Below are 72089 nucleotides of genomic sequence, written 5' to 3'. Positions count from 1 at the left end.
CTTGAGGCTGTAATTGCTGCCACAGATGCTTCAACAAAGCACTGAGTGAAGGATCTGAATACTTATACCAATATGATATTTGAGTTTTTTTCTTTTTAATAAATTTACGGACCTTTCTAAAATTCTGTTTTAATTTTGTCATTATGGGGTACCAAGTGTAGATTAATGAAATAAATGAATTTCAACAACTGTAGAATCAGGCTGCAGTATAATAAAATTGACAAAAATGAAGGGGGTCTGAATACTTTCTGAATGCACTGTAAATAGACTTTGATACAAAGAGAATAATCATGGACCCATCATATTTTTCTGCAAGTTCAGTCAGATAAAGGTAAATTATCTTGTAACAGTGTATGTATGTATGTATGTATGTATGTATGTACCGTATATTCCGTCGTATAAGATGACTTTTGAGAGCGTCGAAACAACCTCTGAACTTGGGGGTCGTCTTATACGCCGGAAATAAGGTAGTTTCTGGCATATAAGATGACTTTCTAGGCATGCGACTCGGCATCGATTGTCTTATATACCAGAAATACCGGTAGTTTCCAGTGTATAAGATGACTTTCTAGGCATTCAACTCGGCGTCGATCGTCTTGCGACTCAGCATCGATCGTCTTGCGACCCAGCATCGAACTAGGGGGTCATCTTATACGCCGGGTCGCCCTATATGCTGGAATATACGGTATGTATGTATGTATTCATTCATTCATTCATTCATTCAATAAAGTCACCCATTTCTAAAATGTTTCTATGAAGCTTACAATGAAACAATACTAAAAATAGAAACATAATTTATGTAACTATTTATCATATTACAAATTTAATATATGCTTGTATTGGATTATTTTCTGATTCAGGAAATATACAATAAAGTAATTATTGGGGGAAATGAGGAAATTATTACTTGATATTTTTCTTCTTTTTACATCTTCTTCTCCAAAACATTTAATGAGTTAAATTACACTTAGAGACTAGTTTTTACCAACAAAATATCTTCTATCAATCTTTGCCTTCTGTCTTGAAGAATTTTATAAGTAACTTTAAACTCTGGTAAATGTCACTCCTATATGTTAGTGACATCTGAAGACATTGCTTGACACTGAATTATCCTGAAACCGTGTGACTGTCTTTCTGAAAACAATTGTCTTTCCTTCAGGAGTTGATTTCTACTTTCCTTTTTAAGGACTGAAAAGGAGCCCTTCAATAAATTCTGTCTTTTATTCTGAGATATTTGTATGTTTTTCTTTAGTAGAACAGGACAACATTGTTGCAAAAATCTTACCAAGATGATCTGGATTTTTTTTAAAATGAAAATAATTAAGATGTATAGATTAAGCCAGTTGCCAAGTGAGAGGTTTGTTCAGATAATCTTGAGTACAAGACTATACAATCAAGATTTCCTTTTTTTTAGAAACTAGGTCAACAATTTAAGATTAAGTAACAATGAGATGTGAAAACTTTATAAGTGTAGCCTTGAATATTTGTATTATTACAAAAAAAGAAAAAAAGAATCTAAATTTGCTTTGGACTATGGTTGTGGAAAGGAAGATCTAATCCTTTCTTTCTCACTCTCACTGAAATCCAAATCTTCTCTGTCTCTCTTTCTTATATATCATTGTTACTTTCTGCTGCAAGTAACAGACATTTGCTGCAGAGGAAAAGACATTTGTTTATATTTCCTGCTATGGAAATATCTTCAGTGCACAACATGGAACAACCACTAGATCAGTATTTCTCAACCTTATCTTTCTCCATCTCAACCATTAGACTAATGTTTCTCAACCTCAACAAAATGAATTCTGGAAGCTGAGGTCCACATATCTGAAAATTGCTAAGATTGAAAAATGCTGCACTAGTTGTTTCAGTATGTTGTGATTATGGAAATGTTATAAATCAATACACATTTCTTGTGGTTTGAATGGAGGAAGACAAAAACATTTTAAAAGCTTTACTTATATAACATTATTTTTAAAAATATGGCATTATTATGAGAGGAGAAATATAGAGCTGAAATAGATAATGGACTGATAATTGCCTTACAGCATGCCCTGAGAATGTCCTCTGAAGGGCTGTAGTGCAATGATGAACTAGATAGATTCTAATCAGAGATTCTTTGCACCTGTTTTTTATAAAAGAAAGCAAAATGAAACAGAAATAGCTAACACCAAAGTGTTGACAAGGCAAATGCTTTGAAATATGCATTCCAAACTTTAATCCATGAAATTTCCACTTAAATTCCAGAAAGCAATTCTTAGATTATAGTCTATTGATAAATCAATGAACTGATTTGATATGATGTTCTTTTTGTTTGTAATAGTCAAATATTACATTCTAACTTCTGTTCCTATGATAGATGTGTTCAATGAAATATTAATTTTAGAATATTTCTGGATGGTGAGAGTAATATGACAATCAATTTGAGGAACTCATTTCTTCATACTGATATTGCTGCTCTGCTAGCAGCATGGCCAATGGATGAAAGTTGCTGAGAATTGTAATTTAGAGGTCCAAGGGAACTCTGGTTTCCTACTCCTGACATAGAATGGGGTGCTAGATTCTTCTTCTATAGAAGTCTTCAGACTAAGCTGGGCAGTAACCTAGCTTTGGATTTATTTTGCTGAGCAAGGAGTTTGATTATATTTTTACAGGGGCCTTTTAAGCTTTGTGATCATGGTTGCTGGCATACAAAATATTGCTTATAAGTACATTTATAAGTTTGAATATGTAGATATTTTGTTATTGTCTTTCTTTAAACCAGGTGCAATTAAAATAAAGAATATATAGAATGGGAAGTTTTATTTGATAATATTATTAGACTCTCACAGTTATAGGTTGAATCAGCTTTGAAGATGTTTATCTTTTAGAAGTACTTTTTCCAAGAATCACTGTTTAAAGGCATAGCAACTAACTACACAACTTTTGTCCATCTGGATTAATGAAGAAGGGCAATAGGCTAGGAAATTTGTTTCTATAGAGGAATGAATATATATATGATATATATCAGAAGCAAAGACTGAGGAAAAGAGTTCAGATCTGAGAAATAGTTATTCCTGTCAAATCAATGTCAACAAGGCTGAACTTTCTAGGCATAGTCTATTCCAATATTTGAGTGACTATCACCTGAGGTCTGTTGCAGCCTAAGGTTAAAAAAAAAACATTCTGTCCTTCCCACTGGCTTGGAGGAGCCAGCTAGGAGCATAGTTGTTATTATGCTACCTTTCATCATATCAATAGGCAGTAAACAAAGTTTAAGAGTACAGAATATAGTAATATCTGAATTGCTGCTTCCCAACTTTCTCCTGGTTACAGAAGACTTCTCACTCTGTATAACAATAAACTTAACAATAAATAGGTGATATGTACTATTACCCCAACTGACATTGAAAAACAAAGTGGAAAAAGTAATTATTGCACAGATAGCATTTGCAATAATTCTGTTGTGGTGGTGAATCTTGACACTGGTCAGGTGTTTGCCACTTTGAGCCTGATAATTGTACTGTTAACCATGATTATTCTGGTCATACAGAATTATTATCTATTTAGCATATGGCACACAATGTCAGGAAAATCTATACATGCTAGACACAATGCAGTCCTGACAGCCTAGATTGCTAGTTCATTCTGTTTGGCAATAGCACACCTATCCTTGGTGCACCACAGGGGAAAACTAGCTTTACACCAATTCACTAGTAGCACTCAGGTTTATTAGTTCTTCTGGACTCCTCTGATAAGCTCGCATTGCCTCATGTGATGATGCTTTGCGTCCAGCTAGGCCCAGTGCCAGCTTCTGCTCTCCACACACATGAACACAGCTAGGTTTTCCCCCCACCAAAGTGGTACCCATTTATCTACTTGCAATATTGCATGCTTTCAAACTGTCGGGTGGGCAGAAGAATTAAATTAAATAATTAAATTTAAGTATTAAATCCAGAATTAAATTGTAACATTTTTAACTGTAAGAAGTTGAAAATGTAAGTTAACTGTAAGAGCAAGCAGTAGTTATGTCAGAGATGGTATCTAAAAGAGAATCAAGATTAATGATAGATTGTACAGATTTAAGGAAGGTTAACAACCTGATATTTTAAGTAAGAGACCTTAAAATAGTTTTATGAAAATTTTGACTTCTTTTAGTTCACAAAAGACATAGAAATCTTAACATAATATGCACAGAAGGGTATCTTAGCCTCATAACCCAATTTGTATTTTTAGCAACACATCAACACATAAATAATATAGAGAACAATATGAAAGAAGCCTTGCTGAATCAGACTAAAGGATTGTGAATCTTGAATTCTGATCCCATAAAAATCCACCAGGTGCCTTTCTGAATCCATATAGAGAATATGAAGATGGCACTCATGCATCTCAGTAAATTATTTCAAGAGCTATAGTAACTGTCACATTGGAAATAAAATCCTTATAATTAGTAGCCATTGATAGCTCTGTCCACCATGAATATGGCTAATTTCACTCTGAAAGCAGAAGTAAACCTTTGCTACATCTTGCAGTACTTTTTAACTTTTTAGAATATTGCAATACTTTAATTATTTTATTCTTGTTTTTAACTGTTTTTATTATAGCATTTATATAGGGCCTTTTTTGCATACAGTCCAGAGTTGCTCTTTGAGGGAAATGGCAATCCTAAAAATGATAAATAAATAAATTCAAGGTTTAACAAAATAAATGTGAATATGTGAGAAAGTACTTCCTCCGTTGTTATCAGTTCTGCAGCTGATCTAGCATTAAACTGCAGCTGATCTAGCATTAAACAGAAGGGAGAAAAAGATTTTTACATATCCACATACTAAAAACATTTCCATAGCAGAATGAAATATTCCTTCTAAGCAGGTAGTTATATCACCAGTGGCCTCACCTTTTCTGAATGGGACAGAATAGGAAGCCCCAGGAACTAGCTTCTCTGTCAATGTCTCTTGTTTTTTCTTCTAAACAGGATTAACAGATTCAAATGGCTTTGGAGTTTATAGGGAGGACAAAAACTGAACTAAGAAGATAGAGCAATGGTGGTGAACCTATGGCACACATGCCAGAGGCGGCACTCGGAGCCCTCTCTGTGGGCACACGTGCCATTGCCCCAGCCATGCCTCCCCCTGCGACTCCCTCCTCATCAGCAGCCCCCCGGGAGGAGAGTTGCCCCCGAGTGTGGCCCACGCAGAGCAGCATAGCCAAGGACATGGCAACCAGGCAGCGTAGAAAAGACTCTGCCCTCATGCCCCATCGTGCATAGTTGATGCTGTGGGGCGCGGGCAGAGGGCATGGCCATCATGGCACTGCTGGGCTGCCTGGGCGATCTGCGGCAGGCCCTAGAGGTGGTGAGTGGCCCTGTGGGCAGACAGGGTAGGGGCGGAGCAGGGGCAGGGCAGGGGGTGGAGTGGGAGTGGGGCCAGTTTTGGGGCATTCGGTCTTTAAAAGGTTCGCAATCACTGAGATAGAGTATTTTTTAAAAAACCCACACAAGAGAAAAATTAGATGATTGATAGTTGCATAATAAAGCCATCAATTAGTAGCCTGAGCAAACAAATAGAAAAAAGAACAAAAAACGGGGAGCGAAATAAAAGCTGCAGAGAAGCAAAAGAAATAAAATCTAATTGTGTAGCCACCATATGTTTTCTCTGCCAATTTTATCTTACTAGCTCCAAATCTCCCAGGGATTTTGGATGGAAGGCTTGAATTGCGAGACCCAGTTAGGAAAAATCTGCTTTAATGCCACTTCTTTCCCTCTGAAGTCTCCCAGACAAGATTGTTTAGGAGCAAAAAAATCTTCTCTGAAGACCTAGTTCATTGTCATAGGAGACTTAGTTGTTCCAGGCCCAAAATATACTATACCTATACTATATTATCCAAATCCGAATGGAGGAAAGGGGTGTACAAATATCCTTCCTGTTGTACTAGCCCTGTCGGTCCTTACAAATATGTACCAGCCACTCACTTGATCTCTGTCTGCATTACTGTCTCATTTATACTCTTTGATCTGGAGCTGTCAAGTTAACATAGGACTGCAGAAGCTCCTGTTGCCAAATATTTCCCAAGCGGTGAAAATTACCCTCTGCAAATGGCTGCTGTAGTCTGCAGTCAAACTGAGATATCTCTGAAGTTTAATATGACTTGGCATGGTATGAATAATTTAATGTGATGAGCTGGCTAAAATGAAGAAAAAGGGAGGCACCACTATTCCTAATTGGATTGCCAGTTTTGATCTGTTTTCTCTGCTCTGTCTGACCTGAAGCAAGACAAGGTGAATAGCTGAACAGAAAGTCTGCAGCATTTAACAATTGTCTCCTTCAAAAAGCTTCAAGCCTGTGAATTATTTATTAGTGATTCAGTATATCTTCTGTTTTCAAGAAACACTGACCAAACAAGAATGGATCCTGATTTACTGCTTAACATCTGGGAGACAAATCAAATTATTTTTTTTAAGAACAGAGAAGAACAAAAATGCCTGTTTTAATATTTGAAATCATAACTAATGCCACTAAAGGAATATTTACTGACCGCGCGCCTTAAAGGTGCTTTAAAAATGCAACATTCTTTCACATTTAATCTAAAATACAAGCAAGCTCAGAGAACATGAAGGACCCCTCAATCTAAAATACATTTTATTGAAGTTAACAATGCAGGATAGATAGCTGACTGTACACTCCCTAAATTCTTTTGCTCCTCTAAGGGATATCTTCTCCTAGTTGTTTCTACTCATCCAATTTGCTCAGGCAGGTTGGGCATTCTGCAGAGCCCATCAATCAAGGAACATTGGGAATCAGAAGGTGGCCTTTCTCTGCCATAGCCCCTGCCCTCTGTCCTTCAGATATGAGGATAATTCCAATCCTCTTGGCCTTTCAAGGCTGTGAAGACTTGGTTGTGTGCCAGGGTCTGGGAACCTGGATGTTTAAGGACCCCATTTTCTAGTTGTATTAACATCCATAGTAACAGTTTAACTTGGCTGTACATATTTTGTATTGTTTCAATTGTTTTAATAGTTTTAATAGTTTTCATTATTTTTATGTTTTATGATGCATTCTGCCCAAAGTTACTTACTGAGATGGGTAGCTATAGAAATCAAATAAATACATAAAATAAAATAAATAAATCCACAGAGACATATTGTCCAAAGCTGAAATGTTCCCCCCAATATTTAAGAAACAGAGAATTTTATTTAACATCACTGAAAGCATACTGATTATCAGATGATGGTGTGCACATTCATGGAACATAGAATATAGAATAATAGAGTTGGAAGGAGCCTTGGAGGTCTTCTAGTCCAACAGAGATAAGAGAAGATTTTGCTGAATTCCAGTTATTCTTCTTACAAATCCATTCCCCTAAATCTATAGAGGCTGACGATGATATTAAACAGGGTATGAAGTAGTACTGATTTCTCATGTGGATTTATACTGTATATTATTTTGTAGGATTCTTTATTCTTAATGTGTAGGCACCTTAAAGCAAACAAATTATCACATAAGATTTCATAGAACACAACCTTCTTCATTAATAACATAAAGTATAAGCATATGCAATCATATGCCAAAATTATTTACCAGCTATGCTTTATGAAATTTTAATGAAATTTTATTTTATTAAATGGTTTGTTTGTTTCTTGTTTATTTACAGGACTTATATATTTGTCTATCTCATACTGTGACTCTAGGTAGCTTACAAAAATCCAAAAGATAGTTAAAAATAAAGATACCCTTCTTCTTTGTTGTATATAATTCATCCAGGTGAATAATTCCCTATACAAATGTTTGGTTTAACTCACACGTCAGAGAAAAATCCTTGCAGGTGCCTAAAATGATAGAATGTGGCCTCCAGAACATATTTATCACTTGTTATTCTTAATATGATCGAAGAGGAAAGTTCTTCATATCATAGGGAATAATCTATTGATTACATTTACATTTAAATTTAAATTCAATTATTTTAAGTCATGATCAAATCTATTTATTTGCTCTGTTCTAGCATGCCATTAAAATAATAAATGGACCTTTCAATTCAAAAAAATATTATACACACATCATCCTCCATAGGCTTAGAATGAGGAAAGCAGTATTATGGTGTCATGAAGTAAATCCCAACTCTTTTATATATGTACCAACATATAAAATCCTTATGCAAAAAGGTCAGAGCATATAGTTTTATGCTATACAACTGTGCTTCTTATGAAAGTTCCCTGGATGCCCTTTGGCATGTTATTTTCATGTTATTTTAAAACAATATAGTAGCAGCATGTATTCCCTTCGAGTTAAAAACTTTTATTTACTGTTAATCATCTGATATATACTGTATATATATATATGTTTATGTGATACACTTAGGTTAGACTTTTTCTATTCATTATTATGTTTTTCTTTTTCTTGATTTAATTTGTTATTGTTCATTGGGGGTTTTGTATTTTTTTCCTTTCAACTTTTTTTTTAAAAAAACTTATGGCATAAAATAAAATTAATAATAACCATGAAAACTGTTTATGTCATTGCCATATATTAACTAATGAGTGTTTTACTTTGGAATCCATAATGGTCAACTTTAAGTCTCACACAAATATTAGAATTTTTTTTATTTCCAATATTGGCAGGATTCCCAGCGGCTGATATGTGAAAGATTTTATGTCGGGCCTTTGCAATTTTTTATGTGGGATATTAGACATTTGGTGGCATCTGTATTCACAATGAAATGCTTAGACATATTTCGATATGATGAAAATGTGCAAATGCAGTCAGGCTATTATGTTAATTATGAGATCGCAGAGAACATTTTGCCAATACTTCAGCAGCCAGCAGTGCTGAGAAAGAAGCAGCCCATTATGTAGAACTGTGAAGAAAGAAAAGGAAGAATCCATTTTAATAACAAATTGCTGATAGTTCTTAGCAAAACATACCACTTTACGAGTGAAATCTCTCAATGATTATAGATTTTATAATTATGTAATTTACAATTACTGTTATGGATTTCATTTTTAAGTGATGTGTTTTGTTTTCTGCTAACAATATAAAAATGCCAAAAGACTGTTGTTTTCAGCGCACAAAGCTTACCTGCTACTCTTCTGGAATTAGGACTATAACAGTTCAGAAGCATTTTATGTTAGAAACATCCTTAGTTCTTTCGGTTTTAAAGATTATTTCTGAAACAATAGATAAACGTTTAGAAACCAGATCGATACATATCTATAAAGAAGAATATTTGTAGCTCGGGGTTGAAATGCGGGCTCCTTGTTTCCTTGCAGATGTTTCATTACCCAAACTAAGTAACATCATCAGTCCTCTGCAGCACTGATGATGTTAATTAGCTTGAGTAATGAAATGGTTGCAAAAAAGCAGATACATATTTATTTAGCAGTAAACTCCAGTGGTTTTGCTTTCAAGTTTGAATAGTTTGCATAGGACTGCAACCTAAAATGGATTTGCCTAGTAAACATCCCAGGGGTACAGAGTAAAGTTTATAACAAATTTTAATATATTTTTTTCTTAAATTTCTCCCTATGTGTGGCTACATAGGGAGAAATTTAAGAATAAATTTTAAAAAAATATTTAAAATGTACCCTCTTAAAGACCCGTTTGTCCCATATGGCAAAGCAGCTAGGCTTATAAAGTAAGCTACTAGTATCGATCTTTTTACAGCTTTCTGAGACATTTATCCATTCTGCAGAGGAGAACATTTACTATTGGGATAGCATGTACTAAATGAATGTGCCTGAAATATTTGGTGAAACAAATGTTCTCTGGAGTGCCTTTCATAAAAAATTCTGTGAAGCAGATCTTAATATATGATCACACAAAACTGTCATAAAAGATATCAAGAATTCTTTAATTAAACACTTAAACAACCATTGTCAATTAATATGATCAGATTTCACAGATAATTACAAGATGTTTTGAATATCCAATGTCAAAACTATACCAACAGAAACTTGTGTAAGTTTTTCTCAAATCTCAAGTTTGATTGATTCCAATGCTTTCTGTCTTCCAGAAACAGTTAGGAATAGACCTTTTCCAAAGGGCATTCGGGTATTAATGCAAAGTATTGTTTGGGATTGTAGATAGTTAAGTCTACATTTATCTTGTTAGCTACTAAGACATTATGGCAGGAAGGAAATTTGACTAATAAATGCATAAATAAATACATAATTAATATGTAAAATCAAAATGTAATTTGATAACAGGAACACCACTCTTCCTTCACTTTTGCGCATCTCTTTATAATAACATTGTACCTAGTAAGCGGCATGGTGCCTAGAGGTGAAGACACTCACCTCCCACTCTAAAAGTTGAGAGTTCAATCCTTGACAGTAGCAGATGTTTGCTGCAAACTCCATGTAGGCATCAGGAAGGGCATCTGGCCAGTAAACCAGTCACCCAAATTCCATCCTGATGCAAGGGTAAAGGGTCATAATAAAAAGAATACAAACACACACACACACACACACACACATTGCTGTAAGAACTTCCATTTGCATAAAGATAACATATAAATATTAGACAAACCATGACCCATTTTATCTTCCTTTGTTAATATTTACAAGGAGATAGAATAATCAAAGGGAGGCAAAAAAGCAGTGGGAATGGGACTGACTTCCGTCTTCCTGTGGGATTCCTCATTAACTTTACTTACAGGAAGTTGGATGGAGACATTCACAATCACAATCATGTGGCTGTGGTGGTACTGCAGTGGTCACAAGTTTTTGAATACAACTGGTGTAAATATCCTTAAAATTTCAATTCAGGAATATGTCACATGTTTTCTAAGCATTTTTTCAGGTACCTTGATCTAAAAATTGTTGCCCTATTGGCTAATTGACAAACAGAAGAGTTTTACTAGTATACAGATATAACAGTTTCAGCATTATTGCATATATTTTAAATCACAAAATATAAAATATTCACAATATGCAAAATTATCAAAATGAAGGATGTATTGTCCTGTTTAGATTCCATGGCTTAGCAATAAATCACAAACTTTTTGTATGTGGCTTAATCTCTAAGCCTCTTAAACCACATTTAGTCAAAGTCTCAGAGATACCAGTCAAACCATATGTTTTACAACTTTTCCCCTGAACAGTGAGCTTAATGCAAGATGATTGTTTTTCATATTGCAAACAGCCTAGAGACACTTCTTTTTCTAACACAGTGAGATTTCACCTTCCCTCAAAAAAAGCATTTACTCTCTATCCTCTCAGATTTGTTTGACAGATTTAATGAGACAGTATAAGACTGCAGGCTTAAACAGCATTACTTAGGATTAATTATACTCAACATTTGAATTTACAGATTCTTAAAATATTTATGTCACCAATATATACATGTGGTGTATTTGATGGAAGATTAAAATAATTGGATTGTGCATGTATATTAGTGAAACAATGCATAAATGTTTCTTAACTTAACATTTTATCATTTCATAAAATGAGTTAGTTTATCTAGAGATAAGATCATCTGAGGGATGGCCCTTGCCCTAAAGGTTTTCTTTTCCAGAAGATATACAAAGGCTTCTGTTATTATGCAACTTGCTTTTACTTTTTAATGGGTTTCTTGGAAAAAAATATATACTTTCTGAACTTTTGAATTTATCTAATTAAACTGTTTCATATTTTAAAGTTCTTTAAAAATCATATATGTTTTTATGAACTTGTTAATTAATATTGGATTATATATTTCACATTGTAAGTTTTGGGAGAAAGTCTTGAAAGCGGCTTGGGTAATATTGTATGTTTATATGTATACAGAATCACAGAGAGAACCATAAAAATATGAAATTACACTTAGATATAGTTTTAAGCAAATGGAAAAAATAAGACATTATTTTCATTTGAAGGAGAGGGTTGGAGAATTTATTCCAGCAGAATAGTAACAGTTATGTGCTATTACAGGTATCTCTAAGGCATGCACTTATGACTGAATTAGTTATTGTGAGACTTTGTAAACCTTCCATTTTTTTATATGGTTTTTAAGGTTTCTATTGCAACAGAGCAAACTCTCATGTTCCCTCAGTGCATTTAAAACAACAAGGTATTATGGGATAGTTATGAGAAATAAAGTGGATAGAACCACGGAAATAGTCAGATCTTATATTTGCATAGAAATAAATAATTTGGTATTGAAACATTTCAATGGAGCTAAAAATGTTCTTGGATGATGTATGGTTTTTTTAATTAATGTAAAAGTAAAAAAAATGTAATATTGTTTTCCCCTGTCTCTCCTTCTTTCTCTTTATCTCTTGTTTTTGGAATTCTGGCAGAAATTAAACATTGCAATGAATTATATGCAACTATCATTTTGTAAATTAGGATATTTGTGCTCAAATAGAGTCACAAGACTTGTTACAATTGTATACAACTGATCTCTTCATCCATAAGAAAAATAGGGAATGAGACAATAAGATCTTAATAAGGATTTTATCTTCAGGTAGCTAATGATAATTATTATTCACTGTTTTCCAAATGTATGGTCAATTATGTAACTTGTATTTAACAAATAGTTGCATATTTCTGCCTGTAGTTATTCTTACCTTTAAGAGGCAACACATTGTCCTTGCCTGCTGAATACTGGAGCATTTGTTCCTTAGCTTCACAGTACAATTAATATTGTACAATGATAAAAAAAACCTTAAGATCTCTGTGCAATTGATAGGTATTATCAACTAGAAAACTATGATTGGAGAAACCAGAGATAGCATTGGCATTGGCAACAACTAATCTTCAGCTTTTATTTTTATTTATCTACCCATGAGCAATATAGGAAGCAACTGCATTAATCTCAATTATGCCAGCTGTCAGAATCCTGTTTCGGACAATTAGTTCACTAGGCCCATATGTAGATATGAGTGAACATAAATTAAATTGAATTTAAATTTTCTGGAATATTGATGAAGGAGCAGAAGGATCAAATATTATGATAAATAAAGTAACTATTTTGAAAGCAACAGAAACAGCATGGTTTTGTCATGAGTATAGCTAATCTTATTTTTGATCTGGTAACTTCTTAGTAGATTATGGAAATAATGTGGATATGATATAATTTTGTTTTTACCAAAACATTTAATATATTCCATGAATCTATAATCTGATTGAACTTGCCTTCCAAACCATTGATAAGAAAGCACTGAAATGGGTTCTATAGAATTGCTATCAGTACTTATGTAGTGTTGAATTTTTTTGCTATGAACATTCATTGAAGGAGCCAATGAATCCTTTGGGGTTGAATTAATTCATTTTGGATTCAAATCATCACAGTCTGTTGTGAGTAGCTTGCTTTTCAGCTGGCTTGAAAATCATGTAGATACTCATCAAAGGCTCTTCATAAAGTTGCAGGGATTTCTCGAGGGAATGCCACAATGTTCAACTTGGATTGTCTACTCTTTGACATGTTTGTTAAAAGAGACAAGAGAAATGACAAAGAATGGAATGGAATTGCTAGTATCTTAAAAGGCAAAAATAAAGTTGAAATAATATTGATAAGCTATAAAAATGGGCTGAAAATAAATGAATAAAATAGAAAACAAACTCACAGTCCCAGAATGAGGTTACCTAGTCTGATCATTCTAGTTGTGAAAAAGTAATCAGAATAATAATTTGGCTAAATGTATGTCAGCAGCATTATGTAGTTGAAAGAAAAGCAAATCAATTTAGACTGGGTTAACTGATAGTTTCCAAAGCACACAAAGTAATCATGGTCAGTTTCCCCTTTTGATGAAAGTGTCTGTTTCTAGGCATAAGGTTTTAAGAAGGGATTTAGACAATCTAGAACAGATTCAAAGAAATGGCAATGAAGGTTATCAAGGGGTTGGAAACTACACCTTTTGAAAGAGAGAAAGGAACTGATAATATTTAGCCTTGGGAGGATTGAGAAAGTATACATGCATTCTTTATATGCCTGAAAGGAAGAAAGTCAAGACTTATTTTCTATCATTTAAGTTACAGTGGATGGAATAATAGATTTAAATTACTGAAAACCAGTTCCAGCTGAATACTTGAAAAGAAATTCCTAATGGGGAACAATTAAAAAAGGAACCAATGATCCAAACAGATGGTGATCTTAACTAGATGTGTTTTAAGTAGAGGTTGAACAGCTATATGTCAAGGATGTTTTAATTTGAATTCTTGCCCATAGCAATGATAGATTAAAAAACAAATTTAAGATTATGAAATAATAATAGCAATAACAATAATAGTAATGTGGTAATATTATTTAGTTTAGTTTAGTAGTGCAATGTCCTGCAATATATCAACAAGCTATACTTGTAATGCTTACATGCAGTATATAACTATCTTCATAACTATATCGTTACGAATTTATATATATATATATTAATTGAAAATTTTTAAAATTTTTACAGTAAAATCCCCTTCCCCAGTCCCTCCCAACCCACCCCAAAACCCTCCCCCAATCTTCCCAGAGATGAATACAGGCTTAACTAGAACTTAAAAGAAAAAAAAGAAAAAAAAATTTTTTTAAATCCAAATAAACCTTAAACAAATATAGTTACAGTCAGTAAACAAATTGTAAAATACTTTAACTCCATTATATATAAAGAACAGAAAGAGGAAAATTAAACGTAAATTATTCAAAAACTAGGTGGTATTCTCTTATATCATACTTATATTGTATAAAATTTATCCATATCTATAATTCAAAACTTCCGTTTCTTTCACAATTAATAAACCAATCATCTCTCTAACTTAATAACATTACAAAATATCATATTGCATATAAAGTGAATTAGTTAGAATCTAATCCACCATTAAAATATTATAAATATTAAGTATAAATTATTCAAAAAGCTAAACAATATTTTCTAATATCATACCTATATTATATAAAATTTATCCATCTTTCTTTATTATCACCATCAAAAACACACATATAAACATTGTTTGTACCATTAAAATTCCCTTATACATATTTAAAACAAAATATTCCTTTAAATGCTCCTTAAATTTCTAAGCATGCACTACTTATCTAAAATTTTCATTCAATCTCCCTAATATCATACATAAATTTATCCCTCTTTCTTTGTCATCACAATCCAAAATACGCATATAAACATTAATTGTACCATTGAAATTCCCTTATACATATTTAAAACAAAATATTCCTTTAAATGCTCCTTAAATTTCTAAACATACACTTCTTATCTAAAGTTTTCATTCTCCATAATCTGTCAATAACCTTGAAGCAATCTGTACATTCTTTACCCATCTCTCTTAATCAATAACCTCGAAAAAACTGCTTGAAGATCTACCATTGAAGATTGCGCCAAAGAATTCTTAGGTCTTGCTTCTCCCACAGACTCAGAAACAAATTCTTGTAAAACATCCTTAACCTCCTTCTTCTGTTGTTCCTCTTCCTTGCGTTTATATGCTGCCCGAGTCATTCTCTGCTCCTTCATCACCTCAGTCTGTGATTTTCCAACTTTCATCAATACAGCTTCTTCAGACTGCAATTCTACCTTCTTCTCTTCCAAGACTTTAAACGTTATAGGTGACGATGAGCATGCTTCCAGGACCGAAGTATAAAACTCCTTTGCTTTAAAAACAGTATTAAGTCTATAACGTGTCCCCGCATAGCTCACCACTATTCCAATCGGGATATCCCATCTGAACGGCATCTGCCTCTTTTTAAGTTCATCTGCTAAAAAAGCAAACTCCTTTCTTCTTCTTAAAATTTTAGATGGAATCTCCTTTAAAATTATAACATCTTGTGCTGCAATCTGAAACTTCTTATTGTAAAAAACTTGTATAATTTCATTGCGTAGGGATCTTTTCCCAAAGTAAATTACCACATCTCTTGGCAGATTTCTTTGCTTTGCAACCCAAGAGTTAACTCTAAATATTTTTTCAATTTCTCTGAGTATTTCCTCTTTTTCTCTATTCAAAATCACAGCAAAATCATTTACAACCATCTCTCTCAGATCTCCTTGCAGATGTTCACTCAAGCCTCTGATTCTTAAAGCGAATTCCATCTCTCTATATTGAAACATAAGAATCTCATCTTGAAAATTTTCCATCTTTTTTTCCATGCCATCAAATTTTCCCTCCAAGACCTCCACTTTATCTTCAACTTCTTCAACACGAAAATCCAACTTTTCAACAACAGAGGCAAGTCCTTTTAAAGCCAAAACTATATCTTGCCTCAAGATCCTGTTATTTTCCACTAAAATCTCTTTCACTTCTCCCCTAATTTGAGATATAGCATTTCCCATTACATCTTGCAAATCTTTTACCGTTAGTGACTGTGCAGAAGAAGAGGGTAATAATGTTGATTTAGGTTATTGCACTGGTAATATCACCGAAGAAGAAACCACCTTAGGAATTGTAGAAAAGAAAAAGAAAAAAAAATATTTTCCTCTTTCCTCCTTCTTAAAAAATACCCAAAAAAAAAAGAAAAAAAGAGAGGGAGATTAACTCAAAAAACCCAAATCCTCCTTCAAAAAAATCATTGTAATAAGAAAAAGAAAAATAGGAAGAGAAAAAAAATAATTAAATAGACAAAATCCATTCTGTCTCCTTAAAAGAAAAAACTTCAAATCGCCATTTTACTTTCCCTCTCAACAAAGAAAAAAAAAGAAAATGAAAGTAACTCTTTAAACTTGAAATCCAAACTTAAAATCCAAGTAAAATCAAAAAATAAAATCCTCTAATCAGCTCTGTCCGCTTTTTAAATAACTCACAAGTTCTCTTTAAGCGCGGAGGTGGGAGCGGCGTCTTGCTTTGTCCCAAACAACAAGGGACAAAGGCACCTGAGAAGCGGAGACACCCTGAACTCTGTGGGAGCACTCCTTTCACCACAAAAGAAACTCCTTTGGGGATCTCAGAGGCTCAACCACTATTCAGGGTGAAACTCCCCTCCCTCCCTGTTATGAATTTATATTAACATGTAAATGATGGGATGATCAAGATCATTATATATAAAGCTGGTTATTTTCTCTTACCCCCCCGCCATCCTATATTTTTGAAGGCAAATTGAAGAAGTATGTCGAGCCCTAGAAGAAAGTTGCACATAAATCTATTAAGTGAATAAGTAAATAAAAAGCATGAGCTGTTGAATCAAAGCTATTTTTCATCGTAGCAGGAATACAGAACTTTTTATTTTGAGAAATATAAAGCTTGCTTGTGTTTATTTAGGTATTATTTCTGAGAAGAACATAGGCTTTTTAGAAAAACTTGTTTTCCCATAAGGAAAATTTAATTACTTTATTCTGTCAGAATATAGAAACTTATAAAAACTTAGCTGTGTAATGGTAGTAGAGAATTAGAATCAACAGTGAAAAATAATAATATTTATTCCCAGTGATTTTTTTGTAAAAAAAACAAAAAGGTGCCAGAACTCACACACGTCATACAACCCACCTTGCCTACCCTACAAGGTTCCATCCCAAAAAGGTGCTGGAACTCCGTTCTGGGCGTTCTATGACAAAAAAAAAAAGCCTGTTTATTCTACAATATTCAATTTTGGCTGAAGCTCACCTAATAATAAGACAGAGAAGAAATAACATATAATTTAATCTGCCAAAATGTTTTTTAAAAATCTGTGCAAAACCATTTTCATATTCAAGTGCCTTATTATCAAGATGGCACTTAAATGGAAATGATTTTGTATATGTTTCATAAAACTTTCCATGAGAATTGATATTTGATTTGTATGATGCCTTTCAGTTCTTGAATATTCTTCCATTACAAGCAATCAATGGGAAATATAGTCTTTATCTGTGTGTAAATGGTAACCTAAGTGTCTATTCACTGAAACTTTCAGGGATTGATTGATTGCTTTAATGGAGTCATGTGGTATAGACTGAAAATATGGCATCAAGTACTATATTTCCACACTGACACTTGCTGATTCTGTTATGTTGAAATCTATACACTACTAGCAACTCTTGAACTTTGATTATTAGTAACCTTCAGCTGGGTGATACTGTACATCATTGGGTAACAATTTTTGAATCACAGTACCCAAAATGGGCTAACTTTCAGATTGCATCCAACAACTGTGACCCATGACTCCTGTTGGATTAAAACATTAGGCAAACTTGTGAACACTTCAGCATCACCATACTTCTGTGATCATGTGGTCATGATTTCCAATATTCTCTGACAGCTTTCCACCAGGAAAGTCAATGGGAAGCCTGCAGGAAGTAGAATTTGCAGGACAGCAGGCAGTTGTGTGGGGAGAGCCTGAGGACATATGCAGAATTATGCAGAAGGTGTGTGGGGGGTGTAAGAACAAATTATCACTGAAACAATGTGCCAATGAGTCATGGGCTGTCAAATAATAATTAAACTCCTCTTAGAATTCAGTTCTATGAGACTTGCAGGACCACTTAAGAGCTCCTAAGCCAGGGGAGACAACCTTGGCTCTTTTATGACTTGTGGACTTCAACTTCCATGCTGGCTCAGGAATTCTGGGAATTGAAGTCCACGAGTCATAAAAGAGCCAAGGTTGCCTACCCCTGTCCTAAGCCAATTTAAGCTTTTAAGGCCCTTAATCCTAATGTCAAAAATGGAGGATGAAAGAAATCCAAATAAGTATTCATACACATATTCACAAATTGTTATGAGATATAACAATTTTTTAAGCAAGAGTTTAAGCATAATACTCAGCTAAACATCTCCTTGCACAACTCCATTCACAAATGGCCGAGGAGGCATAATTACTAATGAAGCAGATAATCATGTAGGAATTTATCCCTACATAAGAATTAAAATTATGGAAAAGATAAGCTTTTTTATTTCACAGACGCTACTGCTGTACCCAGCTGAATGAAAATGTTTATAGACCTTCCCTTCTACTTTCAAGAACTTCAGTCTTCATATGTGCATATGAGTATTTGCATATGCCTTTTCATGAAAGAAACTAAACCCTTAAATATAGAAATCAAAAAGTGATTACTTTATGTTCTTTTGGCTTTCTGGACAATCTTTTAATGGAATTTGTACATTTTTTTAATTTTAGAGGATCAAGAAACAATCACTAGAATATAACTCAAAATCATTTGGCATTATTTCAAATCATTTTCATTAAATGATTTTTATTATTTGTGATGGTTTTGTTACTCTGGATGTAAAAATTTTACACAAGGCAAACATGCATTACATTCATTTAACAGTGTTTTATTATTTTTTTCAACATACAACTTAATGTAAGCTACAAAAGTTGTGAAATAGTAATATAATACTAAATAAAATAAAAAATATACCACCATTAAGTTTTGCTTTTTTAAAAAGTTCTCCTATATCTCTTTCCATAACTTAGATACACCAAAGATTGATGTATCACTTAGTAACTGTAACACAATATTGGAATATGTTATAAAAACATTAATTAAACAAGTTTCCATCAACAGCATGAAGAATACTTTAGTTTTTATTATTGGGACAAAGAAATAAAATTTCTAGGCACAATTTTGGGTATTATTTAGTACATAAAGGGATAATATATTAGTGTGTACTATTTTGTACAAAAATACAGTCTAGATGAATTATATTAGTATTTTTAAGATTAAATTTTAGTTTCAATCATTTCATTGCATGTTAATAATATATGGTAGTGTATATGCTAATCCAGGTGTGCTTCGGTATGTATTACTTCTAACACTTAAATCTATTTAATTACATCTTTATAATTTACACACTGACCTTGCAAAAACTAAAGGTGCATTTGTCAGCATTTGATAGATATTTAAAAGCTTAAAAAATATAAATATCTCGCCTTAGCTGAAGTTTGGCTAAGTGTCTATGTTTGTGTGTGCAATATAAAGCAAATTATTTGTGATACATGACATTTTCATATTGGTGACAGGAGACCAAATGAAATTGAAGTGCTAGTGCAACATTTTAATACAATATAATTATATACAAAATATAGTCTTTCACAGAGACAAATGTTTAATTAGTAGATGGAAAAAGATATTTGTTATGCTGCATTGCACATACTTATATTTAGTTTTTAAATCCTTGAAATAATGGTCTTTAAAAGGTGTAAATGAGCATGAAAATGTGAACTTAAGGCAATAACAAAATAAACTAAAAACTAAAATCAAGAATTAGGATCTTACAAGGCTTCTTATAGCTAATCTAATGGGTTTTGTCATATCTAGATGATAAACTGCTTCTATAAATTCTAATAATATATGAATTGTAAGACTTTACAAACCCTAAAGAATTTTTGTATTGTCTTTTAAAATTGGCCTGTATTTTTGGAGTCTCATCCTAAAATACATCATTTAACAGAAGCGCTAAATACTATTATATGAAAGAATTTACAAATTACAAATTTACCTGAGTCAGGTAAATCAAAGTATATGAGCCTGATTTAATGGTACACCATTAATTTCCATGGAATTGAAAAATCTTTTAGGTATTCCCACCCAGTACCTTCTCTACATACAATTTCCACTGCATGTATCATTTATCATACAAAGATATAGACCATAATGTTATTTAGTACATTATGAAAAGAACACTTTATGAAGCACCTTGGTGAAAATGAATGTGATAGACAATGTTTTCTGGAAGTGTTATATAGCCTATTATCTGTGTGTGATATTGTAGAGGCAATACTTCATTGGTATTACTAATGAAGTGAAATAGTGTACATTCAAGATATATGGAGGGAATTTAATAAAGTCTTTAAAGTGGCCAGGCTAAGCATTTGGAAGATACCACTGCTTTAAAGCTCTAGATCAGTGTTTGTCAACCTTGGCCATTTTAAGGTGTGTGGACTTCAACTCCCAACAAATGCTGGGGAATTAAAAAAAAATGAAATTCATACATCTTAAAGTGGACAAGGTTGAGAAACAGTGATCTAGATAGATGCTTCATTCATATAAATGTTCTTAGAATTTGTTATTTCATTTGGTTGAACCAGGGAAATACAAAAGCTGACTTTAACACTTGCTGAACTAAGCAGGGATATTTGGGGATCAACTGAACAGATGCAATTATGAAATTACAATGTTATGATGTACCATTCTAAAGATTCATTACACAGGAATTGTATAGAAACATGGATTCATGTACTGAGCAAAGGGTGGATTCTATGTCCTAAATGCCCTTTTCCAATTTATTATCCTGGAAATGTGATCTAGCAAAACTATCCCTAAACTGAAGAATAATTTATCCATCAACCTGTTTTTATCTGCATACATTCCCTCTGATCTAATTAGTTAAATGCATTCAGTAAATGTCATTTCTATTTTATTCCAATGCCGATCTTATCTAAAAGTGTGCAAGATTCCTAGGCAATAGCATTGGTGAAAAAAAAACCCAAGACATCTGTGACATCCACATAGATTAGAAAGTTAAAAACAAAATGATATGCACTCAAAGGTGGCTGTACATAAAGAAACCAAAGCTGCATGATATCACATCAGACCCTTGATCTACTTAGCCTAGCATTATCAGTTCTGGGAGTAAGTCTCCAAGTTGTCAAGAGGTTTTCTTTTCCATTATTTTCAGGGAATTCTGCCAGTAAATGAACCCGGGTCTTTTTCCATTATCATTCAGGAATTTCAGAAATGTGCATTAAAATGGCTCTAGCTTGCTGTGTGGGCTAAGACATATCCACTTCTGGAAAAGGTTAACCAACATGGAAATAAATATTGACTTCTATTTCAAATTGCATGCAATCATCTTTACAATCCTGGAATGCCATTACTTCTCTTCTAATAGTGGACTACTATTACACATAACGTCTTCATAGTACTTTGGTTTCTTTAACCTTCGTCACTGGGAAGTTGGCTCATTTTGGTTTTCAATCTGCTAAATACATTTTGCCACATATGGAAAACATTGAGCAATTCACCCTTTACTTCTTAACATTCTCTACAATGGTTCCAATGGTTCCAAAATGGAATTCCAATGAAATATTCCTTTTGTTTCTCAGCTACTTACCAGCCCAATTAGCATAAGTTTTAGGGTGGAGGATAAATGAGAGCAGATAACACCAATGATTTCTTTAATATGGAGTACAAAGGCATGGGAGTCATTCCTGCTCCTGAATATGCAGGCTGTTACTTCCTTCTACCTGGATATAAAGCAATATTTTTTAAAGCTTCAGTAATATAGGGTAGATGAGTGGAGATTGCCCAGAAAGTGTAAGGCATAAAAGAGTTCTAGTCTAGGGCAAAAATCATAGTCCAGATCTTATTTTAAAAAACACAAGTGTTTGTTAATAATTATATATTTAAACATATTTATTAATAGATTTATGTTTTGTAGGACACTCCATTTTTCTTTCTGTCATTTGTAATAATTGTCTATTACCGTACTTTGAGGTTTTCAAATTAAGAAATTCTGCATTACAGAGCAGTAACACAGAGCAGCATTTCCATTGTTTTAAGTATTATGTTTTAAAGGAGAGTCAGAGTAGGGTACATTCTAATTTACATGTAACAAAAATAATTGTTTTTAAATTTGTATTAGAACCGTATACATTGTATAAAAATATTTTCAGAATTGAAAAATATCCAAATAAGACATTTCTAAACAAAAATAAATGTTATCCTGGGTAAATCAATTTCAATTTCCCATCCCAAATTAACTTTGGTCACAATATATATATATATATGTATGTCTTTATATTGAAAAATTTGAACAGGAAATAAATTAAGTAAGCAATGATAATTGCAAAGAACTCTCATCTAGTCCTTTATATCTGGAGGAAAAAAAAGTATAATTTGTATATTAATTGTTACAATAATTTATAATTTTCATAATATATCCCTGGTAATCCCTATGGAAAAAATATAGTTGCTTCATTTCTTTTTTTAAAAAAAAATCATATGTATCCAAAGAATGATTTGTCACATTAGCACTTTTTTTAATTAGAATGTCTAAACTGTGTTATATTTCTTTTTTTCTAATTTTACTTCAAGTGAGTTTAATAGTAATATTTTCCCCCACTCCTTAATGAAATATATTTATTGGTATGGCTTTACAGCCCTGGTCATATGTGTTACAAAATGTATCATTAAAGGCTGACAATATCTTGTTGGATTAACAACTGCTCTCAAAAAAGTATACATATATTTATATTAATATTGCCTTGATTTTTATAGATGTTTCCATTTTAAAATGTTTGTTTTTATCTTCATATTTATGGCAAACAAACACACTGGCAGCATTAGATGTTGTGGCAAACTATTATTTATCATCTTAAGAGCTTAGCTATGTGAGAGTCTTAGAATCTTACAGACATCTCAAACTTCCTACAGTGTTGCTCAGAGAAATATATTAGAACCTTTTACTTAAAGCCAAAGTAATGTCACACTTCTCTAAATTAAATGTTTACTGTTGAAAAATGTAGTTAATATTAACTAAGACTTGTTTGCAAAAGCTAGTTTCAGAATCCATAGTTTTAAATTGGCTAATTGTTAAAATTTATCACAATTTATCAAGTTTCGTTAAAATAGGAAGCTGCAATTAGTCTTAGGAAAAAAAATCTCCATGTATCTCCCCTTATATAATCATGCCAGAGGAAAACACGGGAACCTGGTACCATGCATACCTGAAATCCATTGTGTCTCATTTGCCACATAATAATCCATGATTTATTGTGATGACAATGATGACGAAGATATCTCATCCCATTTCAAGCACTTATTTGCCGACACTTCAAATGGTAGTCTAGCTATATTAATTTTAATTATTTTAAGCCTAACCAATAGTTGCAGAAAACTCTTATAAGCTCACAGACATTTAAGAGCTTCTGTGCCTGCACTCTACCATTAGCTTAGGACAGGGGTCTTCAAACTTGGCAACTTTAAGATTTGTGGACTTCAACTCCCAGAATTCCTCAGCCAGCATTACTGGCTGAGGAATTCTGGGAATTGAAGTCCAGAAGTCATAATAGGGGCAAGATTGAAGACCCCTGGCTTAGGATCTCAGGTTCTATCTCCATAGTTCTATAATTACAGAGATATCAATAATGGCCTTCTATAAAGCATTTTCAAACACTGCTCATGAAAACTTTACTGTGGTGCTTAGAAATGAAATGGCATCAAGATAAAAATAGCTCATGCATATTTTCCCCACTCCCCCCACCTTTAAAAATTCTCAGTAGATTTGTGTCATTCTCCACCTTATTTCTAGAACCTGGCTACAGCTGAGACTGAATGTCCAACCACATAATTTGAAGAATATGTTCTAAGTTTTGACTTGTTGACATACCACAGCTGGCTGGAAAATGTACAAACTCATCTTGTTTGAGAACTGCTGAATCATGTTCTTATTGGTTGAATTGTCTTCTCTCAGATCCAGTCATTTATTTTGTGTAAGAGTCCCAGGACCAATACAAGACAGGAGCCTAAGTTGGTAAGATTCAGCATATTTCAGCATATATCATCATGTATGATATATAGAGGCAATTGCACAATTTTTGTGCTAGTAGACTATAACAAATACAGCTGTTTTTTCTCATATCCATTACCTTCCTTACTGTAGCTGCCACTTTTTTTCATTTCACTACAGATGTAGCAGGTGTAATTTATCAGGTTTTTTAAAGAGATGTTAAAAAGCTATTTGCAGTAGTTATAGTCAAAAAGTAATGGCTAATAAATCAATAGAGTAGACAGCTTGGCACTCTACAAAAGTACTAAAAACACTTATAAAAGACAGGACAATCCTTGTTTTATTCCTTTCCTTACAAAAGAAGAAGTTTCCTTTAATAGTAGTCTTCATAGTTCTTAGGGTTCAGACAATAAAGTATGGCACCCCCAAATGAAAATATAGTTGCACCCCAAGCCAGGCCATAGCCCCAGTTGAACTCATGGTATATTCTTAAGTTGACAGTCTCAATGAACTTGATTGGGTAAAGGACAAGACTGCACACCTGAAGAACCACTGGAAAAAAAAAGAGGAGGAGAAAAGGGAGTCAGATACAATTTGTCTCAATTATCTACTACAAATTCAACACAAAATCTTCAGGACGTATTTTAATATAACTTTCTGAATGTTACCTACCTCTTATTTAAAAATTAACATATGACCCTCCCTGGATTGGATTAGAAATCATGTATTTTAATGTTCTGAATTAGGAATTTTCTTTCTACAATGTCAGCAAAGCTGTTTTATCAACAGCAATGAAATCTATTACCATATGCCATTGTTAGTTGAACTTTATAAAACTATAGATATTTGTAATATCTATGTATGAAATCAGTTATATTTAAAAAGGATTAGAGGCAAACGCTTTAGAGAAAGTTGAATATAAAAAAATCTGATATGTGGTAGCAGGGGTGTCAACTGCTGGCCTGCGGATTGGATATGTCACACCAAAACTGCACCCACCTCATTGCCGGCAATGGGAAAAAAGTCACGATATGTTGCAACATGTCATGTGACATCATGAGTTTGACACCCATGTGGTAGAGCTATATAAAAATCCATATAGCATTAGAAGTTATGCCTGCTCAATACAAAAATGCACAACTCTGATTATTGAAGAGTACTGAGGACTAGGGCAATACATAATTTGAAAATCCTAAATATTAAAAAATCCTAATGAATCATAGGGTCTGCAGCTTTATTCTTGTATATGCTACTTATTCTGTTTTCACTAACAAATAAAAGATAGTAACTTATTTTCTCAATTAATGCTAATAATACTAATAATAATGCAGACTAATGATCAATCTAAAATTCTTATTTTCTAAAATACTTTTACCTCTGCATTTTCACTGATTATTCCAAAAGGGGATGTCAATTCACCCTCTCTGTCTTGTAAGCATCTTTAGGACTTGCATTTAGGACAAACATTTAGGGCATATTTATACATAAACAGCAAGAGGGAAATTTCTACTACTTGTCTGGCATTAAATTGCTTATAAACTCTCCAGCATTGGCTGTTGCTACAGTATATTTTCATCTCAAGTAACCAAAGAAACTGATATGGTACCATAAAGTAATACAACCCTGGCTCAGGTAAAAAGCAGATTTGTTGGCTTCAATGACCAGAAGATTTGTTATTCAAAGAAGAAATATATCCATCTTCTACATCATATCATACCTATACCTATAATCCTAGGAAAAAATATGAATCTCAGTAATCTTCCAAACATAGAAAGAAACATAAAAATACATGCAATAAAAGGAACAGAAGATTTTTGCCCTACCATAAAAATACTACATAGCAGGTACACTACAGAAGTGTAAGACAGAGAGACAGAGAGACAGAGAAGCAAGACACACAGAGATTAAAACACAAATCATTTCAATATGGCAATGAAAAATTCTTCAAACTGAATCCGATACTGTAAGGACCAAAAGCCTTACATTCCCCCTAACAATCCATAGCTGTTGAATTTTTATGAAAGAAATAGTCTATTATTTATTGTTTCATCTGCCATTTAAACTGACACATTTCAGGAAATGTAACTTGTTACAGTATTTTATAAACATTTGCTTCTTCTTTATAAACAAAACTTTTCAGAGAGTGTCTGAGAAATGATTCAAATGGTCTAGGTTTTAGGGCCAGGCTAGAAACCAGCTGGGTAACTTTGAACCAGCCTCTCTCTCAGTCCAATCCACCTCAAAGGTTTGTTGTGGGGAAAATAGGAGAAAGAAGGAGTATTAGCTATATGTGCTCCTTTGAGTTATTTATAAAAATAATAAAGGTAGAATAAAATAAAATTTTTAAAAAAAATCCCCACAAGCAGCCCATATTATTTTTAAAAAATGCATAGGAATCCTTTGGGAATGTGTGTTTCATTTTAAAGTGATATACAATCTAAATTTGCTTAGCCAATACTCAGTAACATTGAAATTACATTACCACAATGAGTTATATTTAATCCACAAAGAATACATCAATCCAAATAGTCAGCAGCATATATAAATCATACATTATTAGAACAAAATAACACATGTGAGGATTCTAAAGAACAATCCCTATTCCCCTTCCATTATTCTTTTTCTGTTTATATTGTTCAGACTTTTATGAGAATTGCCAAGAACACAGGTGGCAAAATTAATGATTTCTATAAACAAATTATAACAAAGGAGAAGTTAATGAAGTAATATAATCAAGGGAAGCTTATTTATCACATATGATTTGTTATATTAACTAGTAGTTAAATATAATTCCTATGGAACTGTGTATATAATTAAATTGTGTATAAAACTTTGGGGAGCTACATATATATATATACAAAAGCACATAACTTCCATTATTTTAATTTGAATTCTTTAATTAAAATATGGAATATTGTTTATAACCTAAACAATTTTAAACAAATTTGTTCAGAAGATTAATAAATGTGTAGATGTTTATGTTTTTTTAAATATCCATTTTGACTAAATTTGACTAAGTGAAACTGATCATTCATAATACGTGTTTAGTCATACCTCTGCATTAATCCATTATTCTCTTGGTTAGTCTATTAATTTTCTATATACACTGACAATTAATACCTGTATTCCTGTTAAAAGGGGTTAAATTAGCAACCATCCAACTAAGAAAAAAGAACTGAAAAACTTGCTGATGGTCTATCCAAACTTCAGTCCATTCACTGTGAGAAATCATGAAGAATAGGTAAAGTATCAAATGGTTTGATGAGGACATGTTTTATTCCTATCTTTGAAAGATATGGCAGAAAGAATTTGGTGAAATAGAAACCACTAATTATGATTATCAATATCTTGAAAGATTGTAGAAAAAAATCACAATGCATGTACATCTTGACATTGGGAAAGTGATAAAAAGGCCCATGAAATTCTAATTAGCAAGCTAGTTAAATATGGACAAGATAGCAGGTTCATTAAACTAAAAATTGAACTTGAAGAGTATTCCTCAATGTGTCAGCAAATATGTATTGAGTGAGGTGCTATAGAATTATCATTATGATTTAAATTAAATAAATATTTAAATATTGTCACATTTCATATACAAGTAAAACAAAATCCAAAATGATATTGATAAGATTTGAAAAGATAAAAGAATGCAGACAAATACAAAGTCGTTCACTTATCAAAAAGAAATACCGTAAATGCCGGCGTATAAGACGACTTCCGCGAGCGCTGAAATCGGCGCCAAAGACGGGGGTTGTCTTATACGCCGAGTCGTCTTATACGCCGGAAATACTGGTAGTTTCCGGCGTATAAGACGACGTTCTAGGAATGCGGCCCGGCTATAAAGACGGGGGTCATCTTATACGCCGGGTCGCCTAATACGGCGGCATATACGGTAAATGTAAATGTGAAAAGGATACTAGAATAAAAGCTTATTACAGGAATGTGATGTGGCTGCTAAAAAAGCAAATGTAATTTTGGGTGTAATCCAGTGGTGGGATTCAGCCGGTTCACACCACTTTGGCAGAACCGGTAGCTAATTTTTTGTTGCCCAGACCCAGAATGGACTTTCGGAAGTGGCAGCCACACAGAGAACCAATTGTTCACATATTTGAATCCCACCACTAGTGTAATCATATATACAGAAGGAGGAGGGGGGAGGAAAAAGAAGAAGGGGAGGAGGTGGTGCAGAAAGATGCAGGAAGTTCTTCTCTTTATCACCCCACAATGCATGATACAGAAAATTATTATTAAGTAATAGAAACATAGAATAGAAACAAATATTAGGAAAAACGTCCTAGTGGAAACAGCATTTGGACAGTTAATTCATTTATCAAGGAAATGTGAGTTTCTCTTTGTTGCGTGAATACGGTCAAAGGCTGAACAACAATCTCTTGAGGATGATTTAATTTTGATCCCTGCACTGAATAGGGAGTTAATGACCTTTCAAGTTCTTTAATTCTATATCTGTAATTCATTTCATTTCCTTCACAGCATTAGTGAGTTAAAGTTAATTCTTCTAAAACATTGCAATACACAAATGTATATTCTTTTTTTTCTAGACAGGTTTTTTTTCATGAAAAACTGTTTTACTCTCTTGATTATAAAATGCAGCCTTCATGTAATGAAAGTTAGTTTATTGGAGGGATTAACTTTTAAGTTTATACTAACATTTTGATGGTAAATGCAAATTTAGACATTTGAATAAACATTTTGAAAAAAATCCATTCTTGTTTATTAGCAGAATCATCTCAAGGCACTGAAGCATTTTTTTATTGTTGACAAATTTCTGTTGTTAATGGCAGTCTCATTTATTTCTACAGAACTTCTAAATCAAGAGAAAATAGCAAACTAACTTCTATTCTGATATATTTTTGGCATCACTGAACCAATTTCTCTCTCACACACTCTTTTCACTCTTAACAAATATGTGAAAACTAAATGGCTTATTTTCTTTTCTAGCTTCTGCAGCATTGTTTATTACAAGTTTTATACAGTAATTGTTGAATGTTTAGAATTATTTAGCATCAATCAAATGCTTAAGAGAAGTCTACTTAAGATACTTTTTCCTCTAATATAATCCTTCTCATCTTTCTTTTTCTGTTAGATAACTGAAGCTTTTTTCAAAGCACATGAGGTGAAAAGGCTTGAATGAAAGCAGCTGAAGAATTATAAATGTTTAAGTAAAACAATTAAAATAAAATATGTTTTCAGTAAACAATTCTTCCTGTTTTCTGCCAGTGAATGGAATGAAGATCAAAACAATCCTTGCAAATAGTTTTGAAAATTGGAAAGATACAGCTTCACTATAACAACACCTACATGTATTCCTTTCTTTCTTAAATGGTTTAACTAAAATAATGGAAACAGAAGAGGGCAGTAGGATTCTTTTGCTTATAATTATATTCATCCTTGAACTACTAAGAACCTGGATTCTACATGTTTTTAAATTGATTTTTAAAAATCCATCCAGCAGACTAGATAGATGTAATTCTCTCTGTTATGGTATATTGGATAAGCTTACTATTTCAGTTGCGGCAAAAATGTAATTGACAGAAAGAAAGCCGCAGCTGGAAAACTTAGCAAGAAGGAAGGGAAAACTCTATTATTAGCTAACTTGATGAATATTCAAATCCATATCAAATGATGATTTTGTTATACAGTATATTCCACTAGAGAACATCCCTGAGTTTTCATATGAGCCTTAAAAACTAATTTCTTCATATAATCCCTTTCCTTTGAAAAATAAGGGATTTATATACTATGAAGGCTATTAAAATAAATAACAAAAGGCAAAGCTGACACAATGAAAGTAAGGCTTTCTGTGGAGCATAAAAAATATAAACACATTGGAGTTTAATCCTATTTATTTTTTATATGAATGATTTCCAAAACTAATCCTAAAGAACACTGACACTGTACATTGAAAGATAAAGTCCCTTAAGTTTCTACAAAGACCTGGATTGGCATCTATTATAATCACCTACAATGTGTTTTAAAAATGTCAAGCAAGCAATGCCGGACGAGATAAGATACTACTATTATCAAGTGACAATATGTGCTTTATTTCTTCTAATGCTTAGATTGGAGGGATGACACCTAGGCTGAAAAAATAGATACAGAATCCCTCCTTCATTTAGTTGCCACTTGGATTTTGCCCTCCGATAAAGAATGCTCTTCAAACTTTAAATGATAGAAAGAGTTGGCCTGGAAGGAAAATCTTGGGATTTCTTGGCCATGTAAACAAAAGCTGAACAATCTGAAATGAAAGAATTATTTTTGGATTATCAGAGATGTTTTATCTCTATTCTTGAGAAAGTAGCAGCTATCTAATGTTGTACATATTTCAGAACGGCCGTTAACTTACCTGCTGCAAACAGCATGACAGCTACGGGCCTGTAGAACCTCCTCCGTGATCCCACGCAGATAGAAATTAGTCCAACCAAGAAAGCTATAAGAATTATGGCAGCACCACCCAACAGCATAGAAAGGGTAGCAATCTGCCAATCTATAAAGGAAAAGGAAAAAGGTGAGAGTTTAGTTCAGATTAACTCAAATAAAGAGATCTTCATTAGAATAGAAATAGATAATAAAAAGTATGAAATAAATAAACTTCTCTATTATGTGACAGCAGAACTCTAAATATACTCTTTACAGAGTTTATAAGCTTTTCATTTAGAGACTGATATTTGTGTATTTGACCTATATTCTATAGGAAAAACATACAATCACATCTTATTTTAGGAAATGAAAATATATGAATTCTGCAAATTAATTAATTCCATGTTGGCTGGCCCTAACCAATGCAACTCCCCACCCTGAGCTCTTAAAGAGAAAAGGGTGTCTCCAAAGAAATAGGTTTTCAACAACCCAGGGCAAAGTAATTTGAGTTTGCAAGCCCTTCAACCAGTATGCAGTTTGGTTTACCCATATAAATTTCTCTCAGCTTTGCTAATATACAGACTTCAAATATTTATTTTTGCTCTTACATCCCTGTGGACAAAGCACAAAATAAGAACTACTAGCTTTTGTATTCTCTGAGTTGTAGAAGTAAACCAGCCTCTTTTCTCCCTGACAGCTAGATGAAAGTTAACATTAATACATGCTATCAAATACATTTATTCTGTAATTTTCATTTTGAGACTGATTTTGCACTGCAGACTTCAGGAAGCATCTGGACTTGTTATGAATTTCTTTATTTCCCCATTTCCCACTTTTTATAATTTGTTGGCTATTGACGAATTCACAAAAACTCAACAGTTTTACCCACTATTTTGTGCCATTTTGGCTGTTTGTATTATAGGCATTGTTCAGCTGGGGATTTCAATTTCTATAGAAAGATTTGGATCGACATATAATAACAATCTAAGTTTTTTTTTCTTTTGAAAAAAAAAGATTTAACAATGGAAATAAAGCAAAGACTGATAATTACTAGGTATATTATAGATGGAGGTTATTATTGTACTCCTGAAAGAAAACATTCTTCCAGCTTTTCCTTAGCTCTGGATAGTAAGTTCCTATGGAGATCACTAGGAATATTCTTTCAAATAAAAAACAAACTTCAGCAAAATAATTTTCTGAGGACTGGTAAATTTTGACATCATGGAGAATATGTGACTGCTGATAGTAAAAAATGTTTTGATGGCATATAATCAATTAGATTTTAACAGTATCTCTGACTGATAAACTATTTTTTTATTTAATCTACATGTACCTCTAAACATTTATAATCTCATTTCCTTAAAAAAAAAGGAAATACTATTTTAAATATATACAAAATGTCTTGAAATTTAAATGTTTCATCCAAATTTTATTTCATATTCTAACTTTACCAGACATATTCCAATGGCAAATAGAGCCCACTAACTGCCTTTTCATAGTTGAAAATACTTTTTCTAATGTTAGTGAGATCTAGAATTATTCAAAATTAAGACATCCAGAGAAGAAATGGCAGACTGAAGACGGCTCTGCAAAAAATGGAGCCAAGAACCACAGCAAAATAAAGATCCAGTGGATAGACTGGGTTTTCAATAATTCCTTTCCAGATAAGTAGAGGACTTGAGATTGTTCGTAAGTGCTCCAGATGGCTGCTCGTCAGAAGCAGATAGCAAGATAACAGTCTCTGGCAGGTTTAAAGGTCTGGTAGACAAACAAATACCCATCTTGCTCAAACTGTATTCAGCACCTTTAAAAGGACCCTGATTTTGTATAGTATTTCCTTTTTTAATCCTTTCAGAAATTGCTTGTTAACTGCTTCTCACTTATTAAGAGCCTTTGGATCAACATGTTTTATGCACCAGGTGAGTTTCCTTCAGTCCTTAGTGAAAAAAGTTTTAAATATAAGTTTTGAAAAAATAAACAGCAAAAGGGCAACTGAAATTTTGATTTTAAAAAGTTACAAATGGACTAAGGTCCAGGTAAATTTGAAATAAGATTTTGGAACTAATCATAACAAGTGCTACCCATGGGATTATGCATTTGTTTTAAAAAAAATTTAAAAAAACTGTACAAGACTTTAAAATTGGACATTACAAGGATTTAGGGAAACTGAAGACTCAAACCCAACTCACAACTACAGAATGAAGCAAAATATTTTAAAGTTGGATATACTGAAGTACATTTTTAAACAATAGCCTATAGACTCCATAAGAAATGGAATCTGGGAAGAAGTGATCACTTGATGTATTTTAAAAGAAAGTGGTAAAATAGTTTATACTTGTTATGATGAATGTGGGAAGTGGGAACTACTTCATATATTTCTTTTCTTTTTCTTTACTATATTGTTTATTTCTAGCCCTTCCATTTTTTCTTTTTTATAGTTTGTACTTTATTATTTTTTACTGATGTAATTGTAATCTATAATAAAATTACTATTTAAAAAATTAAACATTTTGACTTCAAAACTTTTATCACAGTTCCAGGCCTGGGCCAGTTTGTTTTATTTAAATTAAATGTAATTACCAGTTTTTAAAATTGTTTTGCACACTATCCAATCAGACAGTTATATATATTACATAAAAAAACAGAAGCAAAGGTAATAGAGCACTAAGATTTATAGCTGATGGCATAAAATCAGATAATAGCTAAATAATTTTGACCTGAGATTTTAACAGCTAGTGTTTTAACTGTTAAGTATTAAAATTAGAGACCTCCATTTTGTAGTTGTGAGACTCTACACTCTGATGAAATTTAAAATGCCATATATGTGCATAAAACTTCGTGCCAGTGGTCAATTGTTGACTTTTTTAATGTTAATAATTTTTGTGCTGCTAATTTAATGTATTTTAAAATAATTTTACAGGAATGTTTGTTCAAAATGAATTACTCAGAGAGTTATAGAACTCCTCAAAGGTCACCACAGCTAAGACATAATACGTAACAGAAGCCTTGTTGGTTCTGATCACAACTTGGAATTTTGTTTCTTACAGTGGCTTACCAGATGACTGTGGTGCTCACCAGCAAAAGATGGAAACATATTTTTTTTTCACCAATTCTCCTGCATTTGGAGACATATATCCAATGCAGAGGTAAGGCGAAGTCTTCAAGACTTAGTCCTTTATAGATCTATTCTTTTTCCTTTCAAAGCTATTCAATTTATGGGCCACAGTCAGAACTTGTGCTAAAGAATTCCACAAATGAATTAGCTCCTATATAAATAACCCTGCAATTGTTCCAGATGACAACAAATCATTATGCATTGACCATTCATGCAAATAAATGATTTTATGAATGTCTTTCCATGGTTTCTTTTCTTTTCTTTTTTGTATTCCTAAAATGGAGTAGGAAGATAATGCAAAAATCTTCCAGAAAAAAAATCATTTTGTTTTGTTTGTTTGTCTGTTTTTTGCCAGCAGAACATCAGAACAGCTGGTAGTGGAGCTTTTAAAATATAATAAAATATAGATAAATAAATTATTTGTTCTAGAATTGTTATATAAATTTTGAAATATGTTATTAATAAATAGCCAAATTAAAGCTGGGTCAACATCCCTTAAGACACAAATTAATGAGATTTTTAAAATTTCTATCCCTCCTTTTTTCACACTTAATAATTTAGTGAAAGGTTCCCCCAATACTAGTCACAAAACTATGCATTTCTCTGTAGTACCCACTATGAGATTGTGAGTCTCAAGTGGTCTGAGTTAGTAGCAAGTCTCCGTCAGGCATTCTCTTTATCTAGTCAAGTTAATGCAGGGGCACAGAATGATTTCCTCAAGTCTTAGCTGTCCTGATAATTGATATTACAAAATATCTCTGCTTACAACACAGTACTGTACAATCCTCCAGAAAATGCAAACACTTCAACATTAGTTGGCATTCTCTACTACCAATGTTCTTTCTATAGCTTCCTGCAGCAAATAACTATGTTCTAACCAAGGAGACTATCCTTTCAATTAGCGTATATCACTAGTATGTTTAGAAGAAGGAATTGACTGATCACCATTTCTGTACTGGATTGAAGATGCAAAGGGAATGTCTGAACAGGTTTTTAATTGAAATTTTTAGAAAATAAACATTGCTAGCTCACTTCCCTAAATGCAATATAAAATTCTTACTATGAAATGACAAGTCAAGAGCAATTGAAACTTCTTGAAATAATTTACAATCTGACGATCTAAGTAAGTAGAAATGTTATCATATTAAGGAAAGCTACAGACATAAGCTGTTTCAAAGTGAAATGTGGGCAACTGATCCTGAGGAACATGCTATGACCTATATACTCAGGATTGGGCTCTCACAATATGATCTCCTGCAAAGTGAGAGAAGGAATGGGGTATTCTGAGTTATAAGGAGTGCCCTTTAGGATTTTTAGGGGCAAAGAAAGGATCAAGGCAGCTACAGTATTTTGCCTCTGAAAATCTTTCCAAGTGATAACATAGGAAGTTCCAGTTTTTTAAAGGTTCCCTTTGACATCATTTCTTCACCTAAAATTAAGATGCCCATTCTGTCCTTAAAACCAATTCCAAGTGACTCATACTAACTTAGCCACAGGTGAGGGACTCTGGCTCAAATTTTCCCAGCCCAAATGTACAGGTTAATGTTCTGTGTGACTCTAAAGGCCCAATTCAAAAGAGTCACTTCTAATGTATAGATGTTAGCAACAACAATAACATCATGCATTAATCACACATAGAAGTTCAAGATGTATATGCTGATCTCAATGCTTCTTCCCCCACAAAATCTAAGCTGTCCAGTATGACCTTGCTAAATGTGAATATTCAAGAGAGGAAGTCTGAACTGTTAGGCCTCTCTTGCAGATAGGTTTTCTTTTCTAAGATGAAAAACAAATGACCTCTTCTGTGAAATGCTTTTTATTTTCATATGTTAATAGTTTTTATATCTTTATGGAATGAATATAGCTGGATTTAGTCTGCAAAAGAGAGATGACTAGCACAGTTCAGTCTAAATCAGTATTTTTCAAACTGGGCATCTTTAAGATGTATGGACTTCAACTTTCAGAACTGCTAGCTTGGGAATTCTGGGAGTTGAAATCCATATATGTTAAAGTTGCCAAATTTGAAAAACACTGGTCTGAATCAAAGTCCTTTATTTAAATTAGCTGAACATTCTTCTTCTTTTTAAAAAACCATAGCAGTTAATAAATCATCTGCTAGGTTTTCTACTGACCTGTAAGTAGATTCTACATTTATACACGTTATAAAATCTATTTTAGATCAAAATGTAGATTTGGGAGCCATTTTATTGCCTTTTGTCATTTTGATTGTTTATGGAGTGGTTATTATAAAAAAATGAGATGAACAATTAAACAATTAAAAGTTCAGTTCAATATTTATATTACACCTCAGTGAAGATTCATAGAATAAGAGGCAGTTAATATGTTATAATACCACATAAATGCCATTTTACTGTTTCATTTTCTTTATTTCTTTTAGAAAGTGAACAAGATATTAGGCAACTCTGAAGTACTAAATATTTAGATATATAAATAAAATAAGGCAGCAGGCACAGGAAATTGTCTACAAAGTAGAAATGGTGAAGAATATGCTATGGCTAAAAAGGTATGGCTAATTATTTTAACTAAAATGCATGGACAGAGATATGAAATTTCTAGATCTAAGATGAAATGATAGCACATTTTTGAAAATATTTTTTTGTTTGCTCTCAGCACTTTTGTGATCATGCAAAGGAGCAGCATTGACTTTTTAATTGTCAAGATTTGCAAGTGTAATAAAGTTAATCAGAAGCTTTCAAAGCAATTGTGTTCCAAATTTTAACAATACTTTGTCAATTTTTTGCTCTCTCCTAAAAGGCTTCTAGACTTTATGGTGTGATTATCCACAGTCATCTGTCAACGTATCTTAAACAGATACATAATGGAGCTTCAGAACTTGATTTGCAATGGTTTAATCAAAGAATAACCATATTTAAAAAGTTGCTTTAAATTAAGTCCAAAGCATTATATTCCTGTTGCCAAAGGATAATGAAAGGTCCATGCCAAATGAAAAGTTCATGCCAATATGATCATACAGCTATAAGGCTATAATCAGAATTGCCTCTTTTGTTTTTTATTGAACTATAAAGAATATTCAAGATGAAGCTGGTTTCTAGAGTAATCTATATTTTGTGGGAAGTCAGCCCCCCCCCCAGAGAAAGAAATATTTTTGGAAATATTTAAAAGGCAGAATATATTTCCCTAAAGGATTTTAAAGGCAGAAACCAACCCCTCCCCCAAATCTCTCTGTCCCAAACAGAAACCAAGTCTGCAAAAAAGCAGATGTGATAATCTTGTCAAAAAGACTGGAGTCAGGAAACTGGGATTAGGAAGAAAGATCCCTAGAATCAACAATCCCTCACACCAAAAATCTAAGAGTCATCAGTCATCATCAGGGAAGCAGGATATGATTTTGGAACATAATAAAATTAACCCACCACCATCAGAATACCAGAAAGGCACACTCAGACTCAGGTCAAAGTTCATGCCACAGGAACAACTCCAAACAAAAGGCTCAAGAGGTATAAAAACCCACCACTCCCTACTACATGAGCTTTTTCTCTTTTTTCTTCCAGAGACATCTTTCTGTCTGGCTCTCCCTTTCAATAAACTGCAACCTTCTTTCTAAAGCAGTCGCTATGTTGTTTATTCCCAGCTTGGACTGAACCATGATGAAGACTTTTCTTTCAACAGTTTCCTCCATGAAAATCTATATACTATTAAAAGTCTTGTATCTATAACCTCTGTTTGGGCAAAATAGTGGATCCCAGGGCAACCATTTTTAAACCAAAGTACATCAGATGGGCTAACTTACAGGCTAACTAACCCATGACTATTGTGGAATTGAAATTTGGCAAATTTTATCAAACATTTATGACATAAAAATTGTCATAAAATATTTATGACATAATGCAAAATGTTACAAAACATTTCCTGTGGCCAACTCCTGATGATTGACTGTGCTTTAGAGCTCAACATGGGCTACTTTCAAGGCAGACACATCTCTGAATATCTCGCTGAATTTTAAGAACTTTTTCATTAGAAGCTCTAGCAAACAAACATTGTTTGTTTGTTTGTTTAAAATGTTTATATATCTGCCTATTTTATAACTAATTCTGTATCATGTACAATGCCTTATTGAAAGCACTAAGAATCTGGTAAGGAAAAATCTCTGAAAGGATGACCCAACAGGTCCTAGGTTGTCTAGTGAGTCCTAGTCTTCAAATTTCCAGAAGGAAATTAGCTCTTTTAGGAATATCAGACTAAGCAGAATTTTTACAAAGCACTTTAATCGATGTAAGATGCCACATTGCATTATCTATCAGTAACAGACTATAATGATATAAACACAGTAACAGACTATAATGATATAAACATGGCACTCACTAGAGGTTCCAAATGTATTCTTACAAACCCCTTAGATTTCCATATAACATCATTTGATAAAATCAGATTCATTAATCTTTCCAATATGACATATTTTACAGTACATGCACAATGTTTTCTTGTTTATACAGAGCCAGTTTGGTACAGTGGTTAAGGTTTCAGGCTAAAAACCAGGAGACTGTAAATTCTAGTTCCATCTTAAATACTGACCCACTTGGGTGACCTTGAGCCAATCACTTGGTTCTTGGAAAGAGGCAATGGCAAATCATTTCTGAAAAACTTTGCCAAGAAAATTGCAAGGACTTGTTCAGGTAGCCAACAGGACCTAAAAACTGACTCAAAGGCACAAATACATAAATTCTCACAACTGTTGATTTTATTTCATTTACTCATTCTGATGCACCAAAAGAATATATATTACACTATATATTTGGTTATTCACTTGAACACCTACTTTTATTAGAAAGATGATTTAATTTCACATTTTCACAGCTGAAATGTTGGAAAGATTTTAAACATTTTTTAAAAAAATGAAGAAGAACAGTTGGTTGTAGATGTAATATGTAGATCTTCCTTGCACATTTAGGCCCCAAAAGTTGGGGAATACATTCATAATCTGAATCTTTTAGGGCACATTTGAACACTACTTCAAATAGATTTATACCTAATCAATACTTGAAGACACTGAATGTTATATGGCATTAAGATACAGTGGTCCTTTTCAAATTTTCAAATATTCAAAGATACGGATCAGACTTAATCAGGAAGTAGACATAATGATTGTTTTAAATCCCACTATTTTCAGTTTATGCATTGTTCTGCATTTTTTATTTAACTGTAAACCACTGTGTTTTGGAGATAATTTTTTTTGAGTATTTTTGGTAACATGCAAATTAATATTGCTCAATATTTAATCATCTTGGTGACTTTTATTTGAAGTTTACTTTATCTGATAAGCTTTACATTTCCAGAATCATTTTTGTAAGACTGACCAAATGAACAGGGTTGTGCGCTTCTCCTATTTCGAAGCTTTGGTTTATCAGTGCTTCAGTAATGGCCTTTCTTTCCTTTTAGAAACTTAAAATAGTTCGTCTCTTATCTTTTCACAGTTTCAACATTTCTTAGCATAGCATTTGTTAAAAGCATGAATTGTTCTACTCTATTTTTAAAACTGATATTTCCTACAATAATCAGCCATTACTTTTCATTCCAATGCATTAAAGCAAAATACAGTGTTGGCTTTTTAGCAGTCACATTTCATATAACACAATATAGGGAATAAAAAATAAAAAAATGAAAATGAAAAAAAATCTGCCTAACAGGTCTCCTTGCTAAAGGTTTTCGCGGGTGTTTGTACGTAGGTCTTCGGTTATTCGGGTTTTCTCCCACGTCAAATTGGAAGTGTCTTGGCGACGTTTCGATGAAGTCTCATTCGTCATCTTCAGGCTGGTGCTTTCGGCTTTGTGCTTCTAGGAGCAATGTGTGGTTGTAGCTGTTTCCTCCTTTTAACTGCCAGTGGGGGTATGAACTGATTGGATGAGAGCTTGGCTGTGTTCTGATTGGATGGAGGTGTGTACTGATTGGTTAGGAGCTTGGCTGTGCTCTGATTGGCTGGGGGGTTGGCTGTGCTCTGATTGGCTGGGGGTTGGCTGTGCTCTGATTGGCTGGGGGAGTGTTCTGTTTGGGTGGGGGCTTTGTTGTGCTCAGGTTAGTCTGAGTTGCCGGGGGGTTTAAAACCACACAACCACATATTGCTCCTAGAAGCACGAAGCCGAAAGCACCAGCCTGAAGATGACGAATGGGACTTCGTCGAAACGTCGCCAAGACACTTCCAATTTTACGCGGGAGAAAACCCGAACAACCAAAGACCTACATACAAATACCCGCGAAAACCTCAGAAAACATATATATATATAAACCCGCCCTTATTGACAAACGACTCCCTAACACAAAAAATGATACCAGACCCACACTCACAAAAACCACACAGGAGGTCACCACCACACATCCACGCAAAAAACAAACCCAAAGCCACACCGATGACGAGGCACGACCACAAACCAGAAGCCAGACCACAGCTGCATCATTAGCCACTTTAAACCCCTCCAATCCATACATGAAGCAAACTGACACCCTCCATGAAGAGGAAGCACGACCACGAACGCGAAGCCAAAAAATAACAAGGCAGCCCAAAATCTTAAACCCCTCTGCAACTCAGACTAACCTGAGCACAACCAAACAGAACACTCCCCCAGCCAATCAGAGCACAGCCAAGCCCCTAACCATTCAGAACACACCTCCACCCAATCAGAACACAGCCAAGCTCCCACCCAATCAGTTCATACCCCCACTGGCAGTTAAAAGGAAGAAACAGCTAAGACCACACATTGCTGCTCAAAGCACGAAGCTGAAAACACCAGCCTGAAGATGACGAATGGGACTTCGTCGAAACGTTGCCAAGACACTTCCAATTTTACGCGGGAGAAAACCCGAACAACCAAAGACCTATAATGTATATAATGTATATAATGTGTCTATAATTTCTTTCTTTGAGATTTAACATATTTCACTGATTCAAATTTCACAAAATTTTCTTCTTTACAAAAAAAAAATAAAGAGCTGTTTCTTTTCTTTCAAATTGAATGAGGATGGTGGGAAGAGGCAGAAAACCTTTTTGGCATAGTATTATTCTAAACTGAGTTGGTCTTCCACTTGATCTGAAACCTTAATCAGTAAATCTGAATAGGCTAAAAGCAAGACAGATTAATTTAGTTTTGGTTTGAAGTTTCTTTTTGTGTGTCTTTTTAAAGTTCTGTTTGCCACACATAAGTAAAGTTTCTTAACTTTTATTATTTGTATCTATATCCTTCTTCATTTAACATTAATAGAATGTAGATTTAGAGTACCTGCAGTTTTTTACTTGACATATTCAGGCTGTTTACTACATCCCAAGACTTTGATCAAATAAGTTATGAGATAGGAGATCCACAAAAGGATATCCTTTGTTTCTGTAAGTTAGAAAAAACTAGGGAGAAGTTGGCAAAGTCCTCAACTTGCAACTGTCCATTTAGTAACCGTTCAAAGTTATAATAGCACTAAAAATATTGAATTATGACTGTTGTAGCATCTCATGGTCATGTGATCAAAATTTAAATATTTGGCATGCATTTATGACAGTTGCAATGTCCCAGATGATGTGATCACCTTTTGTGACCTTCTGACAAGCAAAATCAATGGAGAAGTAGTTAATAACTGCAGTGATTCTCTTAACAACTGTGGGAAGAAAGATTGTAAAATGGTGCAAAATTCACTTAACAACTATCTTGCCTGGCACTGGAATTTTTGAGTTCATTATGGTCATAAGCGGAGAACTACTGTGCAGGTAAATGTATACAAAAAGTTGTGGTTATGAAACATCTGAATCAAGTCTATTTTGCTCTTAGGCTCCATTTCTCTTTCTTAAACCTTCTGCTGTCACATACGAGTAACTAAGCTAACTCTGAATTCTGAAATACCAATATCATATTTACAGTACATTCAAGATTTTGGTTCTCAAGTTTCTTTATGTGTTTCCTCCCCTGTCTTGACTCAGAAAAAACAATTGCAACCAGCCTGCCTTCCGCCGAGGATCTGTACACTGCATGAAGCAGAAAGAGGGCTGAGAAAATATCTACAGAGCCCTCACATCTTGAATGTAAACTGTTTCAATTTCTCCCCTCAGGACACCACTATAGAGCATTACATGCCAAAACAACTAGACATAAAGTTTTTTCCCTCTCTTGATACCATCATTCTGCTGAACACCTAATTCCCACAGTAGTGTCTTAGGCCTAAAGTTACTTACCCATGAAGTAGGCTGTACTGCTATTATCCTTCTCATCTTCTCATCTTTCTCATCTTTCCTACTACCTTCTCCTATTGGTATCTTATGATTATCACTTGTTATTAGTATCTTATGATTAATGAATGTAACTATACTTTATGATCTATGATCTATCACTTTTGTTGTTTCTATGTACACTGAGAGCTAATGCATCGGAGACAAATTCCTTTTGTGTCCAATCTCACTTGGCCAATAAAGACTTCTATTCTGTTCTGTTCTGTTCTAACCTATTCTACTCTAGTCTGCTCTGCTCTGCTCTGCTCTACTCTATTCTACTCTACTCTATTTTTTTAGCCTCTGTCTTCCACTATCCACATATTGAACATGGATATCTGACCAAAGTTTTTCCTGTCAGTCCACTTCCTTAAGATATCACCAATCCAATCAAAGATTAATCTCATTGTTTCCAGTGCAATACAATGTTACCATACCATAATAAATACAACTGAAAAATGTTCATTAGACTGATTTGAATTTGTATTATATGCATTGATTAGATATTAGATTCATTTATGAAAAATTTCTTAGATTACTGCAATGTCACCTGTTATGATCCAATAATTCCCATTCCTTGTATTATTGAAAAAAGCAATGTTATATAAAATAATATGATGCTGCAAGTCTCTTTTATGACTTAATATGAATATAAATCCTATTGTATCATCTTTTTGCAAAAGATAAACACAAAGTGAGTCAAGGTTGCTATCTACTTGGTTCTAAATATAAAGCTCATAAAATATTTAGTCTACTTATATTATCACTAGCATTAAAAGCATCATTTAAGCTTTGGAAGTCCAATTAAAAAGTATTTAAAGGTGTAGGATGCATTAAATTTTAACTGCTACACAGCAGCAGTTCCCAAAAAATAAATTATTGTGGTATAGACTATTTTTTTCCCTCTGAACATTTTTTTAAACTCATCAAGTAATTCCCTCTAGTTGATCACACAACTGCAGGTCAGGATCCTTCATAATAGAATAACAGAGAATGTTGGAGGTGTGGTAGAACTGATGCAACTTACTTTCATGTTTGGTGGACCTGTAAGAAGGTTAAAGCTTTCTGGATAATGATTTCGTGGAACATTCAAAAGATTTTTAAAAAGAAGGTAAAGTTTACTCCTCAACTATTTTTATTGGGCATTTTTATGGATTTAGATGTTAATGAAACTATTTTAATGTTGAATTTAATAACTGCAGCAAGATTACTTGTAGGTTTATATTGGAAGAAGGATTCACTGCCTACCTTAGAAGAATGGACACTTAAAGTTTCTACTTTAGCGGAAATGGCAAAAATTTCAGCTTATTTAAAGGACCATACACAAGAAAAAATTATTATAGTGTGGAGAAGGTGGACAGATTATATTCAGAATAAATACGGAACTTTAAAGTTCCACTTATTTTATGATTAATTTTTTCTTGAAGTTATAATTACTATTTATAGATTTTTATAATATTTGATTTATAGTAGATTTGTTTATGTTATTATTATTATTATTATTGATCATCGCACAGTCAGCCAGATGTTCAGACTGGATTTGGCATTTTGTCTACCTATCGAGTCCTTACCCAGGACCTGGGATAGGCAGATGTGGATGTTTGATGGTATTACAGATATTGTCGCAGGATGGAAGCAGTTCCTAATAATATTAATATTAATATTAATAATATTATATTATTATTATTATTATTATTATTAGTTTAGAGAGAGTTAAGGGTAATGTATGAATTTGTTTATTGTATAATTTTTTGTTGTTGTTGTTTTATTGTGTTTGTTTTGTTTATAATAAACCTGTATTTTGCTCTGGGAAATGGGGGGGTAGGGGGGTAGGGGTGGGGTGGGATTAAGTATATATAGAAATATTAAAGTATGAAATAGATGGAGTAATTTAGAGGGAGGTGCCGTTCGGGTATTTCCCCTGAACTGTATCCGAAGAGGGATAAGAGGGGAGGAGGAGGGAAGGAAGGAAGTTGGATGGGAGGAAGGGGTGAGGGGAGAGAGGAGAGGAGAGGAGAGGAGAGGAGAGGAGAGGAGAGGAGAGGAGAGGAGAGAGGGAGTAGGGAAGTAAGGAAGGAAGGTTGAGAGGGCGGATGCAGTCGGGGGGAGATAGACGAGAGACACCTAAGGTCTTATTTTAAAGGTATTTGTCTCTTTTTTTTAGTTTTATATATAATGTATGGAAAGCATTATATGTATTGAAAATTCAAATAAAATTTTTAAAATAAAAAAAAATAACAGAGTTGAAAGGGACCTTGGAGGTCTTCTAGTCCAAACTCCCTGCTCAGGCAGGAAACCCTGTACTATTTCAGACAAATGGTTGCCCAATCTCTTCTTAAAAACCTCCAGTGTTGAAGCATCCACAACTTTTGGAGGCAAGTCAGTTCCACTGATTAATTAGTTTAACTGTCAGGGAAATTATCTTAATTCTAGGTTAGTTCTCTCCTTGGTTAATCTCCATCCATTGCTTCTTGCCTGCCTTCTGGTGCTTTGGAAAATAAGTTAACCCCTTTTTCTCTGTGACAGCCCCTTAGATATTGGAACACTGCTATCATGTCACCCCTACTCCTTCTTTTCTTTAAACAAGACATACCCAATTCCTACAATAGTTCTTCATATGTTTTAGCCTTCAGTCCTCTAGTCATCTTTGTTGCTCTTTTCTGCACTCTTTCTGGAGTCTCAACATCTTTTTCCCAGGTGCTATATATTGTATAGTCTTTACACCCAACTAGCAGTGAGAGATTAAAAAATTCAAAAAGCTATGTGTAGTTTATCTTTTATGGAGTATAGGGTATAAGCAATCTTACAAATGCTACATATTATTTTTGCACATGGTACAAAAATGGGATTCTTTGAAATTGTAAGAGTATTTTTCTATGCACACATGTGTAGTTGATCAAATGTATAAATGTACAGAAATTAAAATGTCTTTAAAGAACAATTACCTTTCTGTAAAAAAAAATGACCTAATATTCTGAATGTGGGTGATCTATCTATCTATCTATCTATCTATCTATCTATCTATCTATCTATCTATATAGGTCTTTGGTTGTTCGGGTTTTCTCCCGCGTAAAATTGGAAGTGTCTTGGCAACGTTTCGACGAAGTCACATTCGTCATCTTCAGGCTGGTGTTAATGTGACTTCGTCGAAACGTTGCCAAGACACTTCCAATTTTACGCGGGAGAAAACCCGAACAACCAAAGACCTATATACAAATACCCGCGAAAACCTCAGAAAACAACTATCTATCTATCTATCTATCATAGATTTATCTATCTATCTTCTATATCTATCTATATCTCTATATCATTAACAAGAACCAATAGTTTGGCCATTCATTATTGCCCTAAAAAGGGGGAGATCCCCAGGCTAATTCTACTTTAAATACAGAAGCTAGCTAGACAAACTGGAGCTGGTGACTTTCCTTTCCCTAGACTGGGAAGCTGAGAATAATCTACCAACTCTCACTGCACCAGCATTATAGATTACAGTCCATAGCCTTCCATGAAGAAACCATCATACAGTGTACTCCATATCATCAAACAGATTGATTTAGGCATGTGTATGTGAAAGTGTGTTTGTGTATTTGTGAGTGTGCATATATGCTATGCTCTAGAAAGCTTTAAATGAAAACTTTCTTTAAAAGGAAATCTATACAAATGAAAAATAAACATGGCAGTTGCTTTGGTAATTTTTTATATTAACTTTGTTTTTCCTAGCTACTATTTTTCGGCCTTAACAAAATTAAATTTACATTCTTTAAGGCTTTCATAGTAAGCAGGAACTACCAGTCTTATTGAGCTATTTGCAAATAGCAAACAAGCATTCCTGCTATCTACAAATGGTAAAAAACAGAGTTATATATACATATATATATATATTATTTTATAGCATGGATTTACCCAGGATTCATATTTTTAGCATAATTAGAGACTATATATATTCCCTCCCTAACACAGCTGGCAAAAGCGAGACAGAGCCTGTGGCCTAAAGGTTAATACAGCTGCCTAACATGCAGACAGCCCAGGTTCGAATCTCAGAAGGGTATGTCTGGTTGAAAAGAGCTAAAGAGTTTGAAATAGCTATTCCAGTTCTCCCTTAATTCTTTGCTAGCAATCCAAATTTTAGAAATATATATATATATATAGTCTCTAATTATGCTAAAAATATGAATCCTGGGTAAATCCATGCTATAAAATAATCCAAACACAAGGATAATACTAAAAACAAAACTGTTTAATTAAAAGCTGAGCCTTTCGTCAGTCAACACTATCAACATCATCAGAGCATGATGCAAGATTGCTGGGAGTCCTCCTTATGCTGCCGGGCAGCTTTGCACTCGGTTCCTTGACCTGGTTACCAGTCCATCCATTCTCTCCATCTGGTTTCTTAAAGGGCCCACGTCCTTTATTGTATTAATGCCTTCCGAAGTTGCTGTTTCCTTCCTCCTGGAGAGTGGTTGGATCCAGGAGGAAGGAAACAGCAACTTTGGAAGGCATTAACACAATAAAGGACGTGGGCCCTTTAAGAAACCAGATGGAGCGAACGGTTGGACTGGTAACCAGGTCAAGGAGCTGAGCGCAAAGCTGCCTGGCAGCATAAGGACTCCGAGCAATCTTGCATCATGCTCTGATGATGTTGGTAATGTTGACCGACGAAAGGCTCAGCTTTTAATTAAACAGTTTTGTTTTTAGAATTATCCTGGTGTTTGGATTATTTTATAATACATACATACATACATACATACATACATACATACATATATATTTTCTGAGGTTTTCGCGGGTATTTGTATGTAGGTCTTTGGTTGTTCGGGTTTTCTCCCACGTAAAATTGGAAATGTCTTGGCGACGTTTCGACGAAGTCCCATTCGTCATCTTCAGGCTGGTGTTTTCAGCTTCGTGCTTCGAGCTGCTCGAAGCACGAAGCTGAAAACACCAGCCTGAAGATGACGAATGGGACTTCGTCGAAACGTCGCAAATCCCGGGCATACTTATTCAATAACACAAACTTTGATCTCCGGGAGAGGTATAAACCAGTTGTTTATTGCTAAAAAGTTATTTAAAAACAATAAAAACAATTATTTACAATGTTAAAAGAAACAACTTAGCTTTCGCTGGTCCCCTGCCAGCGTCCTCAGAGTGAGGCTCAGGGGGTGGGAAGATTCTTTTTATACACCTTGCTGGTCTAACTGCTTACTCATTGCCCATGTGATAGGGCCATCCTTCCTGATTAACTGTAATTGCCTTGGTTGCCCCGCCTTCTCTTTTTTGCACTCCAATTCCACACTTTTCCTCTCTCTCATCCTTGTCAATCTCCTCCATCCCAGCAACGTTGCTGCCGGTGTGCTCTCTAACCACTCCCTCCTACTCATTCCAGGCTGCGCATTCAGACCCAGTGTTCCAAAAAGTTTGCCATCGAGGCTCCCTTCCTTTCTAGCCCGTTGGTCTGCACGCTGTTCCTGCCTTTCATCATCCATTCCTGTCAGTCTTTTTTTTTGGTTTCCCTCCACCCTCGGGTATGCGCATGCTCCATCATGCCTCATCCTTCTGCTCCGTCTGCCCACAACCATTGGGGATGCCTATCAGCTTGCTCTTAGGTTCAGCCCTTCTCGTCCTCGTTAGCTTATCTCCCCCAATTTCCTTTCACACCTAGCTGTGCATGTGCATGATCGTGTCCCATCTCTCTGCCCTGTCTGCCTACGGTCAGTTGAACTGTCCACTGGCTCCTCTTTAAGTCCAACCTCCCCCCTTTGATCCCTTTCCCCCTCCTTCCCCTTCCTGGCTAACCCTGTCTTGTTTGGTATCCCTGTCCTATGTGTTTTGGGTCATATGGCTAGGTCTGGCATTCCTAATGCCCCCTCATTGTCCCTCCTCCCTGCGACTCTTCACCATGCTCGCGTCCTCCCTCCTTTTCACCCCATCCATCCATCCATCCATCTGTGATTCCAATATTTCACCATCCATCCCTGCCGTCCCTATTCCCTCCAAATCCTTTCTTTGCCTAGCCATGCGATGACTGCCTTCCCCAGTTCTGGTTCTGCCTCTGGTAAGCGCCATCCGCATTCTGACTTGCTTCTCTTGTATTTTTAATGCCTGGTATGTCTGGTATAATGGACTTAAAGAGGAGCCAGCGGACAGTTCAACTGACCGTAGGCAGACAGGGCAGAGAGATGAGCACAGCTAGGTGTGAAAGGAAATTGGGGGAGATAAGCTAACGAGGATGAGAGGGGCTGAGCCTAAGAGTAAGCTGATAGGCATCCCAACTGGTTGTGGGCAGACGGAGCCGAAGGATGAGGCACGATGGAGCATGCGCGCACCCGGGGGTGGAGGGAAACCAAAAAAAAGACTGACAGGAATGGATGACGAAAGGCAGGAACAGCGTGCAGACCAATGGGCTAGAAAGGAAGGGAGCTCGATGGCAAACCTTTTGGAACACTGGGTCTGAATGCGCAGCCTGGAATGAGTAGGAGGAAGCGGTTAGAGAGCACACTGGCAGCAACGTTGCTGGGAGGGAGGAGATTGACAAGGATGAGAGAGAGGAAAAGTGTGGAATTGGAGTGCAAAAAAGAGAAAGCGGGACAACCAAGGCAATTACAGTTAATCGGGAAGGATGGCCCTATCACACGGGCAATGAGTAAGCAGTTAGACCAGCAAGGTGCATAAAAAGAATCTTCCCACCCCCTGAGCCTCACTCTGAGGACGCTGGTAGGGGACCAGCGAAAGCTAAGTTGTTTTTTTTAACATTGTAAATAGTTGTTTTTATTGTTTTTAAATATTTTTTAACAATAAACAACTGGTTTATACCTCTCCCGGAGATTGAAGTTTGTGTTATTGAACATATACAGTGTATATATATATATATATATGACTAAATCTCTTTTTCATAAATACACACACAAACAGAAACTTATAGAAACTTACACCAACAAGTATAATCCATGTATAGTAATAACTCATGAAAGTTGAATCTGAAATGTTTCACATTCCACTGTTTTATAGAAATCATTGGCTGCAATAATTAATTGAAAATAATTAAGATTTTTTAAAAATACATTTAACATATTCAGTAATATGAGCTTGCACAGTACAAGTTCTAAAAAATAAGAAATTGTTTCTGGAAATCTAAATGCTGCATATATATTGTATAATAATACACCACGAAACCCCCTCCAAATAACAATGTATTGTAAAATGTTATCATGCTATTTACTAATGTTTATTGTTGCATATTTTATGCTGTCAGTTTAGCATACCATAGACTTTTTATATGTGTTTATATCAAAATAATCATTTCTCTGAAAGACCACATTTAGTCATTGTAATTAATCTTGATACATCAAACTTTGGATGGCTGAAGTATAATATAATACACTAAGCATCACTTAGGAGTGTAGGATTCTGCACTGTAGGATTTAACAGTGTTGTACAATTATGCTACCCAGACTACATTATGTACATTTTAAATACTGAAAGAAAGAAAACATACTTGTACAGGTATTCTATTGCAATATAGGATTAGATCCTGTGACCAATTTTAATGTTCTCAGTTGCATCAAATCTTAGTGATTTTCGTTTACAGTTATACTTCATAGGTATCAAGGAACTGTTCTGAATTAAAAGATACATGGTTTTCATTAAAACTTTTGATGTATTTTTTTTGTTGTTGTTTTAAATGGTATATTGAAATGGGATTGTATTTTTAATAATCTATCAAATATTCCTACCCACCAGTGCCAGTTAAAGGTCATTCTTACTCTCAGGAAAACATATAATTGGGCTTCTCCTAAATCACCTAAAGCATATACACAACTACCTTTTTCTTCCTCTGTATTAATAGAAATATGTTGATGTTCAATCTGCATTATGAAAACAATTGCAAGACCAGAGTTTATTACTTAGAGAACTGCAGACAATGACAATTTCTGGTTCAAATACTCTAAAGACTCAGAGGGCTTTTGCTGCTTCAAAAACAATGGTTTTGCCCTCTCTGTGAACAATCAGGACTTGAAGTTTAATTAAGAGAGGGTTTTTTTTTTCAATTAAAGCTTTGATATGCTTTAGCAGGCTCCAGTGTATCCCTACCCTTGATAATGTCCCTTGTGCTGCTGTTTTTCAAAAGACAACAAAGCAAATATTTTAAGACAGTGCCCTGTGCTTGTGGTTGGTTCCTTCCATTTCTCCACTCACAATATTGTTTGCTCTACTGCCTTAGTTAAAAAGCCTTTTCTCAAAAAATCTCTGCTCCTTTCCAGCATATCCAATTGTTTTACAACTTACAATGTCTTCCTGGAAAGAGGTTGATATGCAAAATAGGTCTTACGGGGAGAGGAATGAGAAAATAGAAGATGTAATAATGAAGAATGAGCATCAATGTAGACTAACCTAATGAAGCATAATGGACCTGATCCATTATTCACCAAGCACAATAAGAATCTTTACCAGTACACAGACAGGATTTACTGTCGCCGAAGGGTGAGCATATGTGGATATGAATGTGGATATGTCAACACAGCAGATTCGCAGATTGCAGAAAGCAATCAAAGCCTGACTTTCAGCCAAAATACAATGAAAAGAACAGTTTTGTTCAATTAGCTTCAATATTCATCCCTAATAACTTGAAAATCCTAGGTTACATTAAAAACAAAAATAAGTAAACTCATTCTACAATATAACTTAAGAGAATGTCAGAGTCTGGAAAATTTTTGAAGGAAGGCATTCAGAATGACAGGGCAACAAAGACTCACTCTCTTCAATAATCAATCATTTGAAAATGCAGGAATGAGCTCGTAATTGTATCTACCACCCATAGCAACCACCTTCAGCTCCTCAGCTAAAAAGGTGGATGATTATCAGAAACAGTTAGGAAATGTTTAACACTCTATTAATCACTATTTAGTTTTTACTAATTTATTTAAAGGTAAGAAAAGAATATGGGGGATGGAAAAGGAATGCTAGATTTGAAACTCAGCCACGCCCCACATTTGCAACCAATTCTTCTGAAAGATTTTGTGCAATCAAGGGGATATTATTTAGGAAAGAAAGAAATGGGGCAAAGAAACCCTGTTGCTAAGGAGATGACTGGGCTAACATTCCTACATAAATTTTAGTGTTGGGGTAGGCTAGGGCAAGAGAGAGAGAGAAAAAGAAAAGAAAAAAAAACTCTCATACAAAGTTGACTCTCCAGTAGCTGTACATGGTAACACCTCTTTCAAATATATGTATATTCTTAAGGACCCAATAGAAAGACACCTCAGACCAAATGTTTCAGGCAGTAGTGATAGATATAAACAAAAAGAAAATGACTTTCAATAAAGCTTCCAAGCAAAGTTCTTTAGAACAATGCAAAGAATTTCCATTTGTGCCAGAACAAAATGTAAGATAAACATTTGGACCAATAGAAAACCCATTTTTATTGTATGATGATGTGGTTTGAAATAAAATGAGCCCTAAGGATAATTCATGACTTACAAGTTACTAAACATGGGTTACAATTTAACTTCTAAATATTTCCCAAAATTATGGAAATTGTCGTATATTTAATTAAATTAAAAACAATCCAAACTACAGTTTTACAGGCTGAGCAAACCATATACTTGGTTGAAGGGAGAAGAAATCAATCTTCCTTTTTGAAATAACCCTGGAGAAAATATACTGTAGGAGAAATACCAATCAGCCAACAAAGAGAGAGAGAAAGAGAGAATACTGAGGAATGAGACACAGAAGAGGTCATACATGGATAGAAAAAAAATATCAAATGTGACTTTATGTTGGCTACAGTTTTAGGAAGCTGAATGCCAAAACTTTCCATTAGTTGGTGTAGGGATTGTTTCAGGTAGAAATACTGACCTGAATTGAAACAACAGCCAAATATTGTTTGAACCACTTGCACACTTGTTCAGACTGGATTCAAATTTATTCCATAATTAAATATGCAAATGAAATATCTCAAGTGATTACCTGATACAAAGGATTTGCAAAAATTCATTCTTTGCCTCCAAATCTCTGCAACATTTTTATTTCTGAGTCAAAGAAAGTATGCTATGTTATTAGATATATGGTATATTAAATATATTAAAGCAGATGATTCCCAAAAGCATCATTTAAAGAAAATGTGGTTATTTTTTTCCCCTTTCACTTGAGGCTACAAAGATGGGAGAACTGCTGAAAAAACAGAAATCAGACAGAAAGCCTAAATCCAGAAGGAAGCACTAGATAGAGGATTAGAATGCAAAATTGAGTTTGGGGAAGCTGGTTAGTAAGTAAGATAAGATTGGTTAATAATACTTAAACAAAAAAAAGTAGTTGCATCATTGAATAAAAGGTAGATACTATACAGAATCTGGGATGAGAGAAGAATTCTTCGAATCCCAAGACTCCAGCCAGATTGTTAAGAAAGGTGTGTTGGTGTCCAAGTCAGACCTAATTCTAAAGTGGCTTCCCAGACAGGCGATGCTGCGCCGGTAACTTGCAAGGCTCTCAACCGAGCGCTGGATCCGAATGGCGGGGCAAAGGGGAAGCTTGCACAGGGGCACAACCGCCAGCGGAGCTATGGAAGCCCAACTGAGCAGCGGAAGGCTTGGGCGTGCGCTAAAAGGGGGGAGGAACCGCTCTTTGGGAAGAAAGAGATTTTAAGAGCTCGTGGGGGGGGTGTCATCTTTGGGGAAGACAAGCAAAGAGGTTAGGATTAGAGGCAAAAGCGAAGAAAGGAGGAGAAGAAGAAAACGAAGAAGATGCCGGGGTGGGGCGGTGGGGGCTAAGAGCAGCGGCAGCAGGAAAGGTGACCGTGGCCAGGCGTCGGAGGGGCAGCGCTGCTGCATTGGGTGGGGTCCGAAAGAAGGCTAGGGGTTGGGGCGCTGGGCTCGGCGGGAGGGGAAGAAAGGGCAACCCCACAAAGCAGTCTGGACTTAAGGGGGCCTCTCTCACCGCTGTTCAAGGTAGTTTTGCAGCGCCAGGTCTCCGGGTTGCCGAGTTTGTTGCAGGACTCCCAGAGGGACAGATAAGACTGGTGATCGGCCGTCACCCAGGCCGGGCTCAGCACGGCTCCCAGATCCAGACACAATGCCAGGAAGATGCATACCAGCCCCACCAGCTTGAGCGGGGTCAACACCGAGACGCGCACCTCCTCCACGCCACTGCCGGATGAAGCCATGGGCAAGCGATTCGGGGAGCCGGGCGCCCTGCTGGAGCCGGGGGAGGGGGAGGAGGCGGCTTCTGGTCCACCAGCCCCAGCCGATCAGGTGCGGCGGCTGTGGCGGCAGAGAAGGAGGCGGCCGCTCTCTCTGGTCGCCACTTCGCGGATCGCGCCGCCCGGCTCGACCCACCACATCACTCCTCCCATCTTTCCTCCCCCTCTGGGGAAGGGGCGGGACGAATGGTGGCACGGGGACGGCCTCGAGCGGTGGACGTCATTCTTAGGGTTTCCTCCAGGGGGAAAAAAGGTGAGAAGCTTCTAGCTGTCCCGAGCAGTATCTTCGGGTGGCGAAAACACATTTTTCTTCCCAAAAGCGCCCTGCTCGGGCCTTTCCCAAGGACGTTTGGCCAGTCCCCAACTTTTGACAGCAACGCATTCCTGGCTGCGCTTGAGTCCTGTGAGACTAAGGGCGCCAGGCTGGTGTCGCTCACTTTCCCCTGTGCTCTTCTAGTAGATGTAGTTTGGTGGATTTAGAAGCACTTGACATCCTTCCGAAGTCCCGTCGGGAAACTCTGTTCGACCTTCTGTGAAAGTACAGTAACTCTGGTCTGAAGAAGGAAGGAAGCTAATCTGGTGCTTCTGATAAATGTCAGATTCTTAAAATTAATTTTACATTGAATAGATCTGAAAATAGAGCATGTGTTTGTCAGTATGGAGCACATGCTTAATATCATTATCTAATTTTTATTTTCCATGACACACAAAATGATTTAAGGCAGGGGTCCCCAAACCCTGGTCTGTGGTTTGGCACTAGTGTGCGGCCAGCCAGGAGCTGGGATGCAAAAGCGAGCTAAGCCCCATCCACACATGCTTGGGATCCAAGGCCCACACGTGTAACTATGCCCCCCCTCCACAAAAAAAAACACCCTCCATGGAACCAGTCCTGGTGCCCAAAAGTTTGGGAGGTGCTGATTTAAGGCATGAATCCCCTTGATTTCCTCACTGTTTTATATAGTGTCCACATGAATCCATCAGTTAAACAGATTCAAATGATGAAAGACACAAGAATAAAGATATAAGACACAGAATCTCAAAGACCCAAATGAGGTTTAAACAGAATATAAATAAAACCATCATTATATTACAGAGTTTAGCTGGCTGTGTGTAATAAGCCACCACAATCCTTACAATTTTGTGCCAAATTATGAGTCAAAAATAGGAATTTTAGATCAGGGTCCAAATAGAAAAGTGATACTTGCTAAAACAATGACTGTCTACTATTAGCTACAAATAAAATCACAGTCATTGTATCGACAAGTCAGAATTTTTGGTGCATGCTTGCTAGCAGGATTGATTCTCATCAATCCTTAGCATACAAATCTTTTTTGCAATATTTTAAGGCATCATCATCATCCATCCTGTTGTCCGTTTCATGTTCTAACTTTTATAGTTACATTTGCTTGCTCAATATCTTCTCTGCTTGAATTCTGGACATTATACAGCTTTAATCTGTTTCACTGTGTAGTTCTATAAATCATTTTAATGGTTATTTGCACTAATGCATTATTTTATCTTTCCACCATTTTCATTTTTGTTAAGTTCCTACAATTCAGGGTTTTAGGACTGCAGATAGCCTTATTTATGAAAAAGCATGGGTACCAAATGGGTTGTAAATTCCATTAATTTCCTAAAATGCCCTTTCTCGGGTCTATTTCACAATAAACTTACTAAGCAATTTACCAAGTTATTTTCATAATCAGCTTTAGTCAGTTTCACAGACCAAATAGAAACTTCTGCTTCATCTTCTCTAATTGCAGTAAATAACCAATATTTATTTTTGCATGATGCCCACTTTCTTTTCCTTTCAGTGAAATTCATAGGATCCTGACTATCATAGATAGGTTAGGAAGATTTAAAATATCCATAAATTAGGAAGAATTACAGCATTCTTTTTTTTTTGTTTTGCCTAGTAGTGATCTGTGTTGAAATTAAGAAGCCTTCAGTTGGTGACTGTCTGATTCTGGTCATTTCCTCAGTCATGATGGATATTAAGCCATTTCCCTATTAGTGGGACATCTTCAAAGCAATTTCTTCATAGCAACAGCCAGCCATTGCTGAAACGATATTATAAAGCCTGTGACCACTATTGTTACTTTGGCCAAACAATGGTGGGATGACTTTAGAGCAGGCCTGCCAACTGTATAGAGGATTAAAAACTTCAAAAATAATTGTGGAGCTAAAAGGAACAGATGGCAAACCAACCAGCTACTGAACAGTATTGTGGCAGCAATACAGTTCGCAGTGCCCCTGAGGCTTGGAAACATTGGGTGGCTGCAAAAATCTCAATGTCCTCAATTATGTTTGGTGGCAGTGGATTGACCATTTTTCAAAAGATGTTGAGGGCCAAACAAGATTGTTTGATTGGGTGCATGTTGGACAGTTCTGTTGCAGAAGATGCTATAAGTCACTAGTGGGGAAATCACTTTAGTTGCTTCTATAGACTTGTATCAAATTACTATTTTACAAGGAAGATTTTGAAGTGGAATGGATTTTGGATTTTGGAATGTATTGCGTTATCTAACTTTCCATATCTGGTATAAGAGCCTGCAACCTCAAAAAAGTATGTATGCAGGGATGGACGGGCCTGCAAAAAAAGTTATCTTTGCAGAGTTAAAGAGACTCATCACATTTTAACTTGCCCTAAATAGCATAAATGCATTTTTCTTTACTATTTTGATTTACATGGCTCCTTAACTTACCATGTAAATCAGAGCAGATGACAAAAAACTAAATACAGCAGAAAATAAACTAAAGCATTATAAGATGTCACACAAAGACAGCTCATACATTCAGGCAATTAAATAGACTTGCCTATCCTTCTGAAACATTGCCTGGGGATGACTCAAGAACTGAAGGTCTTTTTAAAAGCAGAGTCAAAGCTATCCGTGGAGAATGCTGTCCCAACTGAAAAAACAAGTTTTAAGTTCTAAAAGATGACACTGCTGATGTGATGAAACCAAAGCCTACAATCCTGTGAGATCTTAACAGATGGGGACCAGCAATTGGAGATGGGTGGTCTTGCAAATATCCAGGTCCTGTGCCTTGGAGGACTACAAGATGAACACTAGCACCTTGATTTGCATCCAGAAGCCACCCAACAACCAAATGAGTTAGAATAGTAGCAGTGTTGCATAGCCTGTAACTGCTTGCACCAGTTTATTCTGGACTAGCTGTAGCTTCCAAATAATTTTCTAAAGTAGACACATGGGTAGTATGTACTGTAGTGGCCAAAATGTGAGTTGAGACAGCATGAGAGACCACGAAAAGGGCTTCCAAATTCAGGTATAGTTGCAAAGGATTTGTGCAATGGTCCTTCTAGACATAATTGCCACATATTCTTTTAACAGAAACCATAAGTCTAGAAGGATTCCAGATTGTGACAAATTCTGTTTTGAACAGTGTGCCCCATCCAGAAGCAAAGTTAAGTTTCCAGATCGAGGTGGCTCTAATATCCACAAACACTCAGTCTTGCTTAGGGTGAGCCTAAGCCTGTTCTTCCCCACCCAGACCCCCAAGAATTTCTAGATACTGAGACAGTATCACTTGGCCAGCCTAGGGTTAAAATATGTAACTGAATATAATCAGCATATACATAATACTTAAACCCTGCCATGGATGACAGAGATTTCATATGGATCTTAAATAGAAAGGGAGAGAATTGACCTCTAAAACATCCCACAAACCAAGGGTTTTGGGTTGGTTCTCTTCCTTCAACCACATCTATTGGGACCAACTCAGAAGAATGAAGGAGAACCACCACAACACCATTTCCAGTCTAGAGGAAAACCATGACTAATGGACTGAAAGCCACTTAGACGTTAGAAAGTCCAGGATGGATGCACAATATTCATCCTCCTCTGACAAATAGGTACAATCAATGCCATCTCAGTACATAGTCCAGGCCAAATAATTAATTTTCTCCAGTCCTTTGAAATGGCAGCCTACCATCTTCTCAATAACCTTCCCTCCAAAGGGAAAATTTGAGATGGTTAAATAATATTCAACACAATAATAATTGATCACTGTGCAAGCCTCACAGTGCAAGCCTTGCAGTCTTCTTTGTATTTTCAAAAACTATTCTAGAGTAGTAAAATATGGATATTGTGATTGGTATTCTTGCATTAGATGTAATGCATGACTTTGGCTAAATATAATCTGAAGATAAAGAAGTTTTACCAAAAAAATAAGAGACATTTCAGGGACAGAAAAAAATGATGGTGCATAAATATATTGTGAATTATATTATATTGGTGATACTGTAAGAATGAATTTCAGCCATTTTCACATGGAAATAAGAAGAAATATTTGGAGTAATACCTTCAATAACATTAATGATTCCAGGCACAAGTGCTAAGCCTCCCAAAATCTATAAAGCTCTTTATAATGAACCTTTAAATGACCCAATACAGAGACGTGTAACTCAACAGAAAACATAGCAGAAATGAGAAACAATGGAATCAGGTAGACAGGGACACAGATCAGTCATGATTAAATATTGAGTGTATTTGAACTTTCTGCACTCATTGAAAGTTTTTTCATTACTTTTCAATGCATTCTACACTTCCTAATGATGACAGTAGAAGATCTTCTAAGAAAGATTTTTAAAATATGTGACACTAAATACAGAATTGCCAATTCTGTTTTCATATGGCACAATTAATCAACTGAGTTCTACCAATATGTTTTATTGTTTAAAAAGCACACTGTTTATTGAATTCATTCCTGCCCTGCTCTTCATATCCAATTCTAAAAATAATTTTGAATGCTTTTTAAAGGATCCAAAGATGACCCTGTTTGATCAAGTGGACCCATGGCGTGGCCAGTTGGTTGGCATATGGAATAAACCATGGGAGAAGGATAGTTATATCACTAGTTTCCATGCTATGTAGGGCTTTATGGAGGATGACCATCACCCTGAATTGCATATTGACAATTAATGCAGCTTGCAAAGCATCAATATCACATGTCCTATTACTTGATATGATCAAAAATTAGCACCTTGTTATAAGCCAACCTTACTTTCAGCAGCAGCCAGAGTACAAGGCTACAGAGGATCCATTAGCCAGGTATTGAGGGTGGATTTGTTTGGAATTTTACATAGTTGAATGTTTCTATGCACCCTCTCTGAGAATAAGATGGATATAAATCTTATTAAAAATCTTGAGCTTTGCAGAAATGTAAAACAAAATCTTTAAGACAAAAGTGACACTTTAAGAGGACAAGCCTATTGAGGCTGAGTGTTCAGTGAGTGCAGAATGTCAACTGACTATTATAGAGGAAAACCAACTGGCTTGAAAGGAAAATGGACTTGAACAGGGTGGGAAAGGATATAGGTGATGACTTCTGAAACAATTATCAGGGACGCTCCACAATGTAATATTCCATTGCACATTTTGCACATTTCATGGCATTTTATTGCAGGCAGTGTTAATTCTGTCTAGAGTTTAAACAGAATAATTTTACTTAAGGCAATGTCTTTCTAAAATTAAAACAAACCAACAAAAGTAAAACAAAACAAAAGCATTTACACCATCGTAAAGTCCAAATAGTTTGTTGCTTATGCGTTGTACTTTGGATATTCATTCTATCCTAATTTGTAATGCTTGTCATGCCTTTTCATCATTCCTTTTTTAATATACCCAGGAGGCTTTTGAATCCCTAGCAGGACTTAAATCAATTTTCAGAGTTTTGAAATTAATCCATTTTCCATTCTCCCCCAGCTTTATTCTCTCTCCCCACTCACTCCCACTTTTCTTTTTTTAATTTGGCTGCATTCGTTTCTTTAGCAATTTCTTCAGAGAAAACCCCAAAATGAACACTTTCAGGAGTATGATTAAATCACAGTACTTGTTTGGGAGTGATTCCAACTTGGCTGAGAGGCATGCTAGATTCCATGTCATATAAGCAATAAACACTTCAGTGGCAAACTGATACTTCTTTTGAACATAAAGCTAAGGGAACATTAGAAAATGGATTCAATTCATCTTTTAAGACTATGAGTTGACCTTCATGGCACCTCATGAACTAAGATGAGAAAAAATTGATACGATTAAAGCAAGTACTGTCTAATAAAACAGACTTTCATTTATTACAGAAAGAATCTGACTAAGTAATACTTGAACAATGATATGTTATCTTTTCCTTCCTTCCTTCCTTCCTTCCTTCCTTCCTTCCTTCCTTCCTTCCTTCCTTCCTTCCTTCCTTCTCTGAAATATGTCGTAGCCAGTCACATTTTGACAAATCATTAGTTTGAGGCCAATAATGAACCTGTTTAGGTTGAGAATAAAACAGAATAGAACTACACCACAATTAAAAAAAAAAACAAGATACAAAGGATATGTTTGAAATTAAGAATTTTCGGCTGTTCACCTTGATTTAAATGTAATTATTTCACAAAAGAAAGGCAGAAATCATGTCCTTTGGGGTAGGACTTGCAGTGAACATGTCTCGCTAATTCATTTTCCCAGGTAAAACATACTAGAGCTATTTTGTATTGAGAATGAATTATATCCAGTAATGCCAGCTTTTGATATAGTGGCAGACTTAGAACATTAAAGGCAAAACTGCACAGTCATCATTAACAATTTGAAACCCAGTCATGAAGTAAACTGATTTTTTTTCTCTTCCTGTAACTTAAATTTGTTACTTGAAGTCCCACACTCTGAAAAAATAGAGAACAAATCTTCTAGTGATGTCATTTTATATTGTGGTGTTGAAGGAAAAGTCTCATCATGGTTCAGTCCAAGCTGAGAATAAACAACATGGCGACTGATTTAGAAAGAAGGTTGCAGTTTATTGAAGAGGAGAGCCAGACAGAAAGATGGCTCTAGAAGAAAAGAGAGTGAGCACATGTAGGGAATGGGTTTTTATGCCTTCTTTAGCCTTTTGTTTGGAATTGTTCCTGTGGCATTAACTTTGACCTGAGTCTTAGTGTGCCCTTTGGTATCTGTAGGTTAATTCTATTATGTCCTGTCTTAGAGTTTGGGTGGGGTATGTAGATTTTAGGTGTCTTTATCTTCTTAATCTTCTAGCTGGGGGCCTCCAACCTTCTTGGATTATTTACATCCGCATTTCTACAGAGCTGGTTTCTGCTTGGGCAAGAGAGACTTGGGGCTATTAAGAAAATTGGGCATGCTTTTCTGCCTCTTTAAGATCCTTTGAGAAAATATATTTTTCTGCTCTTTTAATATTTCCATCTCTTGGGGGCTGACTTTCCACAGTGGGAAGAATCCAGAGAAAGAGATTAGAAAGTCAAACACCTCTAAAATCTATATACCCCACCCAAACCCAAAGGCAGAATATATTTATCCAAAGGAATAATGGAGAAGATCTTAAAGGCAGAAAAGCAAGCCCAGTTTTCTTAATAGTCCCAAGCAGAAACTAGGCAGAGGCCAGCTTTTAGAAATGCAAATTCAATAATCCATTCAGGAAGGTTGGGGCTAGGAAGCTAGAAGCTATGAGATTAGGAAGACAAAGACCTCTAAAATCTACATACCCCACCCAAACTCTAAAAGACATCACCTTTGGGGACATAATAGGATTAACCCACCAATATCAAAAGGGCACACTCAGACTTAGGTCAAAGTACATGACACAAGAGATACAAAGCCTCAAACAAGAGCAGGAAACAACCTCAAAAGCCCAAGAAAGTATAAAAACCCACCACTCCCAGCAACATGTGGTCAGCTTTCCCAGAGCCATGTTTCTGTCTGGCTCTGCTCTTCAATAAATTACAACCTTCTTTCTAAAGCAGTCTCCATTTTGTTTATTCCCAGCTTGGACTGGACCCTGATGAAGAGTTTTCTTTCAACAATATATTTCAACAATATTACCTTGTCTTCTGAAAGAAAATCAGTCTGTCAATCTCTTTTCATGGGACTAATCCTCTAGTCCAGTAGTGGCGAACCTATGGCACGCATGCCAGAGGCGACACTCAGAGCCCTTTCTGTGGGCACGTATGCCATGCCCCGGAGATGGCAAGGGACTGCCCCCCCAACCCTGGCCCCATCCTCTCAGTCTGTGATGACCACTGTGGCCACACCCACCCAGCACCTGGTGATAAATAAGTTGGTTTTGGGTTGCAGTTTGGGCACTGGGTCTCTAAAAGGTTCGCCATCATTGCTCTAATCCCTTCATCATCCTTATTCCCATTTTTCTCTGAACTTGTTTCAATTTGTGTACAACTTTTTTAAAGTATACTGTCCAGAACTGTGTACAATAAAATAAAGTAGAATGACTACAGGTTTAAAATTGCATTTTATGTTGAGCAGAACATTATATTTGATTTCCATTTGATGAATGTGCATTCAATGGCTATACCAAATTCTTTTTCATATCTACGCATCTGAATTTTGTTTCCTAAATAAAAGAAATGAACTTGTCTCTTTTGTCCCCTTTTATATACACTTTAGTGCATATGTGTCAGTGTGTTAGGTATTATTACCAGGAAAATAAGGACAGCACAAGTCTCAATCAAAGCATAATAACAAAGGGTTGGGAATTGGGAATGCTATGGAAGTGGCTTAAGACGCAGGTATAAAAACTGGGGAGAAACATGTTACTGTTTTAATCAAGGAATGACTCTGAGATTCTTACATATCTTATTCAGTAGTGAGATAAACGCTACTGTTACTTCTACCTTCAGAACCAAACAGTAGCAGCAATTAGTAAAAAAAAAAAGAGGTTATCATTGGGAAAATCACTCAATTAACAAACATTTTATTTCAGGAAGGAATTCTCTTCAGGTCTAGGTCTTGATGGCTTTGCAGAATTCCAGAACCATATGGGACCATACTGGGTCAGAGAAAGGAGTCAATTACAGAAAAGGCTAACACCCAAGGTTCTGTAAATGACTTTCTATAAGTGTAGCCATTCAGAGCAAGTATTCACTTTTATATGTCATAGGGTGGGCATAGATCACTGGGAAACTCCTGCACTGATTTCTATGAAAATATAACAAATTACTTGTTGTTTTTCTGAAGTTAAGAATCCCACACCAACATAATATGGATCAGGCAACTCTCAGACCTCAGGAACTGGCTACAAAATGGTTAAACTCTCTTTGAAATCCTCGAAATTTATTGCACTTCAAATTAAACCACATTTATACTGTCTCCCCTCTTGCATTCTGTGAGCTCTCACTTATCTAAAGAGCATCAGCTTTGGTAAAAGTATTTTAACTCAGAAATCTATTTTCCTAGACAGAGGAGTAATAACTGACATGTTTGCACTTAAATGTGGTTCAAAAGAGGGACCAGTATGTGGTGAACTAGTAAATTTTCTCAAGGTCAGCTATGCATTATTAAATTAATAAATCATCACAAGCAAGCCACCACACAGATGTACCTTTGAGACTACATTGTTGAAAACATAATATAACATAGGATAGGGAGATAATATCAGTTATGAACTATAAATTAGTTCAAGCACAAAGCATTTGTGCCAAGCATTTATTATTAGTGATGTAGTGTCATATTTTAGAATATAGGGTTTCTCCAGTCAATCCCAGGTAGAAACACATTCCAAAAGAGTCCATAGTGACAGCCCGATTCAGACTGCTGTGCAGTCTTAAAGTACATTAAGAAATTTTGAATTAGTTATTATTTGACTTAGTTTACCTTAGAAGCAACCAGTTCTATCCTGCAACACAATACACATAAACAGATTAACAACATCTAATGCATTGTGACTTTGCTCAGGCTATGTAAAACTATCCCATTTTCCTGGCTGTAAACCACAAATTATTACATACGCATAGCATTGTTCATGTATTGGAGTGATTTATGCAGAAATGTTGATGTTCATCACAAATCCAGGACTGTCTATCATTTTTCAGTTATTTATTTTCCTTCATATCATGCAATTTTTTTTTTCAGGCATGGGGCAGAAAACTGTGAATTATGTTGCTTAGAGGCTATAAGTGGTGATGTGATGATGTAATGACAGTCTGTGAGACTTCATCCTCCTGATATTTGGTGCTATTAGTAGCATAGATAATTTTACTGGAAGAACTAAGCAGGTGCAGTGCAAAACCAACAAAGCCTAGAACCATGTAGAGAAACACAACAATACTGTCAAATTGAATTAATCTCATCCATAATTTTAGAAGAAAACTTTCTAACATTCTTTAGAGGTGTTAAGATTTATTTTGGGGCATATGATATGTGTTCAGGTTCATAGTGGTGCTTAGGATGGAAAGCAGATTCTGGTTGAAGGTTAAGACAAAGACTCTAAGAGAAAAAACACCCAGCAGTGGCATCCATTTCCTGGGAAAGTATTGCTTCCCCTTTTCTTCATGTTTTCATAAGGGGCTGAACAACCATCTGTTAGGGCTACTATAATTTGAATTTCTGCACAGACTATTAGATAGATGCAATAGTCTAAGTAGGCCTTTCCAAGTTTATAGTTATATGATTCTAATGAGTCTGAAATGAAATATGCATTTTATTAAGGCTTCTACTCCCTCCCTCAGTGTTTTAATTAATACACATATCTACTTCTGCTTATCACCAGCTTGTAGGTCCAACTGTACAGGGAATAACAATGACATCTCAGAGCCTCTGCAGCAAACCTTGCATGGATATTTAAAGATAATGTAAAATATATCCCTGGTTAGACCAGAAAACAAGCAGAAGAAAATGTGGATCAGACTATAGACATCCAGGGAAAAGGAAGAAGGGATATTTCTTCCTCCTTCACTGTAAGGATTATATTTCATTGATTCTCCAGGCAAATCACTTACACAAAGGCAATCTTGCTGAGTTCCTAATACTCTGAAACAAATGGGTTGAATCCTACACTCTTTGTACAAGATTTGATATAGAGTTAAAGTAAATCAGAAATCTTGAATTTCCATCCTAGGAATAATTGTGTGTTGGTAGAACTGGCCATCTAAACATTGAAAATTGAAAGAAAATAAAAGGAAATAATGCTATGGTTTTCTTTAATGTCTGGTAAGAATTCAATTAATATTTACAAGACATTTTTACAAATGCCTGACAGACAGCTAGGTTAATCTCAGATTCCCATTGCCTGATGATAATAGTTAATTAGAACATGAAAATATAATTAAAAATGGGAATGGAATTATATAATGATAAAGTGCATACATGAATCCAGATAGAAACAATACTGCTAGACTATCAAAAAAATGCCAAGGTTTAATCTTTTCCCCAATTCTTCTAGAAAAAGTAATAACAATAACAATAAAACTTGGGAGGAGGGTTTAATTTAGAATAATCTTGTGTACCGCTTTAAAAACTGAATTGTCAAATGAAAAATAAAATCCATGTATAATGTTCTTAAACTTTGTACTTTGGGTCCAGTTTTTCAGTTCAGGTGTAGTAATATCTTACTACAGAGATTTTTCACACTATAAGCTTTTTTTCTTCATCAAAGAAACCACTGCAGATAATTGAATTCAATGCCCTATAAGTAGGTTTGGAGAGCCAAGAACTTACTCAATTAATTCCTCTTTGTGAATTTAGTCCTGACCTTTTCCGAATTTGCATAGTTGATGTCACATATTTGTAATCCTTTCTTACTGCTGTATGCCATTTGGGACATGAGAACAAGTGACTCCAGATCAATTCAAACCCTAAAGCTTTATTTAATCTCTTCCAAAAAGGGAAAAGAATTAAACATATAACTCTGAGGGGAGCAACAGTTTATTAAAATGATACACATTATACAAATGACACTTATTTGGGAGACAAGAATTTGAGGCAGAAAATGTTTATGCCTTTAACCTGCAGCAAAGAGAAGGAGATCGTGATTATGGCGAATGCTTTATTATCTACAGACATAATGTTGTCAGTGCAGCCAAGTGAGTCTTCATGAACCCTCCAAGCCAATATGTACTTGAGGAACTGGCTTAATTTTTTTTTCTTCACTGCCTGTTAGAATTCATTTTATTTTGAATTGTGGTATTTCCAACCCTTAGTTTAGGTTTTGCTAAAAATAGTGCATTTTTGGTTGGTAACTCGAGACTTCATGTGTGCCACCAAATGCATAACTCCATTTGTTACAGGAGGAATTGATGTTATAGTTGTGAGAGAAATGTGTATGTGGAATTCTGAATTAATTTGTTAAATAGGTTATGTCATAGCCTTCAAGGAATAGCAAGTATGTGGTTATGCCCAGAAGGATTATGCCATCAAATGTATTTATTGAAGATGAGCAATCATTTTAGTAACTATTAATTGTTGACCAAATATCATTCATTTAAAATAACAAACTGAATTGATAAATATTAGTATTCCAATGGTAAATATTACTAATGTTCATAAATATTCAGATTCCAGGAACTCACTTGTTTCTTGCCCTACCCTGGTTTCTCAGCCTCTCAATGTATAATATGTAGAGTTGCTATATGTGGTCATGCTGTATCAATTGCTTTCATTTAATAATTCCATGAATATATTATACCTCTTCTTTAATAATTTAGCCTTGTCTCTGCATTCCACATCAACCAGATTTATCTGTGTACATGTCATATTCGGAAAAAGTTTTACAAAACATCTTTCCAGGAATCCAACAAAATAATTTCCCTGCACTTTTTTCTTGAAACTAAGGGCTTGCATAGGCAATTATGCGGGGAAATGGGTTACTTAGGGCTAAAAAAGAAGAATTACAATAATGGCATAATTCTGGCTTTGCCCCAACAGCAACATGCAGAGGTTTGCAATATTTATTCAGTCTGATCTAGCAAAAGAACTGGCTTGGTGTAATGAAATATAGTATGTCCATGCTGAGCATCCAGTGTTTTAGGATTTTCAAACTAATTATTCACTGACTGATTTTACACATCCTGTTACAGCCATAATATTGTTTGCTTGCCTTTGGCCTAACACAATATACAAAGAGGGACCATTGACTACATTTTGGGTTTTTTTAGCTCAGTAAAAACAGATTCTAAAACTGTTGTTTGTTATTGGCTTATTGTGAATAAGGATGCATGGTTTACTATGTTTTTAGGCATGCTGCTAGCTTGTTTTTGTCCCCTCTCTAAGCCTCTAACCAAATTCAAGTGCAGCAGCTAAGTTATAGAACTGACAAAGGAAGAAATGGAAATGGGCAAAAAAACCCTCCTATTCTACTTTGTGTGTCTAAAAATAGATTTAGGTCATGAAACGGCTGTTTTAGTAAACCATTTTAGTTTACTAAACCTTTAATATACTGTGTGAATGTATCACAATCCTCAAAAATACATCATAACATGCTGACGCATGTTATTATTCTCTGGGGAATAGCGGTTGTGAAGGTAACAGATGTGAAGCCCATAATAAGGGCTAACTGAGATTTGCTGATTTTAACTAGGTAAAGGATAGTGGATCATGTTAATATTTGGCTGGGACTTCAACAGAAAATCTCAAGATATCTATCTATGGAAAAACATTTCAGAAGAAGATAATGAAAAAATGCATAATTATTGCAAAAATAATTCCCTTCTTTATGGACATGTCTATGAAGGCACTATGAGTCAAATTTGATTTAAGGGAAACTATAGTTTTTAACTATCATTTAAAAATCTTCTCCATTATTTCCCAAAACTAGCTTACCTCTTAAGTGTAAGAGCCATCTGCACGCCTGATGTTAGGTGGTCCCTTCTGAGCAGTAGTCTACTGAAACAGTCAATATAAGGTTCCAGTTACCTAGCATGAAGGAGAATTATCTTCAACACCGTATCCTCTGGTTCCAAAAGCTTAGAACACAATTTATCTATTAATCTTTAAGGTGGCATAAAACTCCTTTTTGATCCCATTCTTCATAATCTTTTCATGGGCAGCAAAAGTTGTAAGAGTTTTCTATGAGTTGATCTTCATTACTTTTTGAACATGAAGTACTGCAAGCATACAATAGGCTTTTTATATGTTCAAGACCCTCCACCAAGTACCTCAATGACTCTTCCTTTAAATTATTATATACTTTTATTTAGCTCCAGCCCTTAGCTGTCAAAAGAATCTGGCATTTGTTAACTGTCAGGTCAGCACCATCAAATGCATGTAAGGGGAAAAAATATTATCCAGTGCAGAGAAGTGTATACCAGCTGTGTGATTAAGCAGTTTTCGGAAGGTTGTATTTAGAGGTCTGCAGACACTAAATCAAAGTGAAAAATATACAGGCTATACAATATTTGTGTATGAGTAAAGGTATTATGAAAATCTTTCAGTCTTTTCATTGTTCTTGGATTCTGTGAGCCTGCATATGAAAGGAAGATAGGGGCACAATGACATCAATTCAGTCAGTTCAAATGAGTTAAAAACTCTAGGGAATAAAAAAATATATTTTAATTTTCAATTTATAATTTATAATTATATAATTATATTTATAATATAATTTCAATCTGACAGTAGAAGAGCCTCCTTTCTATCATTACTAGAAAAAAGGAAATCCCATAATAGATATATAAGTCATGAACATTTATATTTTTGAAGACTGCCAGGTAATCAGATCTGGAAATTTTTACCATCTCTTATCTATGAATTTGTAGACCTGGTTTCAAATAGCAGTATCTTGTGTAGAGGCAGCTCAGAAGCTTTGAAGTTTCTCTGCTAATGTTTGTTTTGATTATAATTTGATACGATAAATTAGTGCTTCTTAACTGAATATAACATGCTCTTAGAATTATGTAGAAAAGGAATTAAAAATAAAAGGAAAAGAAGATTCACTTCTTTGGAAGTACATATGAGAGGAGGAAGGGGACACTATGACTCAGCAGTTAAAGATGCTGAGTTTGTCAGCTGGAAAGTTGACAGTCCAGGTATGACACCTGAACACTGCATGATAGGTGAGCTCCTATTACTGTACTTGATCCATCTCCTGCCCACCTATCAATTTGAAAGCATGCAAATGCAAGTAGCTAAATAGGTACTTCATTGGGATAGTAACAGCATTCCATGCATGTAGTCATGCTGGCCACATGACCACGGAAGTGTCTTCAGACAAGGCTAGCTCCCTCGGATAGAATTGGATATGACTGGCAGGGGAAAATTTACCTTTACCTTTTATGAGAGTAGGAGAATTAAAAAACTAGAGTTCCCTAATCAGAATATGCATACTTATTTGCATTAGATTCATCCATCAAGTTTAGGGGGAAGAACAATATTACAGCTTGCAATTATTGGATCTCCTGTGTTGAATACCTGTACTTATGCTGAATTGAAATAAATAATAAACAAATAAATAAGGTGACCAACTTTTTTACAATAAAAAGGAGGACACAAATAAATCTAAGAAAAAAATATCGTAAATAAAAGAAACATTTTATTCAGTGCAACAATAATACAGACAACTTGCATGTGCAAAGTTTGCCGGCCGGGTGTTTTGGCGCGCTCAGCAGCAATTCCTATTGGCTTTCGAAAGCCAATGTGGGAATAGCACAGCTCATGCAAAAGTTGAAAAAAAAAACCATCAAAAAAAGGTGCCAGAATGCCGTTCTGAGCGTTCTATGAGGGAAAAAAAAGCCCTGCAGATTAGTCTTCAAATATCGAAAAGGAGGACATGAAGGAGGACACTTTTTGAGGGAGGACAGAACTTACAAAAGGAGGATTGTCCTCCCTAAAGGAGGACGGTTGGTCACCTTAAAATAAACAAAACAGTAGGAGTTAAAGACTGAGAATTCTCTCTGATATTAATGCAGAATTTTATTTAAAGCAATAGGTTTCTCACTACTAACATTATGAAATATACCTGATCCGGTTTCTATGTATGTGTGTCAAGCAATTGGTTCAGCATTGGAATAAGAATTAAGTGCTATTCATTCTAATATAGAATTAGGCCGAATGAGGGAAGATAAATGGAACATCCAACAACAACATCCAACAAATCTTTGTGTTTAGTGGGAAGTGACTTTAAAAAGGCCAGACTGAGAGAAAAAGTAGGTAGCATTTATGGTACAGAGAAATAAACCATCAATCAGATTTGTAGAATTAGTGGTTTATCCATTAGTATGATTAGTCACACAGTCTGCCAGATGTTTGGACTGAGTTTCATATTATACTTCTCCTCAACCAATAGAGGCAACTCCACATTTTGCAGGGAATTCAGATGCAACTGGATGTTCTGCCTGGAAATGGTTTAATCAGTTCCAATACATGCAGCCTTGGTCTTCTGTTAGACAAGCAGGCTGCTGCAATGCATCCATCTCTTTTCCTTTCTTTCTCAATCCTAGGAACCTCCTTCAGGAAAGCACATGTCTTTTTATTTTTTAGATTTCACCTTAATCCAATATAAAGTGCCCTGCTTCATGCAGCGGTGATGGTGAGCCTGATTTGGATGAAGTTATATACTTTGATAAGAGATCAGTATTCTCACAATTGAGATCGTTAAGTACTCTTCAACAATGCCAAAGCAGTGATTTATTACTTTGTAGTCTATAAAGCTGCCCTAGGCTGTCTTCTCTTCCAGTATTACCATGCTTTTAGTCTTTCAAATTTTTCTCCAAGAAAGTCAATGCTGACTTAGATATAGTATTTTTTTTGAAGTCAGTAGTGCAATAGGAAAAGGGAATGGTAGGAGAGAAAGAAATCTTTCAATTTTGTTACTTTATCCTAGTTTGTAAAGTCAGGAGCAGACTACCTAAATGCTGGTCTATTCATTTACTTCTTCCTATCACTAAAATGATCATATTCTGAATGCTTTGTCCTTATTGGCAGCCAGAATATTGACTGCATTTCAGAAATGGGAGAAGTAGAATGTTTTAATTCAATCTTTCTTTGATTGTGGTGTTTTTGCAGATACCATATGTTCTCCTCTTCAATAATTTGTTTTTATTTCTTTCTCACAAGTTCCACCTCATTAATCTTTCTTATATTTTTTTTTTATTCTGAAGTGTTTTTTTTTTCAAAGAAATAAGAAAATATGCCAAAGGAATATTCCTTTTGTTTCTATTAATGCATCTTCATTATCTTTTTATAAATTTGGTAAGGTTCAACTATATTTCCATAAATTGTTAGAAAATGACTTTGGTGAAATATAAATAATCTTATATTGATTATTACACATAGTCTAACCAAATTATATAATGTTCTGGATCTGTGTATATTTTCTTAAAGCATCCAGAATTGAATCAACAAATTTACTATGGTCTGCTAAGAGTCCCTTCCTTCCTTCCTTCCTTCCTTCCTTCCTTCCTTCCTTCCTTCCTTCCTTCCTTCCTTCCTTCCTTCCTTCCTTCCTTCCTTCCTTCCTTCCTTCTTTTATCTGGTGCCTATTCACATTACTATTAGTAGATTAGGTTCTTGTGAATAGGTGGCATGAAATAAACTTGCAGTACTTTTAAACTCTATTCAGCTCCTGATTTCTTGCTCCTGACAATATATTTCAAAAATTAAATATTTTAGACAGAAAGACATACTAAATTCATAGGTAAATTTAGAAAACAAATTAAATTAACTCAAAACTCTGGAAATGGTTATAAATCTCATGAGACTTTGAGACTTTGTCGAAAAACTGGATCCACTTTAAAGTTTCCTAGACCATTTCTAACAACAGTTCCATTTTAGGACATCATTCAAAAAGTGAACATAAATGTATTTATTAGATTTATATATTACCTTTTTATACAATGTGTATAATATTCACTTTTCATATTTTCCCACAACCACAACTCTGTAAGATGGAATTGGGGTGACCGAGATTACTGATTTCCAAGGTCATCCAGCCATCCAGGAAGGACTAGGATTCATGGTCTCCTAGGTTCTAGTGCTACCCCTTAAGCACTATACCAAACTGGTGTGCAGGTTAGCTGAGACGTATTTCATGTATTTTTGGTTATTTTTTGTATTACAAGAGACAGAAGAAGATAGCCTTGTATTGTTAATTTAATCTAGATAGCTAATTCATGAACATCATATGTTATCATATCACAAATACAAGTGAAAGGCATCTGAGGTGATAAGTATAAAAGAAAATCATAATGCAAATGTACAATAAGATGGCTAGTGATAAAAATGCAGTAGAATCTAAGATAAGATTTAGTTATAAAGCTAGAAAAGGTTCACAAAAATTGCCTGTGACAGCAAGTGACTCAAAAGTACAAAAGTATTTCTAGAAATTCCATAAAAAATATCATTTAATTCTGAGTGACAATCAGTTGGATTTGGGGGCAGTACAAGAACTGAAGCTCAGCTTTAATACTATAGTTTTTTTGTTGGTAAATTCAGGTAAAACTACACAGAGACTCAATAGATTTCAAATCTCTATTCACAGAATCCTAAACCATAATAACAGTCCATAAATGTGCTAACAATAATTTCTAGTTATACCGCTGATCATATTTGATGTCATCTACATACTGCTAAAAGTATCATGTCTGATGATATTTTATTACTTCTAACTGGGAAAACACCAAGAGCAAGTGTTTTTGAATCAACATGCCTCAAATGGGATAATTTACAGAATATATCCCAAATCCCAAGACCATGACTCTATGGGATTGAAATTTGGCAAAGCTGTGGCTGCTTCAGCACCATGCCTTCCAACTTCACTTCCTAAAAATCTCTAGGTTTCATGGTATAATGGAAAATGGGAGAGGAATATCCCCACTCTCTTCCTGCCTCCCTGGCCCCTATGCCCAAGCAAGATTTGATGGGCAAGGGAGGGCAAAAATTGAAATCTCTCAATGGAGGTAGATGGTTTAGGAAGAATGAGAGCGACTCAGATGCCTGTTGGCAAGGTAGGATTGGACTAGTGTCACTGGTAATGAGTGAGCCCTCTTCCTCATAGGTGGGAAGGGAATCACCTGATGATTCACAGCTTCCTTTGTCCCCCTAAACCCAGCAAAGTGACAGGCAATTCCATGGGTCACCTAAGGAATAGCAGCAGCAACTTGAGGCTGTTCTGAGTGTCACAAAGAGGGGAAATAACACAAGTTATATGATAT

General features: G+C 35.0%; 1 protein-coding gene and 1 long non-coding RNA gene across 2 annotated transcripts; one reads left to right on the top strand and one right to left on the bottom strand.

The window, feature by feature from the left end:
• Positions 1-19104: 19104 nt before the first annotated feature.
• On the bottom strand, positions 19105-53370 carry TMEM47 (transmembrane protein 47). The gene is made up of 3 exons (XM_039329613.1): positions 52939-53370; positions 30663-30803; positions 19105-24850 (listed from the first exon to the last, which is right to left on the bottom strand). Exons 1-3 carry the CDS (start codon positions 53162-53164, stop codon positions 24672-24674), a joined length of 546 nt encoding a protein of 181 aa, XP_039185547.1. The 5' UTR covers positions 53165-53370; the 3' UTR covers positions 19105-24671.
• On the top strand, positions 24190-29513 carry LOC120301882. The gene is made up of 3 exons (XR_005555055.1): positions 24190-24322; positions 27437-27539; positions 29403-29513. It is a non-coding gene; the product is annotated as an uncharacterized LOC120301882 (long non-coding RNA).
• Positions 53371-72089: the final 18719 nt, after the last annotated feature.

Source organism: Crotalus tigris, unplaced genomic scaffold (genome assembly GCF_016545835.1).
Source record: "Crotalus tigris isolate CLP2741 ecotype Arizona unplaced genomic scaffold, ASM1654583v1 scf7180000024401.5802323, whole genome shotgun sequence".
In the NCBI taxonomy this organism is placed as follows: Eukaryota; Metazoa; Chordata; class Lepidosauria; order Squamata; family Viperidae; genus Crotalus; species Crotalus tigris.
Note: the sequence above shows the minus strand (reverse complement) of the source record. Positions and strands in the feature narration are given on the sequence as shown.

Bases quoted from the DNA above. Each gene is read 5' to 3' on its own strand.
- TMEM47 (XM_039329613.1), bottom strand. From the start codon at position 53,164: ATGGCTTCATCCGGCAGTGGCGTGGAGGAGGTGCGCGTCTCGGTGTTG. The intron at 30,804-52,938 runs GTGAGAGAGGCC...TTTCCTTTATAG, and splicing joins CAAAACTACCTTGAACAGCG to ATTGGCAGATTGCTACCCTT. The intron at 24,851-30,662 runs GTAAGTTAACGG...TTTTTTTTCCAG, and splicing joins TGTCATGCTGTTTGCAGCAG to TGGTTCTTCAGGTGTGCAGT.